The sequence below is a fragment of the Arvicola amphibius genome, chromosome 5 (genome assembly GCF_903992535.2).
Source record: "Arvicola amphibius chromosome 5, mArvAmp1.2, whole genome shotgun sequence".
Taxonomy (NCBI): domain Eukaryota; kingdom Metazoa; phylum Chordata; class Mammalia; order Rodentia; family Cricetidae; genus Arvicola; species Arvicola amphibius.
This window is the reverse complement of record NC_052051.1, coordinates 18,099,802-18,171,486: the sequence shown is the minus strand read 5'-3', so window position 1 is coordinate 18,171,486 and position 71,685 is coordinate 18,099,802. Positions and strand designations below refer to the sequence as shown.

At 48.9% G+C, this 71,685-nt stretch overlaps 1 protein-coding gene and 2 long non-coding RNA genes across 4 annotated transcripts; 1 reads left to right on the top strand and 2 right to left on the bottom strand.

Annotated features, from left to right (window-relative positions):
- Positions 1-39,547: 39,547 nt before the first annotated feature.
- LOC119815465 lies at positions 39,548-43,061 on the bottom strand. The gene is made up of 3 exons (XR_005285510.1): positions 42,533-43,061; positions 40,806-40,966; positions 39,548-39,596 (listed from the first exon to the last, which is right to left on the bottom strand). It is a non-coding gene; the product is annotated as an uncharacterized LOC119815465 (long non-coding RNA).
- Positions 43,062-49,004: 5,943 nt separating this feature from the next.
- Positions 49,005-52,322, bottom strand: Mafb (MAF bZIP transcription factor B). Its single transcript, XM_038330166.2, has one exon. The coding sequence runs from the start codon at positions 51,946-51,948 to the stop codon at positions 50,977-50,979; it is 972 nt and encodes a 323-aa protein (XP_038186094.1). The 5' UTR covers positions 51,949-52,322; the 3' UTR covers positions 49,005-50,976.
- Positions 52,323-52,433: 111 nt separating this feature from the next.
- LOC119815607 lies at positions 52,434-64,796 on the top strand. Of its 2 annotated transcripts, XR_005285534.1 has the most exons (4): positions 52,434-61,457; positions 61,563-61,694; positions 62,039-62,202; positions 62,319-64,796. It is a non-coding gene; the product is annotated as an uncharacterized LOC119815607 (long non-coding RNA). The 2 variants fall into 2 exon arrangements; XR_005285533.1 differs by having other exon boundaries at positions 62,039-64,796.
- Positions 64,797-71,685: the final 6,889 nt, after the last annotated feature.

Below are 71,685 nucleotides of genomic sequence, written 5' to 3'. Positions count from 1 at the left end.
GGCCAGGCCATACTGTGTAATACACACCTACAGCCAGGAGCATCATGAAGCACCATGGGGTGGCTGGCCACTCAACTCATCACCCGCTGAAAATCCCTACATGGTTTGTTCATCTTGCCTCACCCAGGTGCCAGAAACAAGAGGTATAGTTGTATACATGGTCATTCATTCATTCATTCATTCATTCATCGAAACTACTAAACTCCAATATTATTTCACCTATAGATAGAAAAAAAAGTTACCCCTCTCCTGCAGAGAAGAAACAAAGCAGACTCAAGACTGTCCCTTTATGGGATGCCAACATGCTTTTTATTGCTTCTTGCATTTTAAAACTCCTCTCATCCTCTTAAGCAATGCAGGAGTACTGTTAGCAAGTGATTCTCCCTTAACTCCCAAGGATACCTTTCTTCCAGGTGTAGTCTCCAGCTTTCATTCAATCTTCCCTCAACCATAGGAATCTGAAAAAAGTGTGGTTGGTTTTGGATTTTTTTTCCCTCCAAAATGGGATCAAGCTGTATAAATTATTTGACAAATTACCTTTCTCTGTCGACATTTGGAATCAGTCCATTCACATCTGACTTTTCCCAATAGTATTGGGGAAAATATTCAGCCATTTCCCTGTTAATGAATGAGAATATATTCTCACAGACTTAGGCTGCTGACAGGCATGGGTTGCTATAGTATTTGGTGTTACCCTAATCCAGTGTTCCTTACAGTGATTCCTACAGCAGCTATATCAGAATCAGGCAGGAACTCTCCGGGTGGGCTGCAGGAAGCCATGTTTTAACAAGCCTTACAAGAGACTCTAACACATTCTCCAGTTTGAGAAGTACTGCCCTAACTCACATTGAGTCCCTCATTTCCCACAAGCACCACGGCCATTTGTTTGTCTGCTCCAAACAACTGCAGCAGGGTGCCAGCTCCTGTGCAGAAAATGTTTTCTCCTTGGTAGATTCCGAGCTGTTTCCAGACGTGCCAAGTCTCACTAAAGCTTCAGTGAGGCATACGGCCTTAATGGTTAGCCCACTCATTTACTCTCTGTAGGATGTCTTGAATTCATAGTCACAGACGAAAGACGAATGTATGTCTATGTTTGGTATATTTGGGAAAATGGCAAGCAAAAGTTTCCCCGGATGGTCTGAACACCTGGTGTGATTCTATCACCGGGACAATGAGGTTGTAACTCAAAAGTCTCTCTGAGAAAGACCAGTCACCTGGAGACTCGGGAATGGAAACAATGTAGGGGATGGAAACAATGTAGAGACCGGCAACAAAGAAGCAGGCTTGGCTTGTAGACCTCCTCCCCATCTAATCTGCGCTCTGAGTCTCCGTTACTGCATTTAAAACCCAGTGCTGACAGTAAACCCCACCCAAAGGGCAGCTGATCAAAACCATACTTTATAGCTTCTTGGGGATCTTTATGAGTCAACCTATTGTCGATGCTTCTCTGTAGCTGTCAAGACAAAGAAAAATGGGGAGATGGAATTAGTGAACCACCTCAGAATGCCTTCATGTCAAGAAGTAGAGTGGTTGGGACTGGAGAGATGGCTCAACAGTTAGGAGTTCCAGCTGTTCTTCCAGAGGACCCAAGTTCTATTCCCGCCACTCACATGATGGCTTGTGAACCATCTGTAACTCCAGTTTTGGGAAATCCAACACCCTTTTCTGGCTTCTGTGTGTACACGGCACCCTAGTGGTGCACAGACATATGTGCAACCGAAATATTTACACACATAAAATCAAATTAAATGTATTTATTTATCTGTTTGTTTGTTTGTATATGGGTGCTTTGTCTATCTATATATCTGTACAGCATATGTGTGTGCCTAGTACGCAAAGGAAGCCAAAAGAGGGTGTCTGATATCCTGGAGAGGAGTTACAGACAGCTGTCAGGTGCCATGTGTGTGCTGGGATCCCAGTCCTCTGGAAGAGCAGCAAGTGCACTTAATCACTGAGCCATGCCTCTAGCCCCTACATTAGTTATTTTCATTTTAAAAAATATAGTAGATATTACTACTGTCTTCTACAGAGATGCCAAAGATGCAAAAGTGGCACTGGAGATGAGAGTGGTCTTGGGAGAGGGTAAAAAACAGAAGAGACGCCCGAGGCTGGATTTCCATTCAGAAGCTATGAATGAAATGGTGACTTGATGTGGGATTCCTCTCTGTATGCTGTGAATACCATTGATTAATAAAGAAACTGCCTTATACCTGTGACAGGATAGAGTAGAGCTAGGCGAGGAAAACTAAACTGAATGCTGGAAGAAAGGAGGCGGAGTCAGAGAGAAGCCATGTAGCCTAGATGGAGCCAGATGGAATTTTACCCAGTAAGCCACTGCCACATGGCGATATACAGATTAAAGGATATGGGTTAAGTTTATATGTAAGAGTTAGCCAATAAGAAGCTAGAGCTGATGGGCCAAGCAGTGATTTAATTAATGCAGTTTCTGTGTGGTTATTTCCGGCCTGAGCAGTCGAGAACTAGCAACCTCCATAGTACAGTGACTAGGCTGGGACAGGGATTTTTAACTTAAGTTAGAACTTGGAATGCCCTGGGAGTTTATCAAAGCCCCATTGTTGGGGCTTAGTCTGAGTTTTCAGATGGCCTTGTAGAGTGGTCCCTACGAATCTGCACTTCTAACAAGTTCCACAAGGACCCTGAAGGTCTTGTTGAAGGTACCACTATTTGAGTTCTGTTGGGATAGGGTATAGTCAGACACTGTAATACACATTCTGATGGCTTCTTACTGTGTAATTTTATTTTCTCTCAAGTAACTGTCTAACCCAAGACCACCTGGCTACTGAGAATGGGAGACTCTGCTGCACTCAGCCCCTGGGGCCCAGGCTAGTACAGACCATCATAGACAGCAGGAGGTGTCAGGGAAACACTGATTGTTGACATGCCCTGGATGGAGGAGGGTCATCTGTCTATGTGTTACTTTCATTGGTTAATTAATAAAGAAACTGCCACCCTCAGCAGGTGAGCAAACAAGTTGCGAAGCTCTATACCAGTGGTCCTCAATCTTCCTAATGATGCAATCCTTTAATACAGTTCCTCATGTTGTGGTGAACCCCCAACCATAAAATTATTTCATTGCTACTTCATAACTGTAATTTTGCTACTGTTGTGAATCATAGTGTAAATATCTGATATGCAGGATACCTGATATGCAACCCCCAAAGGGGTTGTGACCAACAGGCTAAGAGCTGCTGTTCTACTTCCTCCTTAAATTCCTGGATCAGAAAATGATAAATCACTTTCACTTGTGTGGGCAGCCCCGCCTCACATAGACGGAAGTGCAGTCCTTAAATGGAAAATTCCTGCCCCACAGGAAGCTCTTCATAGACATGCAAGGGAGCACAGATGTTTAGTGCTGCACCAACTGCGACAGAAGATGAGTTTTCCCCAATCCCTATCTATCCACAATACAGCCTGGCCACTGGGAAGTGGGTTAGGCCAGCGCCAGAACCAGTCACAACTCCTAAAAGTAAAATAGGCTGTCTACAGAGCATGCTCTAGACAGAAGAGAAGAAGGGTTGCAAAGTCTGTGAAGAGGATACTCAAGCCCAGCTCTTCCTCAGACCCCTTCTCTCACGACACAGGTAAAAAGTTCATCTACTTTGGGGCTGGGGAGGTGGCACATATGCACAGGCAAAAGCACTGGCCTTGAGAGAATGAGTTCAGTCCCAGGACCAGTGCAGAAGAGCCAGGTGCCCAGCACTAGAGAGGGGTGAAAGCAACAGCCTCCTACAAACTGTTTGATCAGCACCTGCATTGCGTAGAACAAAACTCCTCCATAACGCCTTTCTTTTACATTATCCTGAGTGTTTTGCATCAGTTCTGGGTTAGTTCTTGATGTCTACAAGGACTTTGGTCCAGTATCCTTACTTAACATCCCAAAATACCCCCACAGGGAAGGTTCTATAAAGACCTACCATACAGTTGAGCAGAGAACAGGTGAGAGGACTAAGCTACTGGACCACAGCTAGTGGGTGGTGCTAGGGCTGGCATTGGATGCCGGGCCTCTCAGGCTCCATAGTCCTCTTACCTATCGTGGTGTTTCAAGAAGAAAACTGGGCTCTGTGAGATGGTTTACTCAAAACCAGGTTAACACCTGTGTCTGTGCCAGGTTCCTGACCCTGATGCCCACCCACTCACCCCTAACTCCCCCACTGCTTCATGAAAAGGGATTTCTCCCACCAGTGCCTGTCATCTATGGAGAGAGGGAGGTACTATGTTTATCTTTGCCCCTCCAGATCTTGCTAGAGCAGCAGTTCTCAAGCAGTGAGTCATGAACCCTTTGGGGGGAATCACATATCAGATATCCTGCATGTCAGATATTTATTTACATTACAATTCATAACAGCAGCAAAATTACAGTTATGGAGTAGCAACAACAATAATTTTAGGGTTGGGGTCACCACAACATGAGGAACTATACTAAAAGGTCACAGCGTTAGGAAGGTTGAGAACCACTGGGCTAGAGGATCTCAATGGGTTTTCATTTGTTACTCAATAAGAGACGGGAAAAGTTTCCTTGGAAGTTTCTGGCCTTAATTCAAAGCTCAAGAGAAAACCCACACGATAACTAGGCAGCTTCTGTGTGAAGACACGGTGACGGGGGGAGGGGGGGTGACTCCAGAAAAGGATAGGCTCCCCCGGCAAGGGGCAGAGGGAAAGAGGCCAATAAAAGAATAGATCAGACTGCAGAAAACAGTAGAGAAAAGGAGAGAGGAAGCAGACAGCAAAAGAAAAGCAACCCAGAGATGCAAGAGGGAGAGAAAATGAGCAAGGCACCAAAAAGAAGGAAGCAAGAGTTGGACAGAAACCAACAGAAACAGAATAGAAGGGAGAGAAGGGTCTCGTATTCTTTGGAGCATCCGAAGTGGGGATCAAGACAGTCAGTGCGAAAGGAAGAGCCTGGGTGCTGGCCCTGGCTTGCTGGCCACTGGCCACATTTGACACAACACTAGAAGACAGACGTCTACCTCTGAGTCAGCTCCTTTCTTCAGGCCCTGCCTGCCCCACCTCTTGAGCTACTGTTCTGGGATAATTATAGAAAGCCTGCTGGACGGGGGATTTATGAGCCTAGGGAGAACCTGACTCTGGAGGGGGAAGGCAGATGCAAGGAGAGGCTGGTCACAGCAACCCACGGGGTCTGGGCTAGTCCCTGTCCAAGCTGTCGGCGAGGCCACAATGCCAACGTTTCCATCATTCAGTCAAGCTTTCTGCCCTCCCTCTAGCTGCCTTCACCCTTCACCTACCTCGCTGCATCTCTTCTACTCTTGCCAACGGCTCTCCACACCTGCCAATACTCTCTCCTATCTGCTGCCTCCTCCACTGGCCTGCCTGTCAACATCTGTTCACTATCTCCGCTCATTCATCAAAGTGTCTATCCATCAAATGGCCATGACTTATCTCCTGCTTCCTCTGTCTACAGGCCTTCTCCCCGCTGCCAACCCCACTTCTGCTCACCCAACTCCTTCGTTTTTTTCCACCCTTATAACCCAGTCCTTCGGCTTCCTCCAACCACCACTATTTCCTTTGCTTTTCCACAATCCTCTCATCCATTAATCAGGGTCTATATTTTGAAGCCTCTTCTTCATCTGGTATCCTCTCTATCCATGATCCATGTTCCACCTACCTCCCAAATGTCTCCATCCACCAACTTCTTCAAACACTCACTAAATCTTTCCTCCAATTGCTTACCTGCCATCTCTCTAGCCTTCTCCAAATTTGCTACCCATTCACCCAAATTTCTAACTTCTCTGTGTATTTTCTGCTACTCCCATAAACTCCTAAAACCCATATACCAACTTTCTACTCAGTGCTCTATGCCCCTCCTAATCTGTGCGTGCATACAACCATAAAGCCATATCTACTCTATGAACGTCTACCCACATCCACTACCTCACCTATCCATCCATTCAAGAACCTTACACTGCTAAAATCTGAACCATCTATATAGTCTTCAACACTCCAGCTACCTCTTAATGCACCCACTGACTTCAATAGTATCCTTAATCAGCCCTCAAGGGAGGTTCCATACAAAGAAAATGGGGTTATGTGTGGAGCTGAGAGAGAAGCCCAATTCAGAATACACTAGAAGTGGAAATCAATCTAGCCCTCCCTGGCCTGGTCACGGCTTTGGGAGGGTCCATGTAGCCACAAAGGAAGCTGGACAGAGTAGAAAGGGAAGTGGGGGAAAGGTCCTGTCACCTCTGCTAAGGACGCTGGTAAAGTTAATTACAGCCAGCTCTGCACCCTCCCAGCTAACTGGACAGCGCAGAGGAAGCCTCGCCCCGCTGATTCTGCCCTGGCCTGTCCTACCTGCCTTAATAGGCATATCCAGGACACAGTTCCCTCCTCTACTTATTCCCTAAGGTTCTAAGACAGCCCTGAAGACCCTCCAGAGGCAATGCCATGTTGGATCCAAGACTGAAAAGTTTAGCAGCTTCAAACACTGAATGAGCCAGCCCTGTGTAGTACCATCCGTTCTCTGCAATGGCAACAAATCTCTTGACTTTCCCCTGCCCACTTTGGTTTTCCAAGACAGGATTTCTCTGTGTAGCCCTAACTATCATGGAACTAGCTCTATAGACCACGCTGGCCTCAGAGATAGATCTGCCTGCCTCTCTCTCATGAGTGCTGGGATTGAAAGTGTGTGTCACCCCTGCCCAGCTCTTTTGACTTTTTTTTTGAGACAGGATTTTGCTGTAGCTTTGGAGCCTGTCCTGGAACTAGCTCTTGTAGACAAGGTTGGCCTCAAACTCACAGAGATCCCTCCTGAGTGTTGGGATTAAAGGTGTGTTCCACCACCGCCCAGCTCTTTTGATTTCTTAAGGGCCAGGTTAAACCCAAAACAAGGAATGGCATCAAATCTGGACTTGCATTTGTTTTCTCTACTTGCCCTTCCTAGCTGTCATCTCACCTCTTGGAGCTATGGTGTCCTTGTTTATAAAATGAGAATCAAAAAGTGGGCATAACGTAGGCCCATGAGTGTAGGGCCTAAGCCATGGCAGACACCATCCAGTGTGAACAGGGTTAAATCCTGATCTTCTCTACATATAAGGAACACAGTGCATGTTTTCTACCCTAGCCTAAGGTACTTGGTCTACAAAGCTAATATCCCATGACTTCCACACACACACACACACACACACACACACACACACACACACCTGCTTGAAAGGACATTTCCCCATTAAAAAACAAAAAAAAAAAACTCTGCTTTCAAGGAGCTTTAAATGCCTGCAAATTTTTTGACAAGAGTGAATCTTGACTAGAGCCAAAAATCAAATTTCTTCTCAACTCTCAGTCCTTTCCTGTGACCCATGCCACCCCACCTCCCCCGGCCAGATAATGAGCTGACAAACAATGGGACGAGTTTCTATGACTTAGGTTTCTAGAGTGGCATTCAGCAAGCGATCCGTCTAATTGCTTTTGATATCTAGAAAAGCTAATTAAGGTAATAATACTTGGCACTTGTATAATAATAATAAAAATAATGACCCTTTATATGTAAAGGAGCGTCTTTCATCCAAGGATCACAAAGCCTTTACAAACATTAATTAATCCTCACAACTCAGCTGGGAGGTGGGTGTAATTAGTCCCATTTTATGGCTGGAGGAATTGAGGCACAGAAGGAAGGAGCAAGGGATGTGGTAAAGAATGTACATTGCATCTCCTGCTGGGACCTGGGTGCTTCTGAAAGTTCCAGAAGCTTCTCTGGAGCCCTGGAACACCCCCCCTCCCCCGTGACCGGCTTCTCCGATGGGGCCCACCCTATCACCCTCAAGAGCCAGAATGCCCTGTCAAAGTAGCCACAGTGAAAAGCAGAGTTCCAGGACCCTGCCTGGTGGATGGCCTGGAGATAGGCCCTCCCATTCTCTGAGCCTTCCTTTCTTTTCCTATAGACCAAGAAGATTGGGTCCCATGGTCCTCACACTGCTAGTATCCAGCCATACACCTTGTCGCTCTTGCTACCCTGGGCACACATTTGGAACCTTGAAATCACCAACCAAGAGCCAGGTTCAGCCAGAAGCATCCCTAAACAAATGGATTGCTAGACTTATCAAATGAAAACAGTGTGCAGGCAGTAAGAATTAGGTTTAGAACAACAGCAGATCATCTTTTAAGTAACTACTATGCCTATTTTGAGTATATTTCATATTAAACATGATTTTTTTGAAGATTTAACCCCATGTCCTGTGTTTCTTTCAGATAGGTGACTCATCGGGCTCTACAAATGGAGCTATCCACAGCTCAGTCTCAAGTCACTTTAGCCTAGCCCTGGGAGGGGGGCACCACATGTCACATTTGCCACTGGGACTACAGTTGGTGGCCTGCCCAGGATCCTGCCTTCCTGGTTTTCCTGGGTCCCCCTGGATCCTTTATTGATACCCTCTGCTGCTCCCCAGCACTCACAGGACAAGATCCCAACTCACTGATAAGATCCCTTCCAAGCCCCACGAAAGAGGATCTCAAGACCCCCTCATGTGACACATCTCCACCTTCCCAGTCTCCCACTGACCCAGCAAGTACACATCAAGGCTCAAAGCCGTTGGTTGTGCCACCCAACCCTCTTCCTTCACTCGGGCCTCCCAATCTCTACGTATGCTTATCCCTCCATCTTTAATTACTAGATGCCTAATGAGTCTGAAGACTCAATTTCACCTCCACAGAGAAGCCTTCTGTACATAAAAACTGCTTCTGCTGGGCTGCCAATCTTGTGTGTATGCGTGTGCATGTGTGCATGCATGTGTTCTGTGCTGTCCTCCATTACCAGAGTACCTGGTACTGATTCTTGGTCACATGACTTAGCATACACTAGTCCCTCTGCCTGGAAATCCAACAGATTTGTCTTCCTTAATTAACCAAGTCATTCATTCATTCGCTAATTGTTAAGCATTTACTTTCCTCAGACTTACCATCCTCATGCTAGTGAAATGACCTTATCGGTCCAGTCAGCAAAGTCTTGCCACAAGGTGCCAAGGGTAAATATTTGGAACCTTAAGAGCCTTAGAGTCTGTCACACCTACTCAACTCTATTACTGTAGCATGAAAGAAGCCACAGAAAGTGTATAAACACACGGGTGTATTTGAGGCTAGGTACTAATAAAACTTTATACAAGCTCACAGTAGGCCACACTCTAGTCTATTGTTAGAAATATATTGAACAAATATCACAGTGATGTAAAAAAAAAAAAAAAAAAAAAAAAAGATAAAGAACGAACTGTTTCTCAGTCCTAGAATGAAGTTGGAGGTTCACACGTGCTAGGCGAGCACTTTGCTGATCCACATCTTCCTTCCAGACTCTTTCTTACACAGTGTGAGGGTGAGTGGTCTGCTCCAAGTCCTCCTACTGAGGGGCCTGTGTCGGTGGCCCATGCCTGTTCTGAAAGCCCCTGGATTTCCAGCTCACACTCAAGGCAGAGCCAGGCTTCCCCACCAGAGGCCTCTGCATTTGCTCTGCGGGCATCCCCTCCTTCACCATGCCAGGACTCAACGGACTGAGCTGCTGTGAGCCTGGCAGAGCAGAAGCTCTGCCCATCCCTCTCACCTGGAGAGGGTCCCACTGTTCCTCCTTGCAAGTGTCCACTTGGATTAAAAGCCCCGCCAGGGCTGGGAATCGCATCTAACAGTGTATGGTGCTTGTATATCTGAGCGAGAAGCTGCATATTCGTTAGCAATGAAGAAGCACAAAACCCTTTCTGAAGACTCCAAGGACCTACGAAGAGCCAGGTGTTTCCAGTGTCACGGTTTTTGCCCTTTTCCCCTTCATTCTGCTGTATTCTAAACTAGATTTTCAGGACAGGCGACACACACACTGAAATTGTGCCCCTTATGTATTCATACACATGCCCACCTGCAGCCAGCAATTGTTCACACGGTGTGCTCATGTATATACGTCTGTGTGTGGTCGAACCAGGGCACAGAGAATCCACTGAGGATTTCGGGAAAGAGTGATCTATTCCGGCCAAAGCAGCCCTTCACTGAGGCAGGATACCTACCACCATCCCAAGCAGTGGGAGGCAGCATTTGTAAGTAACAACCCCAGTTGTTTTCCCATGGAAACATCTCTAGAAAAGCCCCTCCCCCATTCTCTCATTAGTACAGTGTTGGTGGAAAACCTATTGATATGAGGTTGATGAGCTTCTTAATTCCTGCCATTGTCATATCCATGTCTCTATCAGGAAGGCAGAGGGCTAAGGAAGAGTTAAAGGGGCAGAAGGCAGAGGGCTAAGGAAGAGTTAAAGGGGCAGAAGGCAGAGGGCTAAGGAAGAGTTAAAGGGGCAGTGGGTGGTGGCTACTGGCGGCCACCATGGATAAAGTTTTATCCATACACCTTTCTGTGAATTAATATAGGTATTCAGTATACATGCTCACGTAAATCCCACCCAAATGCATGCTTACACACAACAAGCACACATGACTGCACAACACGCACATCAAGTATGTGCCAAGAGCGCCTTTACTCGGGCAGATAAACTTGAGCAGGTACACATCCATCTAGCAACACACAAACTTGGAATTCTTGCCTCTTCACACTTAACACAGTCCTGCATACATGTGCACACATTCATGTGTACGTGTACATGCACATTTTATGCACATATACTGCAAAAGCCAGGCTTGCCGCATGCTTTTCATAAGGAAGTGGTGATGCAAATCATCTTTGTGTCATTTCTTGACCACCGGCTCTGTCTGGTTCCTGCTGCCAGTCTCAGCTCTGAGAGAACCACAGGAAGTTCCCATGTCCCTGGACTGCCAAATTCCAGTCACCTCTGACCCCAGAGGGACAGAAGCTCTTCCAGCTTCCTGCAGGCCAGCCAAGTCTTATGTGCCCAGCATGACTTGCCTGCATGTGGCATGAGCAGATAACGAGAGGCTCCATGTCCAGCCCTAGCTAAGCCCAGGCTGCTGCAGTCAAGGAGACTTCCTTGTCCTCCCCTGGGGCTGTGCTGGCAAGCTGGGGGCCTCCAGAGGAGGACCTTGGTCTCAGCCAAGGTCGAATGTCCTCTTATCTGAAGGCCACTGACAACTTCCCTGCCCTGCTTTCCTCTGCTTCCAACACTTCTAATGGGCTTGGCCTGCTCCCTGCCGCCAGTAGCCACCCACTGCCCCTTTAACTCTTCCTTAGCCCTCTGCCTTCTGCCCCTTTAACTCTTCCTTAGCCCTCTGCCTTCTGCCCCTTTAACTCTTCCTTAGCCCTTTGCCTTCCTGATAGAGACATGGATATGACAATGGCAGGAATTAAGAAGCTCATCAACCTCATATCAATAGGTTTTCCACCAACACTGTACTAATGAGAGAATGGGGGAGGGGCTTTTCTAGAGATGTTTCCATGGGAAAACAACTGGGGTTGTTACTTACAAATGCTGCCTCCCACTGCTTGGGATGGTGGTAGGTATCCTGCCTCAGTGAAGGGCTGCTTTGGCCGGAATAGATCACTCTTTCCCGAAATCCTCAGTGGATTCTCCGTGCCCTGGTTCGACCACACACGGACGTATATACACGAGCCCACCGTGTGAACAATTGCTGGCTGCAGGTGGGCATGTGAGCCATCCACACAGGTGGGTAAACTAAGGCACGGAGTGGTTTCAGGTCATTCACCCAAGCCAAGCTATCTCAACTCACAAACCTCAGTTCTTCCTTTACTGTAGACTGTCTCCTGCTCAGGTTTGGCCCCTGTGACTGACAGGATGATTATCGAAAGGAAGATGTGAAGACGGGTAGAGGTAGTGATGAGGTGGGTGAGGGAGGCACAGGAAGAAGCTGGAGGGGGTTCTTTAAACCACAAGGTTATTGGAGGTTATGTGTCCAAGCACAGGTAGGGTGGGATGTATAGAGTGACTCTGCCGAGTCTGTGCCCGTGTTATAAAGAACATATTGGAAACATGGAGAAGTGAAGGCTCTGAACTGTAGACACAGGCTGCCCCAGCGGTTGCTTTGGCCATTAGCCCTTCTTGATCCTTGCTTTGTCTCCCAGCTGTTCATGCAGCCAACCTGGAAGGGCTCTGCAGTGTGGCCATGGCTAAGGAAGGGCCAAGCTCCCTCGGAAGTGAAAAGGGTGTGGGGAGCAGAGGGCTAGCGAAGCCTCAGGACTTGGAAGAGAGCCAAGAGCTACAAATGGTCAGTCACCCGGTCCCTTCTTTACCCATCATCTCCACGGGAGAAGCCAGGCCTCCCGGGTCCTTCAGCTCCTGTGGAGGCCACCAGGAGCTCTTGGGGCTCAGGGCCAAGCTGGGGGTGGGGTGTTCCCCTAATTGGCCTGCTTGTCGTTCACTCAGCAGAGGAAACAGCCGCTGGCTTCAGCCTCCAAACGACAGGAAACGCCACGGAGGGCTACTTGGGCCGTAATTACTACTTTGAGAAAGGAGGAAAAAAAAACTGAGGGAGAAACATTTCCACCTCAGATAATCTGCTCTTTGCGGGGATGGGAGGGTGTTTCATGGAAGACGGTTCTGAAAAGCCTTCAATCAACCTGACAAGCAATTATCTGCTTAGCTGCTGGTACAAATCCCCCAAAAGAAGAGTACCCCTCCCAGGAAAACAGAAACCCTAGACCAATATCCAGTGACCCCGCCTCACCTCCTGAACAGCCAGAAGAGTAAACCATAGACATTAGGACCAGCCTGGGAAACCTCAGCTCCAGAGGTAGCCATAGCTAGAGGGGAGGGGCTAGCTGTCTCTGCCCTTGTACGTATCACACCATGGGTTTACACACTCACATATACATACTCTCCCTAGTGCTGTCACATGCCTGGTCTTATATTTTGTAGAATAAGAACATTTCAAATATTCCTGCCTTTCCCCTGCGGCAACCACAGACACCCTCACTTGTCGTTAATTCATTCAACAAATATTTTTTCTTGAGAATGAACATTCATTAGGATACTGCAATACAGATAAAGATTGCCACAGATTTCAAAGTACGATAGGGAGACCCATTGTCATCTGCTTGATGCCTCCAAACCTCATTTGGAAAGGGACAGAGAGAATTGGAGAGAGCCTGGATAAGAACCGTTCAGTCCAGTTCATACCCAGAGCAACTTGGGGAAGGGGTGCTTGCCTTTTTGGCCTGCTCGGGTTCAGCCTTCTCCCTCTGATCACCTCTCCAGGCCCTGAGCACAACTCTTGCTCAGAGATGTGGAGATTATCTGCTGCCCTCCATGTGGGACAGAGAATAGACTGCCAATTGTCGGGGCTCTACACAGCGGAGACTCACCCCTGCCCTGGACAGACTCTGAACAGAGCTAAGTGAGGCCCCAGCAGAACAAAATGAGAACTGGCTAGCTGATCCCTGGCCCTTAACCCTAGGCACTTCTCACCATTGTTGCTGTATGCACACACACACACACACACACACACACACACGCACGCACATGCGTGTGCACAAACCATCACATTCCATTATAACCTACTCACACACAGACTGACACACACATGGGCTGGATGCCACCAAGTGGGGCTTGCATTCTGTGTTACTACCATGGGTACAAGGGAGAAACACCGGCACGTTCACCACCATAGACACTAAACGCCTCTTCATAGAGCATCAAGCATGCATTTGTACACAACACCTTGATGCTGGCCTTCCCACTAGTGGGTTCATATGAGTTTCTCAGACCCTACCACAGTCTCATGATAGAGGCTTCTCTCTCTCTCTCTCTCTCTCTCTCTCTCTCTCTCTCTCTCTCTCTCTCTCTCTCTCTCTCTCTCTCTCTCTCTCCATCCCCCATCCCCACAGACATTCACATATGGCATTATCAGAGACACAAAACTTCACACTTCATGTCCTCCCACTCCATCACACACACACACAGCCAGATAACCCTTGTTTACAGACACACAGGCAGACGCCAGCCACAGATACTTGGCACTCCTACCACACACAGCGTATGTATCACCCACGCTCATTCATACTTTCCTTCATAGAGTTAACACACACACACACCACAAATACACCACACATATTAAACACACACCACATGTACTGCACATACCAGATACACACTCCATATAGCACACACACAGACCATATATTATGCATACCATACACCACTAGGCACATACTACATACATGCTATAAACTGCACATATGCAACACACATAGCATATATACCTTATACATGCCATGTGTATCATACATGCCAAACATCCATGCCATGTACAGTATACATTCCACACACATCAGATGCATAGCATCGTAGCAGGCTTTCTTTGGGCTGCCAATCAGCTCCCAAATTATGGCACAGAGACTTAATATTAGTTATAAGTGTTCAGCCTTATCTTATGCTTTACTCATAACTCTTAGAACTTAATTTAACCTGTTTCTCTTCATCTACATTTCGTCTTGGGACTTTTTACCTTTCTTTCATTCTGTATGTCCTATTCCATGTCTGGCTGGCTGGCAGCTGCCTGGTGGGCTAGCCCAGGCATCTCCTTTTCTTTCTCCCTCATTCTCTCCTCTCTCTCGTTTTCTTTTCAAGCTGGATTCTTCCTCCTACTTATTCTCTCTGCCTGTCAGCCCCTCCTATCCTTCAACTTCCTACTTATGGGCTGTTCATCTTTTTATTAAACCAACCAGGTGCCTTAGGCAGGCAAGGTGAAACAAATGCAACACATCTTTACATAATTAAAGGCACACGCCTTTAATCCCAGCACTCAGGAGGCAGAGGCAGGTGGATCTCTGTGAGTATGAGGCCAGCCTGGTTTATAAGAACAAGTTCCAGGACAGGCCCAAAGCTACAGAGAAACCCTGACTTGAAAAACCAAAACAGAAAAAAAAAGTAATATTCTGCAACATGGACAAGTGCAACACATCTTTATATGGTTAAAACAATATTCATATTGTTTTAACGTACCATATGCCATATACTCACAACATATCATATACTCACCACATGTCATACCCACCACCACTACAAACACATGCCACATACACTACATACAATATACATACCACACATCTTGAATACATAATATAATATTACACATACCATGCACACACGGCATACACCATACATATCATTACACATACATACAAACAACACATACACCACACACCACCATTCTAGACACATCCACCACATATACCACATGCAACATAAATACCATGTGTGCTACATATTCCAGACACACCAGACTAATAGTATATACAAAACACACCTCCATTACAAGCACATATATTACACATACCATATACAACATATGCACCCCATATACACACATTATATATACAATGTATATCAAATACACCACCACATGTATATACCCATACATCACACATACCCCATACATACCACACATATATACCCCACACATACTCACATATACACAATACTACTGAAGAAATACATGCCACTCGCACACAGGAAAGAAAAGATGCAGGAAGAAAAAAACCATAGGCCCCGTGAAGGGTCAGAAAGGGAAGTAAATGTCTATAGTGAGGCTGTGTCCCGGGTGGGTGGGAAGTTGAGCAGTTGGCACAGGATACTGGCAACAGATGAGTTCCTGAGCACCTAACAGGGAGGTCCAAGAAGAAAGCAAGCTACTACTGTAGAAAGGGCTCCTGGACCAGAAGCTGAGAAGTCAAAGGTGAAAGGTCAAAGGATGCAGGACAGCATGAAACAAAGCACCTGGGGACAGAACAGATGGCAGGACTAGAGGCATGTCCACCCTCCCCCGAGGGACCCTGGCAGTGCGCTGGCCCTAAGCAACACCACAAGCAGGCCACTCTCTGTTGAACGGTGAGGCACCAGAACACTCTACAGGTAAAGAGACAATAGGTTCAGCCCCTGAAGTCACCTGCTCAGGCACAGTGATGAGCTGGAGTCAGAATATCAAGTCAGATGGCGCTAACACTAACTCCATGCCATTAACCATTTGGGATATCAGCAGCCTGGATAAACTGGCCCACGCAGAAGGCTGAACCGGAGCAAAGTCCAATCCAAGTGCACATGCCCCTAGCTGTGACTGAATCTCTGACTCCGTTGACACTGGCATTGTAAGTGGAGTCAAACGGCACGCAGGAAACCTGATGGTATACGTGAGAATGAGCGTTCCCACATTTTATATCTGGACTTTGGTAGCGATCAATAGCTAAACTCCAGTGCACAGTGCGGTCAGCCGGTCCCGCGGGCGGAGCTCGGAGCAGAGGGGCCGATCCCAGATCACAGACCCCGAGGACAGGAGCACAAGCCCTGCAGATTCCCCCTGAGGAGCTGCTCCCTGGACAGATAATGAGTCAATCAAGCCAGGTGTTAGGGACCCTACGGTACCTATATGCCCACAACAGCTATTCTTCACTCACAGGGACCCACACAAGACACATTATCTCTCAAGGCCATCAGCGGGGACATTGGAGGAACTTGTGTGTAGACAGAGTGCAGTGATCCTGCTCTCTGGCACGGGAGGGAGGAGGCTGTTTGCCTTCCCAGGACATTGCATTTCGCTTGTGTTTGGCAAGACATATCTGATGCACTGGCAGGCGGGCACATTGCTCACTGTGTCCCCACGATGACACACCTTGTGTTTTATGACCAGAACAACTTGGGTACAAGATCAGCCCCAAGTTAAACCCCACCCCACCCCCATCTCCCAGTGTGCTGCAGGACGGCAGAAACTCCCCACTTGCAACAGAGCTGGGGCAGACACCAGCAGTCTGTCTGTCCAGCCATCTCTTTCATCACCATTTATTGACGCCTACCTGCACCCAGCCCTGTGCTTGCCCCTGGAGATGCCAGGACACATAAGACACTGTCCCTTCTCCTTAGAACTCAAGGTCCAGAGGGCAAAACAAGAGATGTGATACCACGAGGAGAGGCAGTGTGGCCAAGCAGGAACTTTGGCAGTACACAGACTGGGGTCAGATTCCAGCTCTGTTCCTTCTCACAATTTAACCTTGGCAAGTCCCTTGTCCTCAGCAGACCTCAAACTTGTCCTGGTGAGAGGACTGTAATGGGGTACCAGTCTCCTGGTGTTTCTGGGGAGATCACATATAGCACTGCTCGTAAAACTCTGACCACCAGGGTCCGTACCCCAAAACTTGCAACGGGGATCAGCCAGTGCCATTATTCAAATGCATATGATGACATTCTGTCTATCAAGCCTTGACAGGAAGGTTGTGCCAAGCAAGAGAACCTGCAGCCGGAGCCTTTCACGGATGCTGAAGGAAATATTTCATCACCAACTCACTCAGCAAATATTCCTTGAGAGTCCTCAAAGTGCCGAGGCCAGTGCAAGGGACAGGGTTGTCCCACGGGAGGGTGCGGTGAGGGAGACACAGATGTGGCCATAGAGTTGGGTGTCTGGGGAGGGAGTCACCCTGAGAGCAGACCAAGCACCAGCCAAGCGCTGTCAGAACAGTGATGAAGCTAGCACAGAGGAAAGCGAAGGAGGGAATCATCTGCCCATTGGAGAGGTCAGAGAAGCCTTGCTGGAGGAGTAGGGGTTAGCAGACTCCAAGCACGAGGAAGCTCTGTGGCTCCACCTTTTAAGACTGAGGACGGAGCTTAGTCTCTAAGGAGAGATGCCTTCAGTGTCACAAGAAGGGAGGCCACCGGCAGAGTTTCCCTGTTACTCACGCAGGATCCAGACCCAAGTATTCAAGGAGCTCTTGAGATCCGAACTCAGGGCAGCTACAAGCAGCTGGCCTCAAGGTCGGCCTGAGAAGTAAGGTGGTAAGGTCATCAAAGAGGCCTTGTGAGCATCAGCAGGGAACCATGCTGAAGGCACAAGGACCCCAGCCTGGAGAGGCCAACAAGGTCAAAGCAAAGGGGACAGAACGTGTCCAGGCTCCTGGCTAACCTTTAGCCCACAAGGACAGCTTCCATAGATCTCAGTAGCTAGAGCCAAGTTGGGAACCTAGGTCTGGCTGTTCCCAACACTGAGACATCGTGTCAGATCCACCAGAGGCCTCTGTTAGGAATGAGAAACCACTCACTACACAGCCCACCTCAGATGGTCTCTGTGTTCTTGCCTCAACCCATGACAACCCCTCCTCCCTAGGGGTTCAGAGTCAGTGTAGCTGCTTTGGAAGTCATTCCCCACCCATACCTGAGTACATACACCTACATGCTCTGCTCCAGCCTTGCGCTCGTCCCTTGCTCCTGCGTGTCCCCCTTGTCCACCGCCCTGCCTGTATTTACAGCTGTCACTGGGACCTACCGTAAAGCCACAGGGGAAGCCCTTGGCTGACATCCACCCCAGGAAATCACATTAGCAACTGCATTCATGAGGGTCAGTCTGGGCTTCCACTGTATGCTGTAATCATTTGTTTATTTCAACTTTGGAGGCAGCCCCATTTTATGACAATCATCACTGTCTGGCAGGGCAGACAATGCACTTGCTTTCTACAAACATGAAGCGATGGTTCTTCTTGCGTTTTGTAGCATTTGCTTTATTCGGTACCACCAAATACATCAAATACTGTTAAAATCAGAGTATGGACTCACTGGAACACATGAGGTATACACACATATATCCACCTGTTTTAATTAAAAATAAAATTTTAAAGGTATTACCAACATACCGTGTAGCAAGCTAAACAGCAAACAGTAACACTCAGTGCTGGAAAGGCTGTATAGAAATTTCTAGACAGATAAAACTCTGCTGGAGGCAAAGAAAGCAAGGGCCTTTATGGGATGTAAATTGGAAAATATGCACCACAGGCCACAAAAAAAACGTTCCCATCCTGAGAGCAGCCAATTCTGCCTCTGTGAATATATCTGAAGGAAATGAGACAGACAAGAGACATGTTCTGTGGGCACAAAGAGGTGTCCATTGGAATCTCACTCCAGCTGGGGGGAAATGAAAGCAAAGTTCATCCTCAGTTCTATGAAGCCCCAGGAAACCATCAGCATGGTAACAGCTCGCCGGGAATGAGGAGCAAGGTCCTGTGGAGTTTATTGTTCAAGGCCAGCATGTGCTAACTGGGTCCCCACTGCCCCTGCTAGGCTGCCAGCCTCAGGAGGAAAGGTTCATCCCTCACCCCCTGTTCTCCAAACGTTCAGTTGGGTTCTATATTGGTTTTATAGTTTCTCTTAATTAGAGTTAACAAATGATTGTGCTTCGCCAAAGAACTACAAACAGAGCTTAATTAGCCAGAGCGGCTTTCACAAGACCCTCTGTCTGTCTGGGCCTCATTTCCGTCTTCTTTAAGATCATCTACCCCATAAATTGAGTGTGGGAAGTAGCCCTGGGAAGGCTTTGTATGTCTTTGTACATCTTTAAATCGAGGGTAAGGAAGAATGACTTAGTCAAAATACTTACTTCACAATTGTCAAGTATTAATGCCCAGCCATTAAGCCTGGTGCTACCAACTAACCTGCAAAGTGGGTGTTGTTGGCCCATTGCAGAGATGGGGAAACTGAGGCTCCCGAGCCAAAGGGCTTGTCCAAGAAAGACGCAGACAGTGGGAAGAGGAAGGAGAATTTAAATCCACATCTCTTCAGTCTCCAGCCTCTGTCGTTCATGAAGTTTTCAAGTATGTGGATGGTTTCTCTCAATCGGGTCATGTGAAAAGTTGATTCATTGGAAGATGGTAGAGGATGTGGTTGGAAGGGGACCCCAGGCAGCCCGTTCAAAATGCCTGAGGGGTGCGGCACTTCCGTCTTGGAAGAGCATTAGCAGCCTCAGAGCCTGGCTCCCTGCGCCGAGACTCACTCAGAACCCACCGAGTACGAGAACTCCAGAAGAAAGCGTCCACTTTCCCAAGAATCTACCTCAGGCACCACAGAAACAAGCCCTGGAGAAGAAAAGTAGGGCTAGGGTGTCGCTGATTGGCTCGTGGTGATGTCATGCTCCATCCCTGAATGCCTGTAAAAGGACCTGCTCTGAGCCACTTTATGGGGGCCTTGGGTGTCTACGTGTGCCAGGCCAGCATGATGGCTCCTGCTCACGGCACCCCACCCAACCCCCGCAGGTCCCCAGTCTCCCTGCCCTGGGCCTCTTTCAGCCTATCATTACCCACAGTGCCCAACTTTATGGTCCCCGAGAGGGCAGACTGTCAGCAAGAAGAAGCTCCCTGAAGGGGAATCGGTGCAGCACGTTCTCTTCCTTCCTCCCCAGGAGGAGCTCTGAGAGCAGGCCCAGCTGAGCCTGCCGGATACCATCTTAGCTTATAAATCCTTCTTGAACTTCCCTACCTGCAATTCTCTGTTGCTGCCCAAGATGCAATGATGGAGTACATGTTGTTCTCTGTGGTCTCCATGATCTGCCTCGGCATCACAGCCCTGCCCCACCAGACGCACCTGCACTGAGCCATAGACCCCCACTGGGCCACCCAGATACCCCAGATCTAACGGGTCCCCTGAACACTCATCCCTCCTTCTCTCTCCATCCTCCTGGCCCCTTCAGAGGGCTAATCCCCCACCCACTCTGAAGACTTTCTTTAGATTCTTTGAGGCTATAGCTGGCCCCATAGCTGACTCACAGACCCTGTGTGGTTTGTTTTATGTCAGTCTGACAAAAGTTGGGGTCATACACGAAGAAGAAATCTTTATTAAGAAAATACCTCCATAGGATTGATCTATAGGCAAGTCTACAGGGCATTTTTTTTGATTAATGATTGATATGGGAAGGACCAGCCCATTGTGGGCAGTGCCACCTCTGGGCAGGTGGTCCTGGGAACCGGAAGGAGTGAGCCAGTAAGCAGAACTCCCCCTTGGCCTCTGCATCAGCTCCTGCTTCCAGGTCCCTGCCCTGTTTGAGTTCCTGCCCTCACTTCCCTCCGTGACAGACTGTGATGTGGAACGATAAACTAAAATAAGCCCACTCCACCCCAAGTTGTTTTCGGGCACGGTGTTTTGTTCTAGCATTAGAAACCCTCCAGTTTGCCTTACATCTCTGAAGCCCTCCCCCTCTTCTCCAGTGTACCAGCCAAGTTCCCACTACAGGCTGCCAGAAGTCTGCGCTGCTGGGACTGGAGGCAGAACACGTACCTGAGTCCCCTGGTGTAACTCCCCCAGGCTGTCACTCGCCAGCCGTGGGCATCCCTGGTAAAGATCAATCTTTATATTGCCATCAGCGCTGACAGTGTAGACTTGGGCAGTTGAAAGTAGGGTAAGACAAACAGGTCACCCACAATCCCTACGGCTACCACAGCCCAGCAGTCTGCCCTACCAGGGCCTCTCCCTATATCTGCCCTACCTTATTGAGAGTTATATTCCCAGGGCCTCGCCTGATTCCTGGCATAGAGGAACATGTGGTTAATCAAACTGATGTCCTGTGTGAGGCGGGTCCCCAAGGCCACCAAGGGCCCAGGGATCCTATCTTCAAAAGATGGAGGCGGCAGAACTGCAGGAAGGAACCAGAAATACCTTTACTGACACGTGTTAGCCAGACATTCCAAGGGCTGTCTTTCCCTGGAAGAGCCATAGGGAATGACTGCATAATTACAGTCAGGGGTCTGGGTTCAAATCCCAGCTCCACCCACTACTGTACAGCCTGGGGCTCCTTGCTCCGCTTCTCCATGCCACAGTTTATTCAACAGCAATCATCCTATAAGCTATGCATGATGATTGGCACTCTTAACATTTTCAAATGAAAACACAAATACAAGATGCATGGTCATTAAGACAATAACCCTTACCTCTGGACCAAGAAAATCATTTTGACTAAACAGCCAAGAAAGCCCTACCCCTGAAGCTAAAGAGTTACCTGGTATGACCCCTTTGTTTGATGCCAGGCTTTCTGCTAAAGGGCCCACCTTCTGCAAACCTGCCTACAATAACACTCCTGGCCCACTGTGGTCTCAGCTCCCCTAGTGGGAGGAAGTGCATCCCATTTCAAGGGAACTGATGGCTCTCAGGCAGATCTAACTGGCTAATACCACCACGGGTTACCACTCAGCCAGCATGAGATGCTCTTGGTCCCATAATCAGCTTTCTCCCTCCCATGCCAGGACAGCAGCCTCTCACGGCTTTGAAGTCCTGTCTTCAAGGTCTTGTTCTTTCCCTCTCCTGGAAGGAGTCTAATGTCTGAAGTAAGTAAGCACTCCCATTAAGATGTTCCAGACACACAGAACACAATGTGCCTCCCTATCCCCTCAGGACGTTTTGCTTCAGTGCAGACAGTTGGGTGCTATATCAGTATGCTGGCAGCTAACACACCATGAGGCCCTGGTCAAGTCACTTTGTTTCTCTGAGCTGTAGTGTCTAGCCATAAAGTGGGAGCGATAAAAAGACCTCCATCATAAAGATATTGGCATGGTTAAAAGAGAGTATACGTGAAAGTGCTTAACGCCACACTGAACCAGCATTAGGCCATATTAGGAGGCAGCTAAAAGCTTAATTCGGCCTTGCTCACATGACCCTTCCTATCTTTAGTTCTTCTGAAGTTGATAAGCTGTCAGATTTTAACTGGATTTATACAGACAACTAAGAACAGACCAGAAGCATACTGGAGACTGACATCAGGGGCCCTGTGGCCCACCAAGCACGACTCCAGAAATACAGGCCGCACCCAGCTGCCTCCCACCACCTCTCTTGCCCACTGAATGCAGACGCCCCAAGAACTGACCGGAGGTTCTCTCTGTATCTTTGTCTCCTTACTTAGCAACTGACCGAAGGACAGAAACTGAATTCTTTCTAGCCGTGGCTGGTCTAGATCCAGGAAGACAGCTTGAGAGGTCATTCTTCCGACTTTCGACAAGGAGGAGTACAAGGAGGAGCCACCACTGGGCTCTCGCCAGGTCACAGCCTCCTCTAGTAGCTCACCAAACCTCAACTACAGTATCAGGCTGCCATGTACTACTGCCTCTGCTAAGGAGGTGAGAAGCTGAGATCCAGGTGAGGTGAGTGACTTGCCCAAGATCCCGAGCATTTAGTCATAAAACTAGGCTTTTAAGCCAGGCCTGTGAAGCACCAAGCCTCTTCTCTCTTTGGAATAGATAACTAGAATATTCTTTACCAATGTGAAAGCTGAATCAAAAGTGGATCTGTTCTTCTGTTTATTGCGTAATCATGGGCCAGCCTGATCCCAGAGATCGACCATGCAGAAGTCATCCATGGCGGTTCTGATGTCGTTAAGTCCTCCCAAGGTGCTTCTGTGGGTCCGTGGTCCGTCCCCTTGAGCTGGGCCACCTCTGAACACCAGAATACAGGGGTGACACTGCATGTCATACAACCTCCCCTCTACAGACTAGAGCCCTTGGGGGCATCAGCTTCCACTGAGAAACTCTACTTCCCCATGTGGGATTCCATGATCCATGTCGCGCTGGCTGCTGTGGGCCAGGAAACTTCTTTTGCAGTGGCATCGGTGACTGAGAGAATGAGAGACCCTGACTGCCTCTGTGACGACCTCTCCTCACCCGCCTACCACTAAAGGGAACAGTCCAGGCAGGGAATTATTGGAGAGTCTTTAAAAACTGTGCTTGGGATGCTAAAGTGTAGCTCTTCACAGGCAATGGCTTCAGGCAGGGGTGGGGATGGGGAAGGACTCAGCTTTTTTTTGTAAAATACTTCTTATTGTTTATTTACTTTATTTTATGTGCATTGGTGTGAAGGTATCAGGTCCCCTGGAAGTGGATATTCAGACAGTTGTGAACTGCCGTGTGGGTGCTGGGAACTGAACCTGGGTCCTCTGGAAGAGCAGTCAGTGCTCTTAATCGCTGAGCCATCTCTCCAGCCCAGGACTCAGTTTTTATTAAGGAACTGGCCACTGGAAGTATGACCGTGTTCCATTGAATATATGGACAATAGGTTTTTTTTTTCTTTTCTTTTTGGTTTTTTTTGGTGGGGGGTAGGGGTGGGGTGGGAGAGTGGACTTTGGAGGAACAGGAAGCAAATATGACCAGGGTGCATTGTATGAAATTCCCAAACAATTAATAAAAAAATTATGTTGAGGGAAAAAACAAATAAATCCTTTTCTAAATTGACATTCGTTGTTGCTTTTATCGAGGTTTTGTTTTTGTTTTGTGAAAAGTGCCTTTAAAATTTAACTATCTGAGAGGAATCTAATGTGTCAGGAATAAAAACATGGAGATAACTGGAAAGATATTTTCCTAAAATTACTTAAAAGAAAAATAATAGTCTTGTAACTTGAATCAGACTTTTAAATAAATTCTACCTAAAAAGTCAATAAAAAGAAAGGAAGGGAGGGAGGGAGCAAGGGAGCAAAGGAGGGAGAGAGAGAGAGAGAGAGAGAGAGAGAGAGAGAGAGAGAGAGAGAGAGAATCCCTACTTCCCTGAGACCATGATACTTGGGACCACATGTGGTTCTTCAGATGACCATCCATCAAGCCCAACCTTGATTCAACCCAGCCCAGACCCCAGACCCAGGAGCAAACAAGTGTCTTGAAGTGGATCCCTGTTCCAGGCACTGCAGTGGTGCCAGCTGAGGTCCCCACACACTGCAGGGCAGAAAGGCGCTATCCCCTCATGTCTTGTACTAATCTCTGCCCTCAGAGCCTGTGAGCAGACTGAAAAAATTCGGTGTGGCAGCAGCAAGCTGTGAGAGGTTTGTTGTGCCCAGTACCCACGTCACCAGGACACCTTCTGACGACACAGGCCCTTATTTCCCAATGCTCTGGACTTGACCGTGGAATTGATTCCAAAATCAGAAGCTCTTGTGGACCACTGGAAAGTTCTCATCTGGCCCAGGTTTTTGGCTGAGTAGGAAGCCAGGCTTGGTAAAGGCATCAGCCCCTGGCAGCCATTCATTCATTCCTCGGTAGTTATTGTGTTGCTATACCTGTGCCTGTCCTTATGCTGGGGACAGGGTGACAGTGGCACCAAAGCGGAGACAGGCCTCGCCCTTAGGTAGCACTTGGTCCTGACAGACATCAGACCAAACATTTTAAATGAAAAGTGGAAACACACAATTCAGGGCAGCAAACTGTATCCAGTACACGAGCAGGGTGGACCTGACAGCCTCTAAGTCAATGTGCATGTCTGCCATGGACCATGGCAGGGGTGGAGGACTGGCAGCAGAGGGGAGAGCCTGGGAAAGGCTCAGTCGAGAGAGCTGAGGGACTTTCCAGGACACAACAGGTAGACAGTGCAACTAGAGAAGAGCCCCGGGGGCAGAGGGGGAGAGGGATGTGACCTGTGGACTGTTTCCTTCCCTCCTTGCTGGAGCTGTCCCCTGACTTCCCGTCTCTGATGTTCCCACCTCCATTTCTGGGCCACCATCCCTTAAGGAAGCCTTCCCTCCCCACAAAACAAGTACTGCTTCCCCACTGCCTACACATTATTTAGATGACCCCAAAATGTTGAGTGGAAACCTGAGGTCACAATATAAATTTGTAGTTGATCTCTTTTAAAATAATAATAATAATTTCAGTTGTTCTCCTTAATTTTTAAGCTATCGCCTTTTGTGAAGGCCCAGTCTTTACCACAGAGCACATTCACTGTTTCCTGAGCTTTGTCACTCTAAATTATTATGAAATTATTAATAATTTCTGACAGGCAGTAGGAATTCCGACATAACCAAACCCTGTCTCTTACTGGGTCTTAGATTTGGGCCTCACTACCTCATTTTATCCTGGAGTTGTATCCCCATCTCATCTCTTCAAACTCCCTCACAAAACCGGGGAAAGTATACCATGTCTGGGTCTCAGCCACTTTGAGGACCAGATACCAAGCACTCTTCCTTAGGGCTACCCTGTGTCCTTCTCTTCCTTAGGGCTACCCTGTGTCCTTCTCTTCCTTAGGGCTACCCTGTGTCCTTCTAGACCTGGGTGTTCTGGCACTCCTGATTGCTCTACAGCTGCCTCACGCCGACCGAAAACGTGATTATGGCTATTGGAACAGCCTGTGCGGTCAAGCCGGGCCACATCTGACCACACCAATTTTGGTGTGTGTGTGTGCGTGCGTGCATGTGTGTGTGTATGTATGTGTGTGTATGTATGTATGTGCATGCGCGTGCGCACACATTTGTATATAAGTCAGAAAATGTCACAAGAAATCAGGCACAAAGAACCCCTCTGGCACCCGCAGTGGCAGCTGAAAAGACTGTGTCTGAGGGAAGAGAAAGGAAACAGACACCTCCCCCATCCCCAGACAAAGCTCATAGTTCACAGAAGAAGCTGAGGACTGGGCAAAGTCTACAGAGCACCTCGCAGGCACCAGGTGCCTCCCGGTACCTCCTGACTTAATCAGCTCCCAAGGGAATTACAGCTAAGGAATTCAAAGCATAGGGAGGCAGAGATACACCTGTGAGAAATTCCCTAAGAAGCAGGTGCCACGCTGTCTTTGCTCTTCATTTAATTCCCAGTGAGTGTCACATAGGAGCCAGGTTCCCAATAACTCTCTGTTGAACATGTGAATGAATGAATGAATGAATGAATGGTCAGAAAACAGGATTGCATCCCAGATCTGGTGATTCCAAAGTCTAGAATGCCCCTTGTTTTTTGTAGATATGTAAAAACCAAAGAGAACTGAAGAAATGGCCCCTACAGTTAAAAACACTTCCAGAGGACCCAGGTTCAATTCCCAGCACCCACATGGAGGCTCACAATTGTCTATAACTCCAGTTCCAGGGAATCAAGTGCCTCTTCTGGCCTCCATGGGCACCTGCACTCACTTGCACAAAACACACACACACACACACACACACCACATGCACGATCATTTTTTTTTTAGATGAATTAAGTCAACACAAAGCAGCAAGGAAGCAGAGACTATAGTGCTAGGCCCTATTGAGCACAAAGATAATTTAAAAAGGAGGTAGGGGAAGCCGATATTTGGTGGAGGTTTTGAAACTTAAGTGGAAGTTTCATAAAATGATCACTAATTTTCCAAATGTTTAGCAAGCACCTAGGAAGCACTAGGAAGTCAGGATTTCTACCCTCCTAGAACACGTCAAGAAGACCCAGAAGAAATGGTATTCCAGCAGAGGGTGAATAAGGTGTGTCTCAGAGGTGGAGAATATGGACCTCATTGGAGAAGACGGGGTGAAGAAGTGAGCAAGATCTAGAAGGTTCTGAGGAGTGGCAAGATTTGGCATGATCTTAAGACATGATCACTGTCCAGCCCCTGAACCGAGCATCTTTAACTGTATTTGTCATTATGTTTTTGTACATCCATCTTTATCCAGTCCTGACCCACAGCTACAACCCTGAAAGATCTGGAGCTACAGAAGCATACACTGAGCTACAGAAGCATGCACTGAGCTACAGAAGCATGCACTGAGCTACAGAAGTATACACTGAGCTACAAAAGTATACACTGAGCTACAGAAGTATACACTGAGCTACAGAAGCATGCACTGAGCTACAGAGGTATACACTGAGTGCCACTTAAGAGAAAACGAATGATTTTTGTTCCTTATTCATTTTTTCCATATCTGATACTGATTTGAATATTGAAAAATATTTATTTCCACTTTTAAAGCCAGCATCTTTATGTCAGGTATTCAGGCTCCCGCAAGGGTGGTTAAGTTGCTTATAAAATTTGTGACATGTTTTAATTTCTCTAAATCAATCAGTCAATCAATCACTGCTGATGCCTTTGGCAGGAAAAAGGATAGAAAGCAGGCTTGTATTTTATTAGGAGGCAGCACTTGTCAACATTTCAAGTGGGAAGTTGCCTGGCCCAAGTTTCTGCAGATTGCTGGAGAATGTAAAAGGAGCCAGCCAGCACTCTGCTGAGTTTGGGTGTGGCTCTGCAGAAGAGGAGGAACTGCTGGTCTCTGGTCCAAGTAGGACCCACTGGGACATGGGGCTGCTTGGGAACTGATAGGAAGCCAACAGTGAGGCCATGTCAGCTGGGCTCTACTGGGTCTAGGGTCAGCTGCCTGGCCAGCTGGGAAGCAGGATCTTAGGAGCCAGTAGCGGTTAAGGATGTGAAAGAAAAGGAAGGGGCCCTCAGGTCTCTGTGAGCCAGGAGTAAGGAGAAGGGTGATGAAGAAACAGGCAAAGGAGTGGGGACCAAGATTTGTGAATAAGACCTGGGAATAGGCCGAGGCCAAGTGATAAGATGCCCATCATAAATCATGGCCCACAGCAAGTGCTTAAGGGAGACTAGCAAGCATTGGGGGAGTTTAGCAAGCACGGGGTGGGGGGACGGGGGTCTAGCAAGTGAGTGGCTTTAGACACCATACTCACATCTTTGGTTTGTTGAACTCCCTAATCACTTTGCTATATTGGATTCTTTTCACTTCATCCAAGGTCCCCTTGTGAAGACTCGTCATCCTTTTCTATAAATGAATAAACCGGAGTCCAGGGAGTTTATACCACTTAGCCAAGATCACAGAGCTAGTAATACAACCAAGGCCCAAACCCAATGCCATGTGCGCCCAGCTCCTAAGTCCTTTGTTTCTTGAGACCGCAACCCTTGAAGAAAGGGAGTGCAAAGACTGGGCTGTGTATGGTTTTCACGGACCTGGAAAACTTTAGTATTCATGGGGCCCTTTCCCCATAAAAAGGTTAAACTTCCACCCAGTGTCTATTGACACAACAGCTTCTTGTTTCTTCCGGTTTCTTGCTTCTGGTTTCAAAGGCATTAAGGCATCTTCAGCTTCTACTGGTATCCCGGGCTCTATTTCCCATAGCCTGTGCCTGCTAGGGGTGTTAGCCACAGGGTCTCTCTGTATCTAACTAACACAATCAGCTCCTTTGCAACTAACCAAGCCTACATGTCAGGGGGAGTTGCCTGTGGGTGAGGAGGGCACCCACCGCAGCACCTGCCAGCACCCAACTGGGTCACCTCTGAGGCCATGGTGCTTCTCTCTGAGACCCTTTGTTCTTTTCAACCGGGCAGCTGCATGGGCAGGAGAAGGAAAAGCCCAGCTGTCCTGAGACTCAACCAGGCCAACTTCATGTCTACCAAAGAGCAGCAGAGGAATGCAGCCTGCCCAAGACCAGCTTGCTGGAGTCTGCTGGGAGACAGAGGCTGCGGTGGCCCTTGCTTCCTGGGAGAGTCAGGCCCCATGGGTGACCTTTGGAATCTCTCTTTCCTCTCCACCCCTCCTCCCATCACTCAAAACCTTAGGGCAAAGACAATGGGCACTGGGGGCGGGGGAGGCTGCCCAGCTCAGCCTCCCAGAACTGCTAGGCCCTGGCCCTAGAGTTCCCTTTCCCGAAGCTTCCAGACTCCACACTAGCCCTGATGTCAGTATGAAAGAAAACATGGACATTGAGAGCCTTTACCATATGCCCAGCTCTGGACGAAATACGGCACTTACTCAGTGCTGAAGACACCTCCACCAACAGGCCTTTCTTAGGGCTCACAAAGCAGCCATAGGGGGGTCAAGAGACTTGCTCCCAAAAATAAGTGACTATGTCAGGATTCGAATCCAGCCTTCCACAGGGGCCCGTGCTACAAGCACCAGGCCAGGCCACTTTGCCTCTCAGGCCTTCCCATTTTGCAGAGGAAATCTTTCAGCATCTGTTTTGCCTGTCGCTGACCTCCCAAAATATCGTGTTCAGACCTTTAGGAAATCCTATCAGGAGCCAGCACTTGTACACATGCACACTTGGGTCCTCCCACATAACAGAACACCAGGCCCCAGCCCTGAAGGGTCCATACCTTTTTACCCTCCCTATTCTTCATTGGCCTGGAATACCTTCCCAAGTGCTCTAGCCGATAGCTGTGGGGTTTTGAGTCCCACCATTGCCTGTGACCTTTGAACAAGTCATCTGCTCTTTCTGAGCCTTGACCGTTTCAACCAAGCAGCTGGGGCCACCAGCCTGCTCTGTCAGCTGAGATGACAAGCTTGGGGTACTGGGTGGAGGAGAGTTTCTGCTGGTCCCACCTGCTCAGCCTTTAGGTAGCTCGGCTGCCACTCAGAGATACGGTCTAAGAGACCCTAGGCTATAAAACACAGAGGGCCAATGTCTCCTCTAAGCCCCATCCACAGCACAGAGCCAGCCTCCAAGTAGCTATGGGAAGGAAGAAAGGAGGGGGCGGGGAAGAATCACGTGAGTCAGAAGGCAGATGGAGGATGTCTCTAGGTTGAATAGTAGGGAGTGACAATAGGAAATGACTTGTATCTTAATTCTTTTGACCATTAAGTACCTGGGCATAAGAAGACAGACTGTCCAGGTAACCCAGCTCCTCCTCAGGATGCTCCTGAAGAGTGTTCCACGGCACACCTCCTTCTCAAAGCACTTTTACGGGGACAAGACCCCTGCTATTCCAGGTCCTCCAACTCTGCCCCCCTGCTTTTCCCTTTTTCACCCCCTTTCCTATTAACCCTTCCTCCATCTCCTCTATCTCCCCTCCCCCTCCTTTCTTCCTCCCTCCTTCCCTGAGAGCCTGGTAACGAGCTTCCAAACCAGACTAACAGGTTCCTGAAGCCTAGCCCAGCCTTCCCCCTAGGCAAGTAGGGACCTGGGTAGGAACCTCCAGCTGCTAGCTCCCAGAAAACCGGGAATGCTCTGCAATCAGTCGCCGGCCTGCCTAACCCAGGAAGACACCCCCCAAGAGCGGGACCACCTGCAAGACCCTGCTGCAGTCCATGTTCTTGCCAATCCAGGATGTCCCCACTTCTGTGAGCTGACAAGCCCGAAGCCTTGTGCCAAGCCTCACACATTGACTCACCATGTGCAATTAATAACACATCACATCGATCCAATTATCTGGCTGAAGTGGGTGGAGTTTCATAAAAGGAAATGTAAAATGCAATGAGAACCATCGGCAACTTTTCTTTCCTTGACGTATTCCATTACCAAAAGCTTTGACAAGACCCAACAACGAAAACCCTTAGAAAGCTGCACCCATGGCTTCTCTTATAAGCCTTAGACAGTAATGATAGGAGGTAGGAGGGGAAAGAGAAGGGAGGAGAATCCGAAGGAGGGAGGCTGGTTAGGTTAGAACTGGGTAGTGTGTGCTGTGTGTGTGTGTACATGCTTGTGCGTGCACAAAGTATCCAAAATGACAAATGTGACCCAGATAGCCTAGGTCCAATTCTAGCTCTGTTTCTTAGTTGTGAGACCCTGGGCAAGTTATTTAACCTCCCTGTGTCTCAGTTTCCTCATCTATAAAATGGGTAAATGGGACACAGGTAAAGGGAGCCTGCCTGACCTGCCTCCTAGCATCCTTACAGTGACTGAGCAGCCATCTGTGAAGCACTTAGCAGAATGCCCAAGGCCAGGGGTGTTGTTATCATCAGCATCAGAATTAGAAGACTAACATTATCCTTCTTCTTCCTCCTCAGGACTGTGCCTAGCCTTGTCTACTCACCCTGAGTTGAGGAGCAGCATGATTGTATGCACATGCACATGCACATGTGTGCACAATGACTGGGGAAGGACCTGCGGACGGTTGAATGGAACTTCCTGGGGAAATCACAGGTCTACTTTATGGTTTCAATCACACACGTGTGCTGAAAATCCAGGAGAATCTCTTACAGCTAATCTCAAGGTACCACGCGTACCATTCCAGGAGCTCTTTGCCTCCCGGCTTGGGAGGGGCACCTCCTTGGCTTCTCCTACCTTTTTCTACCCCCCCCCCCAAGTTAGCAGTGCTGTGCTTCCTAACAAGGTTTGTCTAACCATACCTACCCCGACCACAGCTAGGAAAGCTTTTTAGTTGAAAGATCCCTTGTGACAGCATCACACATGCCCCACCCCAAAGCTGATGGCCCCTGCAAAGTCCTTTAAGCCAAAATAAGGAAACATTTCTAGGCTCTGGGGATTATGACATGGACATCTGTCTGAGGACATTATTCATCTTCCAGACCCTGGGGATGACAGGAAAAGGCTCTGTTGGTTTTATGTTTGGGGAAGTTGGATTTGTGAAAGTGTTTGTGTAGAGGCTATGGATGGTGGGAAAGTTGGAAGCAGTCGGGCCAACAATCTTTACAGCCCAGAGAATCTTAGTAAAGAGTTCTAGATCCCACAACTGGACATATTTAAAGAGCCACCCACAGAGATCTACAGGGACAATGAGGTATAGCACAGACTCGGCTCCTGGCTCTATCTGCACGGAAGATGCTCTTGTCTGAGCCTCAGAATTTCCTCATCTATGAAGGCCTCAGAGAGCCACAGGCACCAACACGTGAGGCTTCTGTGGTAGCGCTGGACATGCTGAGGAGTGTCTCAGCCTGCCCACTCCACATCCTGGAGGTCAGGTTCACATTCAAGACAATGGGTGGGTTGTGTGGCAAGGAAGACTCTCCTGGTATTAGGGACTCTGGGTTTCTGCGGTTCTGGAGTGAGTGTGTGTGTGTGTGTGTGTGTGTGTGCAGATATGAGCAGCAGAGGGAAAGTCGGTGTAAGAGCTCACTCCCAGGATGGAAAATGTAACCCTGGGCTCTTTTCACAGGTCAGTCTCCTCCACGTTACCCTGGAGGCCACAACCAGCTACAGACTCCACAGTTCTCAAACCCTGGACATCATGAGCTACCATAGACTTCAAAGAAATAGAACACTTCTTTGAAGTCTCCTACATGGCACATCCACTGTTGGACTATCAAAGAAGGCCCAGAACACCTAGCAGTCACGACAAAGTGAAGGTCAGAGGATGTGCAGCCAAGATGTTCAAAAACCACACAGTTAAGGAGAAGCATAAAACAAATTTCTTAACACTAGGTGTAAGTTTGCCCCCACCCCGTGTGTGTGTGTGTGTGTGTGTGTGTGTGTGTGTGTGTGTGTGTCCATCTGACCACAGGTCTCAAAACACAGATGATTTCAAGGCAAAGAATAAGAAATTTGATGGCTGTAAGACTCCAGAGTGACTTTAGGCCTTGTCAAACTACACAGTCTAAACTCCCTGCAAAAGCATTCATATCCCGGGGCTCGAAGAAGGCAGTTGGCCTTTGACATCTGTTCTTCAAAAGGAAAGTGAAAGAGTTGGGGAGGGGAGCTGTCAGGAGACATTGTTTGTTTGCTGCCCATATGTGCTGTATGTTTGGGGTCACATGGTGTGTGAATTGGGGGGAGCATTTATGATGGTTTTGCAGTGAATGATGAGCTTCAAGGACCCTGCTTTCTTTCTTTTTTTTTGTTTATAATGCACAATTTCTTAATTTTATACAGCAAGCTCATAAAGACCTTAGTGCATTTTTGGTTTAAAATGCCATTATTTTTCTGTCCTAACAGCCAAAGACAAGGCAAATATTTGTATAAGAATAGGCTCCCCAGAAAAATAGACACAGCTTGTCTCAGAGTTTCCGTGCCCTGGGTCTGCCATACCAGCACTGGCCAGGTACAGCCTGCAGAAGGCCTGCTGGATGGGCAGAGGTTGTTCTGACCTCAGAGAAAGTCAGTGGCATCTGAAGGCAGGGTGCAGGGTGTACGCTGCCATCCTGCACACGTGTGCCTACGCAGAGGTCTGTGAGCACCCTCCCGCCACAGGTCTATCCTTCATTTTCAGCAGGCGGCAGAGTGGCAGAGGACAGGATCCATGCCAACTCTGCCATGGCCAAGTGGCTAACCGTTTTCTCTCTCCGACCCTGGCTTTGGCACTCTTGCTACAAAATGAAGGTGAAAGTGTTAAAAGACTCAGAGTTCCCAACATGGTGCTGGGTACACGTTGGTACCCGATGGGGCTTGGCTTAGAAAGAAGAGGCGCCACAGATTCTGCAGTCCCTGACTCTGGCCAGGAAGAGTTATGTCATCAGAGGCATTCTGGCTGCCTGCAGGGAGCAGAGTCCAGCTACCTTATCAGGCCAACCTCACTCTGCCCTATACAAATCTGGCCTCTGGCTTCTGTCCACCTGGACCGGACTGGTTCCAGGCTAGTCCCCAAGGTTTATCTAGTGACCCCAGGCTCAGAGGGTCCTCATTGCATGCCTGGGAAGCAAGGAGGGTGTTTCCACCTTGGAGATAAGAAAACTAGAACTCAGAAAAACTGTGTAACTTCTACTGGGGTATCTACTTTCTATTCATTCATTCGATATTTAAATGATATGCTAATGAGAACCAGGTCTAATGTGCCCCTGTTTGCCACACAGTCCCCAGTGGTTTAGAATACAGTGCCAGATTTAATGGTGCTGCTCTCTTGAATGTCTCAAGTAAAAACTAAAGCATTTTTTTTGATAATTTAATACAACTTATTTTTTTAAAGCAGTGTCTTACTACCTAGCTCAGTTTGGCCTCAAACTCACTATCTAGCCCAAGGTGGTCTTGAGCTCTCTATATTCCTCCTCAGCCTCCTGGGTGCTAGGATTACATATGTGCATTGCCACACCCAGACCTCATTAATCTTGTAGTAAGAAGCTATTCATTGCATTTTGCACCGTTCTCTACAAACTAGACAGCTAGCAGCATTTATGGCTAGGAGGATCATGGAAGAAGACAAATACATCCCCATGGATGAATGTAGGGAAGAAAATCTGGGCAGACCCGAGAGAAACGAGGCTAATGAAGACGGTGGGAGCCAGGGTGCCCGACCCCATCTAGAACTTTAGGTGCCAACGTGCTAAGGAAGTTATTTTATGGATGAAACCTGGGGACTGACTTGGAAAAGATATTTTTTTAAAAAGGTGGAATAAAAATTACAAAAAGAGAGCCCATGAATTTGAGAGGGGGTATAGGGGATTACAAGAGGGGTCTGGAGGGGGAGAGAGAAGAGGAGCGGATGCAATGGGGGATCCATATATGACTGTTTTATCTAAAGCGAGTGTCAGGGCAGGGATGTAGGGCAGAAGGTAGAAAGCCTGCCTAGCATGGAGGAAGCGTTGGGTTTGAGCCACACAACACCAGGCAGGGTCATGCATGCCTGTACTCCCTGTGGAAGGAAATAGAAAGAGTGGAGTCAGGAGCTCAAGGTCCACTGCTACCTGGCCGGCATAGACTACCAGAGACTATCCCAGAATCAACAACATAACCCTTGGCTTTCCTTAACTGCGAGATGGAGATGAATTCTGACTTCACACAAGTGTGTGTGTGTGTGTGTGTGTGTGTGTGTGTGGTGTCCTCAAGTATATGCACTTAGTGTGCAGCAAAGGGTAACACTATACGACTGTGATGTGTGAAGGGCAGAGATTAATACTGAGATGCTCTGTTTATATATAATACATATTATATATAAACATATATTATATATAATATATAATATACATATATATACATACATATGCTTGTGACAGGGTCTCGCATTGAACCTGGCACTGGCCACTTCAGCTAGGCTGGTTAGTCCACAAGCTCCCAGGATTCACCTGTCTCCATTCTCCAGCACTTGGGTTACAAGCACCTACTGTCAGTCCCGGGTTTTTACATAAATGCTTGAGATCAGAACTTGGGTCCCTCATGCTTACGCAGAAAGCCCTTTACCCACCGAACCTTCACCCCAGCCCCAGACAAACCTTAATTCATTCATGTATCCCATTCGTTCATTGGTCCTGGTACACTTGGGCCCCTAGACAACAATACCACAGGGACGGGCACAGCACTCTGTGCCCTTGACACAAGTCCCAGCCAGCAAATGGAGGTTAAAACAACGGATTACATGGACAATTATTTATCTGTTCCTGGGATTTGAGGGTTGGAAGGCACATGGAGTACTAAGGGAGCACATGCTGAACCAGACCAGACTGAACCAGGAAACAGAGTTCTCAGCCACTCCAGGACTAGGAGCGGAGAAGGCCATGGCCTGAGTGAGACCTGTCAGAGTCTCTGGGGCAGAGCAGATCATCAGCAGACACAGGCACAGCAGGGAGCCCTAATCCCAGCTGAGTTCCCTGGGCATCCTGCCAGCTGCCCAGCTATGCCCTGGTCTCAGGGGCAGAGGGAGAAGCTGGCCCAAGGCAGGAAAGGGCCAATGAGAAATAAAAATAATAATTTATTATTATCATTAAAGGCAGGCAGCTTTCAGAGGACAAGAGGGAAGCAAGCTAGCTAGGCTTCCTGATCAGCTGTGTGTGCCCAGTCCTTCCATGGCTCTGTAGGGTCATCATCAGGGTCCTCAAAGGCAAGTGCACTCTCCTTACAGTAGACCGAACTAAAACTCAGACAAGTTAAACAATCTCCCAAGGTCACATGTGAAGTTGAACCCAGGCTCCTAACTCCCAGGATAAACTCTACTCCCTCCCCTCAATCCATCTGACTTAAAATTGACCCAAAATATTACCAACCAAAATAAATAAATAAATAAATAGAAATTTTAAAAAATAGATGTGTGTATACACACACACACACACACACACACACACACACATCCTGTCTCCTACCAGAAATCTTAAGTCTCTCCTGATCACAGTAGGGTTGCCTCTCTGAACTTAAAAACTGATCTTTTGTCCCCTTCCCATTGGCTGTTAGGGGGCTCATAGTTAATTCCCACCTCAATACAGACTTCATGTCAGCATGGTACTTTCAGTTCCGCCTTACTTATAGACCTTCGCTTTTTGCTTTTATTTCCTTTTTTGTCAGAGGTTTCTTTTGTTTGTTTGTTTTTCTTGTTTCTTAATCATTTATGGGATGATCTGACTCTCCCTATCCCTATCTGTCTTCACCCAGTCTTCTGAAACCTCTGCAGCATCCTCGACATATCTACTCCATCCTTTCTCTGGCTCCTCACCCGCAAAGTCTAAGTGAAGTTTCCCTGGTTCTCCATTCCACCACGACCTTGCTTTCTCTGTAGAATCCAAACCCAAATCTCTCAGAAAACCCATGGCTGATCCCCTTCGTCTAAGCAGCCGTGTGATGTGCTGGGTCACCACGTAACAGAAATGTGACAGCAGATTGCACCAGGACAGGGTACTGCCAAACCCTGCACTGAATTCAAGGCCCCTGAGAACCATCCATGGCCTCCCCTTTCTAGTTCTAAACCTGCTTTCTTATAGAACCCAGGACCACCTGTCCACAGGTGGCCCCACCCACGTTGGGCTGGGTCTCCCCACATCAACTACTAATTTAAGAAAACACCCTTCAGGCTTGCCTACTGCCTGATCTTAGGGAGGCATTTTCTCAGCAGAGGCTTCCTCCTCTCCAGTAACTCTAGCTTGAGTCAAGCTGATAAAACTACTAGCTAGTACAACTGACCGCTTATCAGCTTAGCACACAAACACATCACTATTAATCCACAGCCTTCCCTTTCTTATTCATCCCCAAGATCTCACATTAAAAACATGACTTTAAAAGTCCCACAGCCTTTACAAATTCGAACACACTAAAAATTCAGTCTCTTGAAAATATCCCATCTCGTTAAAGACCCAAAATATCTTTTAGAAGTTCAAAATCTCTCGACTGTGAGTTCCTGTAAAAAAAAAAAAAGAAAAGAAAAGAAAAGAAAAAGAAAATCAAGTTAAATACTTTCTACGTCAAGAGGAAAGAACCCAGGTGCCGTCGCAGTCTTTAAAAAAGCAAAACCAAACTCCAGTATCTGGAGTTCAATATCTGGGACTCCCTCATGATCTCCTGGGATCCTCCAAAGTTCTTGGGCCATTTATCTGGCTCTGCCCTCTGCAGCACACGAAGCTTGTCTCCTGGGCCCAGGCCAGCTCCATTCCACATCTGCCATTGTCCTTGGTAGTCATTTCCAAAATTCTGGGGTCTCTTGCTGCAATCGGGCTGCCTTTTTACCAGTAGCCTCTCCTAGGCTCTCTTCAGGGACTCCAATCCTGCCACACAGCGCTAAACCTTAGCTGTCCTCCAGGACGTCAAAACCAGCACCACCTAGGTGACTCTTCCCCAAGTTCCCCTGCCAGCATGAGGTGCAAGCCTGGCAGCCTCTGGAACATAGCTTGCCTGTGGTGAGTCTGAGGAAACACTTCCCAGAAGACTTCTCCTCAGTGATGCTGGGCTCCTCTTAATCACCACTAAAGTCTCTGTTCCAGCTGCCCAGCATCCATTGGTCCAGGAAAACGAAGGCTTCACGTTAGTGGGTCTTGCATCTTGTTAATCATAGCCGATTCTTCAGGCCCAGTTAACCAGAACCACAGAGTCTTAACTCAAAATACCAAATGGCCCTGATTCAGGGACTGTCAAACTTTTCCTCTGAAACTTTACAAGCCAGGCCTCCATCGACTGCCCTGTTCTCAACATTTTTATCTTCCAAGCTCCCACGGACCAACTCACCAAGCTTTGACCACTCAATGGCTTTTCTTACACAAAGTTTTCTAAGGCCTTCTACAGCCCCCCCCCCCCCCCCCCCCAAAAAAACACGTGGTTAGGTCTACCACAGCAATACCCCACTACCCCGGAATCAATTTCTGATCTACTTAGGGTTTCTATTGCTGCGATGAAACACCACAACCCAGAGCAACATGAGGAGGAAAGACTTTATTTGGCTTACATATCCAGAGTCACAGTCCACTGAGGGAAGCCAAGGCAGGGACTCAAACGGGGCAGGAACCTGGAGGCAGGAATGCCGGGGCCATGGAGGAGTTCTTGGTTCCCATGACTTGCTGAGCCTACTTTCTCACAGAGCCCGGGACCACCTGCTCACAGGTGGCCCCACCCACAATGAGCTGGGTCCTCTCACGTCAATCACTAATTAAGAAAATGAGCTACAGGCTTGTCTACAACCCAATCTTATGGAGGCATTTCCTCAGTTTAGGCTTTCTCCTCTCCAGTGACTCTAGCTTGTGTCAAGTTGGCATAAAACTAGACAGCAGACACCTGCCCACTTCCCTCTTGGTTTTTGAGGACAGAGAAGAAGGTTACCATGAATTGTAATTCCACACAACCCACCTCCCAGCCTACCGCCATCATCACTAAAGAACATTGTTTTCTGTGGGCTCTGCACAAATGTGCACAGTCTCCATGAGGAGTTGGTGTGCACGTGCACACACAGGTACACAGTCTCCATGAGTAGATAAACATGCACACATGTACATCCACACAGCAACTCACAGAAACACAAACACCCAAAACAAGCTACGTTGTCATCAAGTTAGGGACCCCCAGCCCAAGAGCTGAGAACCCTGATGTTCTCTCTAAAATGCCATTCCCGAGGTGGAAGGCAAGTTTGCATCAAGGCCAAGCGGGTGTCCCTCCTTGAGAAAATGCTGGCAAGGCCTCAGTCTAGGTTCCTGGTTTGAGCATCTGAACAAAGTCTCTGTGGGTGAGCACATTCACTCTCAGGGCTGGTTCCGCCCCCCCCCCCCCTCTTTCTGTGCTCTGGGTCTGTAAGCACTCCTCCAGCACTCCTGCTGGGGTATGCACATTGCCTTCCAGGCTTTCCTTCACAATCCAATTCAGAGCTATTGGAACCCAAGATCTCAGCCAGGGGAAAACCAGTTAGACCTGCTGGACGGTCTCTGCAGCTGCTTCTAGCAGCATTTCCCTAGGCTTGCTCCTCCAGCAGGCTGGCTCTGGACAGTGTAAGAGAGCAGAGATGGCTTGGATGATGCAAGAATTTCCATGGCTGTGCCAGCCATCACCGCAGCAGCCACCAGACGGCTGCATCTGCCGTCTCATCCCGCCCCTTTGCTTGCATGCGCCCACACCAGGTATTTCTAAAATGCTGTGGCTCCAAAGATCCCTCCCGAAACCAGATGTGGGCAAGATGTTCCCCATTTGCCTCAGAGGCAATTGAAGTTCAAAGAGATGGCATGACCTGCCCAGGTCCCTACAGCCAGCAAGCAGAGCAGCCAGAATAAAGCTGGCCTACCTTACCTGTTTCCACCAGATGAGTTCCTCCGAGGTCCTGTTATGGCCCAGGACAAGAAAGAAGGGAAGATGTCCTCCTCCTCTTCCTCCTCCTCCTCCTCCTCCTCCTCCTCCTCCTCCTCCTCCTCCACTACTTGCTTGGGACAGTGACCTCAAAAGTCAAGAAATGTGAATGTTAGGGAACTTTGTAGATTTTTTTTAAAAAAAAAAAAATGCTTAGGATAAAGCATGGAAGTCAGAGGCACTCAAACAGGGTCCGGAGTCAGTCTGCCCAAAGCATCAGATGAGGAGTTGAACAATACAGACTGGGGACTGCAGAGTCTTGAAGGCTAGCATACACAAAGCTCTAAAAGTAATGGGAGCCATAGATAGTTTCGGAGCACATTTAACTGCTAATATGTCAATAAATATTTTAAAACAGCGTCCCCTAAGTACATGCATTTTAAGAAGAGTATGCACAGTGGCCTGAAGGGGGCGCTCTTCTCAAAGTCTGGCCTCATTGATGATAACCTCTAAACATTTTCCAGCTGGCTACGGACTGCAGATGGGACACAAAGAAAGACTGGAAGGGCCAACAGGGAGAACCCCCTACTTTTTGAAATCTGGAACCCTGGCAAACTCCCCTTTTTGTGCAAACGGAGATGGTGGTGACCCCTGAAAACACAGTAGGCCCTCCTTCTTAGAGACTAGAAGCCAAAAAAAAAAAAAAAAAGACTTTTAAATGTGTGGTACCTAGATTCCTAGGACTGAAATGGCATATAACTTTTGTACTATAGGAATCTGTTATCTATAACCCTGAAGGACACAAAGATTTTGGACAGGCCAAAAGGAATCCTCTGAGAGTACGAGCAGTTGGGTGCTGGGGGAGAGGGCTCTCCACCTAGCCTCTGTCCCTTGACATCTCCAAATGTCATTAGAATCTGTGCTTAGCATCTGAGAGTCAAATTTGGAGCACAGCTCCCCTCTAGAATAAGGTCAGACCAATCACTTGTTGAGTTTGTAAGCGAGCAAGTAGGGGGCTCCGGAATAAGTTTTTGAAAGATGCCACAACAGTCTCAGAGGGATGGGTCGAGCCCACAAGATGAGTTATAAAACTCTTGTGAACTGACCAACAGATCAAGGACCTTCGGGATGGTGTACCTGAGAGATTTGTCCCAAAGAAATCACCCTGTCCTTGAGAGCTGGGGTAATAACGACCAGCAGACATTCACATGGTCCTGTAGCATTAGCAGGTCATAGAGAGACATTCTCTCCAGCTCTGCCTGCAGATGAGAATCCCCCGACTATTCATCCAGCTGTGAAGCAGACATAGCAAATTTACATGATTCCTCCCCATGAGTGAGAATAAACAAATACTTACTGAAACGCCGAGGCTGAAAACCTTCAGTGCTTGAACTCCCACAGACATCCACGGCCACCTGTCTTCACTGATTTTCAGTCCTATTGGACAGCGGAAATGTCCTTCTTCAAGTATGCCCCGCCCCTTCACCAGGTTCTGCTTTCTGAGAACATCCTCCTTGACTGTGGAAACAGAAGGCGAGGCTGTGGAAGGCTCCCTCCCTTCTCCCCCCTCCTCCCCTCCGGCCCTTCGGAGGACACTGAAGACTCTTTTTCTGGGGTTTACAAAGTGTGTGGAACACAGAGCTGCTCCCCCAAACCAGCAACTGCTTAAAACAGGAGGGTTGCTGCCTTCGGCTGTGTCCCCTTTTTAGGAGAAATACAATCGCGAGTCCTAAATTCAGACATATTTTTTCCTTTTGAAGAGAATTAGTCTCAGACGCTTTCTTCTCAGCTCAGGAAGAAATGGGTAACAGTTTATTTGCGGAGTTTTTTTTTTTTTTTTTTTTTTTTTCATGAGGCTAGAGCTGGGAAAAGGATAAATTGAAGGAGGGAAAAAGACAGAAGACCCCCGAAATGCAGCTCAAAACCCCTTCTGTGGTCACCCTGTGCCCTCAAATATCAGATGCCCCTTCCTTTCTCCACACAGAAACTAGAATGTGTCCCAAAGTACAACCTCTGATGGTGAACAAGATTTTGGAGAATGATACACAGACTGGAGGGTTGGGAGAAGACTCAGATAATAAAGTGCTTGTTACAAAGTATCAGGACCTGAGTTGGATCCCCAGTGGCCACACAGAAGCTGGACACAGAGGCATGCCTCCTTGATCCCAGGGCTGGGAAGACTGAAACATACTGACATGTTCCCCCGGCTTGCTGGCCAGCCTGTCCAGCCTAACTAATGAGCTCCATGCTCAGGGAGAGACTCTGCATTAAACAATAGGATGGGCAGCAATCTGGAGAGACAGTTGCTGTTGACCTCTGGGACACCACACACACATGCACTGCACGCACACACGCACGCACACACGCACAAATGTGCTCCCACATATGCACACTCACACACATGCACAGCACTCGTGAACACATACATACACATACACTACACTCAGAAAAATTCAGATTCTCAGTTGCCTGAGTCATATTCAAAGTCTCAACCACCACCTGTAGCTTATTAGACGGCACAAACATAGAAAAAGCGTTCTGTTACTATGGAAACATCCATGGGGTGGCACTAGCTAGAAATGTTCTACCCATTTGACTTGAATAACCTCTATTCAGACCTCAGGTCTCTAGTCATGCACCAATTCCAGGAAGCCCTCCTTGACTGCTCTTTCTCTGCCTTTTCTCTGCTGTGTGGATGCCTTCAGGGGTCAGGCTGCTCTGTTGCATGTGGGCATTGCATGTGCTGCCTGAAGGGCACCTCTGCTCTCCTATCAGACCGGAAACAGAGAGGCAGGGACGCCTGATGCTTTCGCTCATTACTTTAATCCTAGAATAGTGTCCAGCATGCAGATGATCAGCTTCAGGAGACAAAACCAAGCATAGAATTTGCACTGAACACAGTCGCAGCAGCTTGGGATCCTGAGATCCAATAGACCTTAAGAACACAAAACTGGTGGATAAGAGCCGCTCTTGAATCTGAAACACACACACGCACACACACCCACTACCACCACACACACACACGCACACACGCACGCACACACACACACACTGTATAAAATCTGGCTTCTACCAGGACCATACCTCCTCAGTCAGCTCGAGATACTGTCCTTCCACTGAGCAGCAGAGTCTCGCATAGTCACAAAATGCCTCTCCACTCTGCAGGACTGCACGCAGTAGGCAGCAGCAGCAGTAGCAGCAGCAGGAGGAGGAGGAACAGCAGCAGCAGCAGCAGCAGCAGCAGCAGCAGCAGGACTAAGCTGCTTCACTTGACTCTTGAAGCAGTGTCCCTAGGAGTAGGGTGATCCCGACATGTTTGATGCATGCCTGGTGAGGCACTGGGATGACCACCCTGGGCAAAGAGACTTAAGGAGAAAACCGGTCCTCAAAGATGGCTCTTTCTGACCCCCTCACCTATACTGAATTGAATGTCGTTGATGAGGAATTTATAGAAAGATTATAAGGCTTGGTAACAAAAATTAAATTTTATCACTTGGCAGGTATGAATTTCCGTTCTAGACTCTTTCCTGGGAACTCTTATCAAGAGAAGACCACAGGGCCTTGTCCCTGTCACCTCTGACCCTTGGCTCCAGCAGCTCCAGCATGTATGTGTCGCCTTTCCAGAGAACAGCCTGGATCTGACAGGTAGCACACAGCAGCCCGTGTGATTTACAGGGGCTCAAGACGAGAGGTTTCGTCTCCCACTTTGAGAGCTTGAGTGCTTCCTATAAATATTTATGGGAGTCTGAGGCCTCCATTAACCCCACCGGTGCCGCATTTCCCTTATTACATGACGCCTGTGTGTGAATGCGCATAAAGGCTAGTGTTCACTTACACACACACACGGGTGTGAGTATGTGTGAGTCTTTGAGGGTACACAGGAGCCCTATACATTTTACAAGAGCCTGTGTGCATGTGTAATCAATAATGCTTTGATATGAGTATAGAGGCATATGTCTGTGTACATAATTGTACACACTGTGCACACTATAACTGCATGAACGTGAGCATTTAGACATGTATGCATCTAACATTTGGGTACATGTGTAATGAGTTATGCATACAATGCATACAAGTGAATATGACAGCATATATATATCAGATGAATACATGCAAATTCTGCCTCTGTGTATATAATTTTGAGTGTGTGTGTTTGTGTATGTGTGTGTGTGTGTGTGTGTGTAGGTGTGTGTGTGCGCGTGTGCATTCATTAGGGGACCAGCCCTATGTTAGATCCAAAGATTCACTATTGAACACAAAACAACCTTTCCCAATCGCCTCACCTAGAGGCCGCTTCTGCTAGGAACACTTGCTCTGTCATTAGGATCCGTTTATTGAAAAGTTCAGTCAGGAGCAAATGAAGAGTGGGAGAACTGTTTGTTAATTTTACATAGCTCCGAGGTTCCAGGACAAGGATGCCACTTCTATACTCACAGCCTCTGCACCATCATTCACTGTCAAGAGCAGAATGAGTGACAGCTGCAGTTCCTACTGACACCCTTGTCTTCAAGGTGCTGTCCTGTGTCAGCAGTTCACATCTTTACCTGGGCAAGAAACCTTGTGATTGGAAAGCATGAAGTATCCAGCTAGAAAATCAAGACCCACCCTGTGCAGAGGCTTGGGGTTGGGGGCTCTTTCTGACCTCACCTACAGAGGGTTGAATGTTTTTGGTGAGAAATTTATATAAGGATTTGTAAGATTTATGACAAAACAATAAATTTCATCACTAGGTAGGTATGGATTTCTGTTCTAAACTTTTCCCCTAGTGACTACAGGTCCTTGTCGCCTCCTCCACCTCTGGCCCTTGGATAACACCAACTTATACTACCAAGTTAAGCTAAATGAAATATCCTGAGACTAAACCAATGGGTGGACCACATCTCTGTGACCTACCTGTCCCACATCCATTGAAAGAATCCCATGTACCAGATTCTCCAGATCCCCAGGAAACAAAGGATGTCAGGGGAAGGCAGGCTCCACCCCATGTTAAGAAATACAGCCCTGCTCCACTCACTCTGAGTAGACAAAGCTGACTCCAGAGCAGCATGTTCCTATGTCCCTTCTGGGTAGAACTCAATGACAGAATTGTAACTGGCAGAGTCAGAGAAGTTGAGGGCAACAGACCAGAAAAAACAAGGGAACCCGAGTGAGAGCCAAACACAGCCTGGGCTGCAGGATCTGGTAGAACCATAAAGCCAAGAACGATCCCGCCTCTCAAGAAGACTATTCAAACAGGGCCCCTCAAGTACCCATCCCTATTCATTCACATGAGGAAGTCTCAGCTCAGATAAAATGCACAGTGCTCCAAAATGAAAATGCCACACTACAGATGTATGGACTTTATCGGCTTTCCCGTGTCAAAAATAGTTTGCTTCTCCCAGAGAGTTCCAGGCAGGCCTTCCCCCACCACCTCTGCAGCTGCCCTCTCCAACCCGAAGACAGCATCCATTTTTTTAAATAAAAACATAAAATAAAATAAAACAGAATACATAATGAATAGCTGCTGTTTTACTTAAAAGTAACTTCACTCACAAAGAGCGCCACGAGGCTGCTGCAACCGAATTCTGCTTCAGAACAAATCCTTATTATTAATTTAGGTGGTTTTTCGTGTTGGAGCTGCAACTTTTCTCACATACTTAATTTCTTCCAAGTGAGAACAGCCAGCTCTGATATTATCTAAATGTACCGGTTAAGATAACGTGCATAGGACAATGGAAAAGGGAATTTAAAACTGAGAGGCATGGAAATGTGTACAGGACAAATGAAGATGTGCAGATGGACAGGAGGAGATACATAGGATTCTGAGGAACAGATGGGGGGCTTGGTGAATGCACACCCCCCCCAAAGAATGCTTCCTGCCCAGGAACTGTGGGGGAAAAGGAGATTCCACCAGAGCCTTCTTACAAAAGAAAGACCCTGTCTTCTGAGATAGAAAAGCCCCAACCTTCAAAGGCAAGCCCAGAGGTGCCTGCTCTTAATGCTCAGATGACACGGGAGCCACAGGACCAACCCCATACTCTATCAGAATTGTCCTCCCAGGATGCAGTGCTGGGCACCAGCCCAGTCCAGCTATTTCTATTCCGGTGGAACTGACTCTCCGAGGGGCTGGAGAAATGCTGCCTCCAAGGATATGCGATGGAAGAATTTTATTTTGGTCAGAGGGGGAAGAGTTCCTTTCATTATAAATCTAAACACCAGAGCCTTCTGACTGCAGATGGTGAAAGGGACAGTTACTCAAGAAGCAGGTCCAGAGTATTCCTTTGGGGAAATCAAAGGGCCCAGAAGACAATGGAGCTTTGCATCTGAAAGCACACAAGAGAATCTTCCACGCTCTACTCCAGAGTTTTCTGGCTCCCTCAGAACCAGGGATAAACTGAAGACGAGGTTGGGAGGAGGGCTGACCTGTGACTGAGTGAGGCCTTTGGTCCTCCTGGCAAAAACTGAGCCTCCAGGTCATAGAGTGGTCAGCCTAGTGTTGTGTATGGGGTGGCTCTTGACAGCTTCCACTGTGAGTTTTGGTGCAGAGGCCCCTGAACAGCATAAAAGGAAAATGGGAACCTCTAACTGGCAAGGGCAGGGGGCTGTCCTGCCACAGAAAAGCCCAGAGGCAAGCGACAAAGACTTACTATGACTGCATCTGTGACCAGCTTCAGCCTCCCTAGAGATTTGAACAGTGTGCCGGCCTGCAGGCCCCAGCCAACCACAGCGAAGGCCACTGGAATGGAATGAAACTGGAGAGTGGGCAGAGTGAAGCCCAGACCCTAAACAGCGCAGGTGCAGAACGCTAAGTGGTGACTCCCAGACTGGAGGCCCGCCTGGCCATCCCTCATTCCTCCTGCCTGGCTAGCGACGCCTCAGGACCAGCTCTGGGTAGCCTTTCAGGCTGCCCTGGAATAAAGGGCAGGGGAATAAACAAAATGGAAGATTAGGTAGGAAAGGCAAAAGAAATGGATAATGGGGCGGGGAGGGGGGAGGCGGGGAGGGAGAGAGAGACAGAAAGAAAAGGGAGGGAGGGAGGAAGAGAGAGAGGACGGGGAGACTGAGAGGCACGTACAGAGAGACAGAGGCTTAGAGAAGGTAGAGTTGTTTGAACCTCGGGCACCTGAGCGCCTCCCCGCCGAACTGAAGGAGGTGACAGCAGCGACTGCCCCTGGTTCTTAAAGCCGGAAGAAGAAACCCGACTGCGCCTAGCAAGTTGAAGGGCCGCGGCTGCCCCAGCAAAGAAGGCAACCAGAGATGGAGCACAATTCTCAGAGCCTACAAGTGCCCACTGGGTGCTTCCCGGTGTTGGTGTCTGTGCGATTTTGTCTCCGGGTGCGTCTCTGTCTGCAGGCGCCAGCTTGTCTACGTGGGATCAGTGGAAGCCTAGAAGATTTTGGTGCAGGGAGAACTTTTCCTTCAGTGGGTGGTGGGGAGTGTAGGATCCCGAGCTGCCCTCTAGCAGTAGGGAGAAATAGAAACCGAAAAGAAGGATAAAGATTGCTGAGTACCACCGCCGGACGCACCTTGGAGGTCCTGGGTGTCCGCGTCCCATTTCCCTGGCTTGTGGCATCCTGGCCCGTACGAATTGCTGGCGGGCTGCAAGTAGAGGGACTTGCCTGGTACAGAAACCTGCTCTCAAGAGCATTCCACAAGACCTGGCCCTCTCCAAAGAGCTGCCCGCTCTACCCAGCTTTCCCCCAACCCCCACGTTTGTGGCCTGGGGCGATTTGGGAGCAGGCACTAAAGTGCCGCCAGGGCCATCAGTGTGAGTGTAGGGTGGAGGTTCCCTGATGTGTCAACGTGTCACTAGGATTGTGCCTAGAATCTCATCTCCAAACTCAGTTGGCAACTCTAAATGGGTGGCACTTCTTGTCCTTTCTGGATGCACAATGATGGTGACCTCACTGGGTGTGTCTAAGTGTCTCTATCCAGAATAAAGACAATTCTTTGGAATTTACAGCCTTTCCTAAAATCCAGGCAATGCTGGAAGTGGACAAAGCTAGTCTGTTCCGAATGGTTCTAGACAGAATCAGACCACCAAATTTAAAGCCTCTGCCACCAGAAGTCCCTGATCCCCTCTTATCACGGCAGGGGCCTGCACAGTGGGAGTCTCCTCAGATACTCCCCTAAGAGAGGCCTGTACCTGTAGTGGCGCTTGCATAGGGAATTACACATGGATCACTCCCACCTACACGTGGGAGAACCGGGCTCAGTGGCCTTTTTCCAAATGGAGGCCAAAGTCTTGCTTGCCAAACCTTGTCTCCACTGGGAAAATTGAATGGGTTTGGGAAATCACTCTGAGCTGAAGTCACACCACCGACGCACTACAGGTGTGGAGCGTGGTTAGTATTATTTTGCTCTGTTTTTGTTGTTGTTGTTGTTGTTGTCGCTGTTGTTTGTTTAGGCCCCCAAACTTCTTCCTGAGATGCCAATCACAAGCCCAAGCTCCCGGGATTCTGGCCAAAATCTGTTCCCTTGAAGTTCCACTCTCCCTTTCTTTTCCAGGTGACCCCGACCCCCTACTCAGATCCCCGACTGGGCTTCCCTGCTTGGGTCTATAACTTCCCCATCTGGAGCCTGAAATTCCCTGTTAGGAACTCCAGTGCTAAGAACTTCAAGGCATAGTAGAGTCTACGTGGAAGCAGGAAGTTCCACAGAGAGTTAGCCACTACCAAAAGAGCAGAGCTCCTCTAAGGTCTGGGCGGTCTGCCCCAATGCCAGAGAGAGGCTGGTCTAAAGGCAATCTAAATCACAGACAAGATTCCAAGGAGGCCGCCAGGAGTGTAGGCCACAAGGTAGGTACTGACCTTCATAGGACCAGGGAAAGGGAAGTGGCCCAGGGCCACTTCCACGTCAGGAATCTTCAGGCTACTGTCATAGCTGCTAAGCCAGCCTAAACCCTTTCAGCCTCCAATTTGAGGACATACTGACATCCAAGCTCCTCTGTGCGGTGTCTTTTTTGAGGGTGGTCGGCCCTGTGTACCCTGAACATACTAACCTGGGAAGAAATTCCAAGGAGGAGCTTCCTACCGAGAAGGTCCTGCATCCCAAGACCTAGTGTCAGGTGTCACCCGCTTCCATCACCCTTGGAGAAAGGAGGGCAAGCCTCCCTTTTTAGAGCCTGCAGACTAGTTCAAAGCTGCCCCATGCCTGGCAGAAGGATGTTGAGACCCAGGCAGGAAGGCAGGGACTTCAACTTAACTAGCCCTGGACTCCAAAAGAAAAAAAAAAAAAGACCTAATGTCCTCTATCCAGGTGGCAACTCTTGGCCCGGCTTCTGTGGTTCACTACCCCTGCTGCAGGCCGGCTGGCAGCCCAATCCTGACCCTGATCGCCAAGCCTGAAAGCACTGGAGGGTGTCTTTCTCAGATATGCCCTCTCTCAGCGTACAGATGCACTCTCAACTTGGGTCTGAACCTGGGTGGAAAGCAGAGGACACATTTGAGGCTCACACTCTGGAGAGAACTGATCTGCCTGCCCTTGCTTGGGGTCCATTGCTAACAAATGCCCCACACTTGATATTCAAGAGAAATTCTTGAAGAAACAAAAGTATTAAAGTCATGCAAACACAGAGTCCTCTAAATAAACACCATTTCAATGGTTTTAATAAGCAAAATAGGAAACCATTTTAATAACCAAAAAACAGAAACCAGTCTGAATTAAAACTACAATAAGACTAGATTTTAATATTTTCATATCATAAGCAGGGGGTTGAAATTGATCCCTTATTTTACATGAAATTAAAAACAATTTCTGTTGCGTTGCTGCACGTTTGATTTCAACACAGTTGAATCAGTAAAAACCAAAGCTCGTTTCCGATGCAGGACGAATATCCACAATATTTAAAACTGCAAGCACCATGCGGTTCATACAATCTTGTTATTACTGTAAATTTATCAACTAATACAAACTCAAAAACAAACAAAAAAGCATCCAGCCAGCAGCGCCAGCAAATTCAGATGGGAACTTAAAAAAAAAAAAAAAAGTAAGCTTTCATTTTGGTATTTTTGTCAGTGCAACTTAAATCCTTTTACTGACCCGCAGAAATGAAAGTAACAATAAAGAAAAACACCTAGACCTCCCCTCTAACTACTGTACAACCGACGGGAGTGGGGACACCACCAATAACACTTCCTGCTATCCCGACAGCAGGGAGACACATAATGCATTGGTCTAAAGAACGCACTTGGAAATTGCAGCATTACCTGCCAATGTGTGGGTTTCTGGTACATTCTGAGAATGGCATTTGATTCGATGGGAGCTCAGGTCACCATTGACAAGTTGCAAGAGGTGTGGGGGGGAGTTCTTTCACCCTAAACCATGGGGGGGGGGGGCTTGCAATTAGCACCTTCCTGGAGGGATTCCAAGCCAGCCCTTCCTTGGGATGAAAAGTCAAGGAGCCGGTCTCTTTTCTTTTTCTTCTTGGGGAGCAGGGGGTGGTCAGTTTGGCCAGAAGACCGGGCTGAGGACATGCTCATGCACCCAAGGTGTGGATGTCCACAGTTATCTCCCTCCCTCGCAATCTCTCCCTCAACACCAAAGAAACTGAAAACTAAGATGGGAAGGAAAGGGGACCGAATATACAAATTCCAAAGGCTCCCCACGACAAAGTTGGTTGTTTTTCTATCTTTTTTATTCTTACTTACAAACAAAAATGCCATAATAATAAACCCAAACAAAGACTCAGCTTGCTGCTACGTTCTCAGTGTGGTTTGGCCGGGCGGGTAATTTACAAGCCGGCCGGCGACTGAAACTCCGCTCTCTCGCAGCCGCAGCCGCAGGAGTTTTGGAACTGCATCCCTACTCACTCAAAGAAACAAGGGGGTTATGATCCATGATCAACAACATGCTAAAGTTAAACAAGAAAATGGTACAAAATAGAAATTATTACCATACATGTCCAGCATGCAGGATTAATATTTTTAATGCAGATTTTCGTATTTTTCTATATAATCGAGCAGGCAATAAAACTGATGAGATTTTTTTTTTTCTTCGCGCGCCGAATGTCCTAACTGAGGCCCGCGTCTCCGGCTGAGAGCCAGTGTTCTCCGGACTCTGGACAGACAGATCTGTCTGTTCTTCCTTCCTCAGCCTTGCCTCTCGCCCTCGGGGACTCCAGAGTCCCTCTCCTCTCCTCTGCTCTTCCTGGGGCGACCTGAGCTCTGGGCTGCGAATCGGCCGCCCTGGCACTCACAAAGTTCCCAGAGCCAGAAGTGTCCAGACGGCCTTGGCGACTCCTTGGAAAATGCCTCGCGGCCTTCCAGCCTGGAGAAAAAGTTACTCCGGGACCTCCCACCCGCCCGGGTCCCTCTGTCTTTGCCCAAGTCTAGCAGGCTGCGCTGGCTTGCGCCGCTCTCTTCCGAGCCAAGGATCCCTACCCACCCGTGCTCCCGCCCGTCACCCGTGGCCCGCGCGTCCTTCCTCCCTCTCTCTCGAGTCAAACAGGTCAAGGCCGGGGCCATGGCAGGGACAGGGAGTCCAGGGTTAGGGACACAGGACAGGGAGTCTGGGCCAGGGCAAGGGCGGGGGCCGGGACCCGCCACGACTCACAGAAAGAACTCGGGAGAGGAGGGGCTGTCGCTGGTGGAGCCCGCCTCCCTGAAGCCGGAGTTGGCGAGTTTCTCGCACTTGACCTTGTAGGCGTCTCTCTCTCGGGCCAGCCGGGACACCTCCTGCTTAAGCTGCTCCACCTGCTGAATGAGCTGCGTCTTCTCGTTCTCCAGGTGATGTTTCTGCTGGACGCGTTTATACCTGCACGACTGGGCGTAGCCCCGGTTCTTCAGGGTCCGCCGTTTCTGCTTCAGGCGAATCACCTCGTCCTTGGTGAAGCCCCGCAGGTGGCGGTTCAGCTCACGCACCGACATGGACACCAGCTGGTCATCTGAGAACCGGTCCTCCACGCTCCCGTTGCCACCCGCAGCCGTCGCTGCGGCCGCTGCGTGCGGTCCCGGACCCGGGTGGCTGGTGGGCAGTTGTTGCGCCGGACTGGCAGCGCTGGACGGCGGCGGCGACGCTTGGTGATGGTGGTGATGGTGCGGGTGAGCGTGCGGGCCCAGCTCATCGTGAGTCACACCGGCTCCTGGGTACCCGTGGTGAGGGTGAGGGTGGTGGTGGTGGTGATGGTGGTGCGCACTACGGAAGCCATCGAAGCTCTGTAGCGGCTGGGGCACTGGGTGGGAACCGATGAGTGCCTCCACGGCGTCCTCGGGCGTCAAGTTGAGCGCCTCGGGGTTCATCTGCTGGTAGTTGCTCGCCATCCAGTAGAGGTCCTCGAGATGGGTCTTCTGTTCAGTCGGACTGAAGCTGGGCGAAGAAGGCACCGAGCTGCACGGTGTGCTGAGCGGGGTGGACGACACCGAGCCGGCCGGCTGCAGGCGTGTGCAGGGCCGGCCGGGACGCTCCGCACGCCCCAGAGGCTCCTTCTTCACGTCGAACTTGAGAAGGTCGAAGTCGTTGACGTACTCCATGGCCAGCGGGCTGGTGGGCAGCTCTGGCCCCATGCTCAGCTCCGCGGCCATCGCTAAAGCGAGGCTCAGCCGCCGCTGCCGCGGGGGAAACTTTGCGGCCGGCCGGGACGCGCCGAGCCAAACGCGGGGGCGAAGAGCGGCAAGCCTGGGAGGCGGGGAGCCGAGGGCGCTGCGGGCCGGGGCCGCCGGCCAAGCCTTTGTCTGGGGACGCGGCGGCGCGCCGGAGAGTCTTCCCGAGGCTGCCTGAGCTGCCCCGGAGCTCGGGGCTGCGGCCGCGCCGGGACCGAGAGGTGTCGAGCTGGGGCGGGATGGAGAAGCAGGCGAGGTGCGCGTTGGGGCAGAGGGGAGGCGCGGGGCAAAGCGCCCGCCGCTCGCTCTCCGGCTCTTTGGCTCTAGGGCTTTCTTGCTTGCAGCCGCTCGCAGCACGGCGGTGCAGCTGTGCAGGAGCTGGCGCCGCCGCCGCCTTTTATCGCTTCCTGATGTCACTGGAGCGCGGGGGCCCAAGCGGCCCGGCGTGTTGGCCAATGGCTGCACGGCCCCCGCGGCCCAGCGACGCTGGGCGGGGCGTGCCTGACAGCTCCCCCGCCCCCCGCGTCAGCTGACTGGAGGCCGAAGGAGCCCCGAAGCCTCGGAGGCCTGGAGGAGAGAGCTGGAGCCGAGTGGGACGGCCGGCCTGGGCCCAACCCCCAACCCCCTCTGAGTTGAGGTCCCCCGCACACTCGCCTTCGGTGCGCGCCCCACTTCTGGACCAAGCCGCCGTTCCCAACCCCCTGCCTACACTCACGCCTCCTTAGATACTCTTTGCACTCCCACCTTCGGCCCGTGTCACCCTCAAGTAGGCTCAGAATAAGAGCCGGGATGACGCTTCCCCGGCCCTTTGTTCCCAAGCGGCCCCCGCCCAGTGGGCGATGCTCCTTGTGTCCTCGGCGCCGCGGGTCGAGTGAATGTGTGTCGTGCGATCCTGTGTTTCTGGCGGTCTGCGCAAATGTACGCGGTGGGGGAGGGAGGGGCTGGGACTCAAGAGTTCTGTTCAAACCTAACTCTTAACCTCTAGGAAGGTTCTTCAGGCCAAGAGGCGCCGGTTTGGTGACTGAGCTCGGAGACAGTGGTCTCACCACTCGGGCTCTGTTCATTTATTCCCTCACCCCCAAAATGCTCCCAAAGAAGGTAAACAAGAAAGAGTCTGGCCAAAGGCTCTGAATACCTTTCACTGGCCAGTCGTATGGGAACCTGAGTACTGCGAGGCTCAGAGCCGAGACCAACACCGGTCGGTGCGCCGAATGGCTCTGAGCTACTGGGGAACGGGGCCCTGTTTTTGTCTGAACGTTTTGTAAGGATTAAGCTGATCCAAGCTTCTGAAGGCTGCGCAGAGGTTCAAACAGGCATAAAGTGCGACCCCAAGTGGCCACGGTGCGCAAAGGCGTCCTGAACTGGTTGGTTCGGTGTCTGCAGGCTTGGACGGCGCCTCGGACCCATACTGGTCTTACTAATTCACCCAGCCAAGCCAGGTCTGAACGCAGGCTGTGTGCACCCTGGAATCCTGGGCAGACTCCCCTGGAACTATGCATAGGTCGTGCGATCCCATCTTCGAACTCAACCACGAGTTCTTCCCAGTTGCTGTCTTTGAAATGCCATACCCAAGCCCTCGGGGTGTGCTTGTGGGCTACTCTCCTCCAGGGAAGGTCCTGAGTTGGAAAGATCAGTGTCCTAAAATGAAAACGCCAGGTGGAGAGGCTCCAGGGCTACCCGGTGAGAAACCTCTCTGGAGCGCAGACGGAGAGGTGGGAGGCGGGAACGCAGAAAGCTAGACTCTCAGACGGGGCTGTAGAGCGCCAACGGAGCCTCCCTACCCTGGGCCAGAAAGGCAGGAAATATGGGACTTTTCTGAGACCCCCCTCCCCGACCCCGATTTCAAAAGCGAATAGATGTCTTATTCGCTGGATCCGGAGACCGGACCCGCCTCCCGCGTCGCTTTCTGGCTTCCCATCTCAAGACGCGGAAAGAAAAGCGGCCGAAAGCGTGCTAGGTGAGTGTGTCCTGGCTGCCGGGCTGCTCAGGACCGGCGGCCAACATCGCGCACGGGGGTCCAGTGGCCCGCGTCAATGACAACCAGACCAGAATTTTTTTTCCTGTAACAGTTAGAAAGAAAAATATGACTCCGATAAATAAGAAAAACCCTTTCTCTATGGTCCTTAGGAAAGACAGGGCAGACAGTGGTCTCAGGAGTCTATTTTTAACAAAGTGAACGTATTTGAACTAAAACTTGACCTAAAATGTTTAGATCAGTGAATGGCTGAGAAAAATCTCAAACCCTTGGAGAAGTGAACTCTTGGCAGAAATGATTCGACCGCCTAGGCAGAGAGCCTGCCTAGGCCGTTCGCCTCAACCTCTGGCAGATGAAGATGGGCGCTAGGGACCCACTTGCCTTGTCCCAGCCGCGGTCGCACGAGGAGAGCGAGGAGAGCGCACGCTCGGACCTCAGCTCGGCAATGGGACGTTTTAAGGACATTTCGGGTTTAGAGTTCCAGGTCTCTGCAAACAGCGGTTCCAGCCTCTACCACCACAGGCGGACTCTATTAACACCCACCGGGCTCCAGCGTTTGATCCCTCCCTTAGCCATGAGACCCAGCGCTTCCCCGAGTGCGCGCCTCACTGCACACCCTCCCCGGAGTACCGCGGAGTTCAGCAGAGCTGTGCTTGTTCCCCGAGTGTCTCGGTCACCACCGAGGACTGAAACCCACTTCTCAAGAACGTGGCCCTTGAAGAGGACTCTTGCAGCCACAGACCAGTAGTTGCAAAATCCCAGTAGATGCGCTGCCCTCTCTGGGTTTGGATTACTCGGCCTTTGTCCTGGCAGTTTTGCTCCTCTTTGTCCCTGTGACTATATCTCTGTTGGAGCCACTATCTTCCTCTGGTCTTTAGCTGAGCTATTTCGCGGCTCCTACGTTCACTCCCCCCCACCCACCAAACCGTTTCTTTGCTCCTACCCCCGAGAGGGGGAGAGAAAGAGAGAGAGAGAGAGAGAGAGAGAGAGAGAGAGAGAGAGAGAGAGAGAGAGAGAGAGAGAGAGAGAGAGAGAGAGACAGAGAGATCCTGTGGGTGGAAGGATAGGAAGGTTGCCCCAAGTGAAGACCTTTGCTCACAGCCTAATCTATTTCATGGTCCAGCCTCCCCAATTCTAATTCCTGGTGTGCTCTGCTACAGGGTCTTGGAACTGGAACTCCTGGGCTAATAACGTTTATCTCCAGACTGCCACCACGCTCTCGGTATCCTTGTGCGGATTCTTCCCGGTCCTGGGTATCACTGCAGGACGGGAAAAAGGACTGCTCCCCAACCCTGAAAGACAGGGGAGATGGAGAGGGTGCTGGGACTCATTTTGACTGGGAGCTTCATTGGAATGTTGGAAGCAGAGAGAGAAGCAATGGGGAAAGAGGCCAGAGGCCCAGGCAACCTCCAGCGAGCCCAAGGAAAGCCGGGATTGCCAGTGGCTGGAGCCCCTATACCGAGCAGTTTCTATCTAGCGCTTCGACTTATCTTTGAGATTGTTTTACTCCAAAGCGAGCCCGGTTGCATCGTCCTGGAATTCCTTAACTTCACCGCAGTGTTACAGGGACGCTGAGGGGTCCTAGACACAGGGCTGGAAGCACTTCTGTTCTAGGGGAAGAAATTGTTCCCCAAGGCGTTGAAGAGCGAGAGGCAGAACGTGAGGTTCTCTCGGTGCTGCCCTCGTGGCATCTCCGCCACGCCATCAGGGTAACCTGATAGATGCCCAGTAGCGCGCCTTCCTGCCTGCGCTTCCAGACTTGGGCGGCGCCCTGGCACCTGTGTTCAGCGCTGAGGTGCGCAGTTCACCCAGGTTTCCCGGAGGGAGGACTGCAGGTGCTTAGTGAGCGAGTAGGCGGAACTGTGAGGGTAGGAGTGAGGTTTATGGCACGCGGGAGGAGTGTGCCTGTGTATGCAGTGTGAGTACTGGGTAGGGAACCGCAGCTGTCTAAATGTAGGGGCTGGAGACTCGCAACCCTCGCAGCCCCCCTAGATAGCAGGATCCTACTATCCGAGATTGCCGAGCAGAAGCCCTTAAATTCAAGGATCCCAGGGCCTGCGTTCTCCAGGGAAGGGACTAGCGTTTGGAAAGAAAGCCTACAGAAGCCTGCCTTCGGACGCGTTGTCACCCACTCTTATCCTGCAAGAAGCCTTGAGTTCTGCGCTGCCTTCACGGGACCCTAAAGGAAGAAGATGCCCCTGTTGCCAACACTCCCTGAAAACCTCCGGAAGTCTGTGGCTTCCAAGAGGCGAGTGGGGGGATGGGGCGAGGGCCTTGAGGTCGTTCCACCCTACCTCTTCCTCCCTCCGACAGCAGCTACTACTTCCACTTAGTCTGGTCGGCCACATACAACCGCCGTCAGAATCCAAACCAGCGCTTTCAAGGTTTTGTACTATGCTAGGTCCTGGTACTCAGGCCCTGTAGCAACCATAGTTTTATCATCTGCCGGTCAAAGATGGAGAACCCCTCCCGCGCTCAGCAGAGGAGCAGGGATCTGTACTGCAGAAGAAATGTCCATTTCCCTTCGCTTTATTTTAGTGTGTCTGAGAGAAAATTGTAGGATACACACCAGGCTCACATTCCATAACCCACTGGGTAGTATGGCCTCAAAGAGATGTTTCTCGAAAACATTCACCTCCACCCACACAGGAATTTGAAATAACTTTTGTTGGATTCTGATTCTCACATCTCTCACAGGGCAGAAGTTCTTGTTATTCCTACTTTGCACAGATTGGCAGGCAGGTAGCTGGGGATACACATCCAGAGTCCTAAGAGCTTCTTGTTCCTCTATCAGCCCACCTATAGAGGTCGCTGTAGTGGGCAAGGTCATCACTAGCTCACTCAAAAACAGAGGGAAGACTCTCAGAGGTTAAGTGATTCATTTCAATTTACACAGATGTAATAAACCAGAACTTCTGACTTTCAGTATCCTGGGCAGTGGGGGAAGGGTTCCTCTACCATGAGTGGACAGCCCTCCAGGGATGCAGGTGCCTGTATGGGTCTTCTCCAGCTGCTGTCTCTTTGGGGATTTCCAACTCTCTGAGAGACCAGTGGCTGTTCTCGTCACTGCTGAGCCTCTTCCCAATCCTAAGGGAAGTGTCTGACTGCATTTTTTTTGTGGATGCCACAAGAACCCCTGGGTTCCCCCTCTTCCCTGATTGTATGGGGAGAGCAAAAAAAAAAAATAAATAAATAAACAAGGTGAACAAGGTGAACCATCAGCCAAAGGAAAGGTTTACAACCTTCCCATCCTGTCCCTCACTCTTGGTCTCCTGACCACGAAGGTTGGCTCTGAATCTCAGTCCTGACTTTGGCGGCCCTGCCTGTGTCCTGAGTTTGACCTTAAGTATCAGTCAAATCTCTCTTAAACAGCTGAGAAAGAAGGATACGGAGAATAAAAAGGGAGAGGCTTGGGAGATAGAAGAAAAGGGAGAAGGAGAAGAGGAAGAGAAGGGGCAGAGAAAGATGAGGGGAGGGAGAAAGAAGAAAGAAGTGAAAAGAAGGGGGATGTGGCTTGTGGTCAAGTAGAAGGAGCTGACGCTGCTAACAGCCACAGCTGGGTGAAGGATCGCCAGTGCCACTCCCTGTTCACACCTGATGGCGACCCAAGGCCATCATTACAGACACTGAAACCACATCCTGGCTTTCACCTCTCACAGCCTGACCAAAACAGCGGTCTCCCTCCACCTCGGGCCTCCAGCTCCCCACCTGGCACCCACCCCCCTCATCCAAGCCATCCTCATCCACGGCTTAAAGACAGCAGAGGCTTTGGCTATGGACTGATTGACTTTTTTCATGGAGCTAGTCAGTCTTGCTCTATGAGACCGGTCATTCTAGCTCCGGAGCTCTACTCCCTCAAAGGACTGCAGTCTCCCACCAGACTCTAATTATCCTTTACGCCCCCCATTAATGGTCCAGGCATACCCGTTCCTTTAAGTTCCTCCACCTACTAAGCTGCTTTCAGCCATGGGTCTCTGCACATGACAGCATCCTCTACCCAGAATGACTTGGCTGCTTGGGTCCGAAGGACTTAGTAAAGGTAGGATGGGGATCTTCCCAGGCTTCAGGAGGACTTGGGTGGTAGCTGGGTTTGGGGGGTCAGAAGAGATCCACAGCATTCTAGGAAAACTCCATTCCTTGTTGTCAGACAACACAGCTCCGGCCTCTGCCCCTCCTTTCTGCCAGGTGGATCAGGGAGACCTCAGGTTTGAGAAAGGCTTTAGGAAACAATACAGGGGAGGCCAAATGCGGTTTGATCAGTCAATCCAAATTATTTTCACTTAAGAGAATGCATTAAAAAGACAGAGTATTCAACCACACAGATTATGGAAACACATTTGGAGAAACTCCACGAAATGGCCTTGAGCTTCTGGAGGCTGCTCCTGGGTTCCCAGTAGCCAGCATAAAACCCACAGACTAACCCAAGGAATGGGGTGATTTGGTTCCCCTAACCCACTTGCCTGGACGCTCCTCCAGCTGGGGAGCCGATTTCTGGCTACTGAGGAAGTGAACAGCACCCTTCCATCGCAGAGGCTGATAGAATGGTGCTGATGCTGGACTGCGATGAGGCCCAGGGTGCAGTCAGGCAGGCACTGCAGTGACCACTCTGGCTCTTTTTCCCTTTCTTGACTTTAAGATGAAATCTACATGACAGATGCACAAGACTGGGTTCCTGGAGTAAAATATGCAACAATGTTGCTTGTAGCATCTCTGTCTCCAGCCTCAGCTAGCTGGTTTTACTCAGTGACCTCCAAGTCATATACCCACATCTGCTTCTTTCTTTTTAATGTATGTGCAAAATTCTGCCAAACGGATGCCCTGACATTTTTATTTTTATTCTTCTTCTTTTTTTTTTAAGAGCAAGTCCCATATTGATGGGCGTTTAAGGCATTTCTGAGCTTCTCTGTTGCAAACGATGCTGCCACCAACAGCTTTTATGCATGTTCCTTTTCACACATGTGCAAGCTTTTCTCTTCAAAGCAAGGAGAGGGATTGCGAGATTGAAAGATAGGTGTATTATCAATGTTAATATTGTCAAATTAGCCTCCAACAAGATTGTACCTATTTAATTTCCCATCTAGAAGCTAGGATGGTAATCCATCAACAATGGATTTTTATCAAGGTTTTTCATTTTTATGTCAATTCTGCAAGCATTGCTGGGAAGCGAGGGCTCCTCCATCCAGGAAATTGCAGGCCTTGCATTGCAGCTGGGAAGGTGCTGTGTTGACACGGTGACAGTACATTCATAGTGCCATCAGGCCTCAAGAAAATGACTGCTAGAGGAGAGGTAGTGGCAGAGAAGGCTGAAGAGAGGAGGTGAGATTTGCCTGTGGCTTTGCACATGCAGAAATTTATCAAACACAGAAGCAAGAAAACTTGACAGAGTCACCCGAGCAAGGGCCCTGTCTCCTGGGCCCCTGGGTGCAGCTGTTCCGGAGACAGAGCCACTCCAGTGGCCAAAGAACTGGAGCTCTATCCCACTCTATCCCAGGAGTCAGCAAACCATCTCCACACGCACAGGCATCCTTTTCAGTCACTGTGGGGCACATAGTAGGTGCTTAACAGACATTTTATGGAAAGACAAAGAAACGCCTGAACGGTATTTAAACAGTCTGCTTCCTTCTCTTCCATCTCTTCCATCTTTCAGTGACAGAACTGGGAAGCTGCTTGCTTTCTAAATGCTGGAGAGACGGTAGAGACAAATCCAGCCTAGGAACCCTCTCCTGGGTCGCAGCCCCATCCCGGCCTTGTGCCAGATTCTTTCACCTCTGCCTGTTAGAGATTGCTTTTGGTTTCTGTGTTGACAACCCTTGTTTCTGTGTTTAGAGCGGCTGTTCAGTGCCATTTCCTGATTTAATATCGGTCCCGGCACAGAGCAAGGATGCACAGTTAGCAGATTTTGCTCCAAGTATTTTTCAAGCTCCCTTTTGATGTAAGGGTTGGGTTTTCAGCATCCCTGATCTCGACAGGCATGCAGAGGGGAGGAGGGGCTGAGGGAAGAAGGAGTTGAGAACAGGAGATGGAGGGGAGGGAATCAGGACCCTGAGGGCCCCTGGCAGAGCCGATCCACACAGGAGCAAGCAGAAGAGTCGGAAGCAAGACTGCCACTACCCACTGTGTGACTGGGAAGGGGACATAGCTGTCTCTGTGACATAAACAAAAGGCTCAAATAAAGTAGCACAGCGCAACTCAAAACACCAGGAGGCAAAACCAAAATTAACCTGGATCCCAGCAGCACTGGGTTTTGTGTGACTTTGATGGAAAGTCTCCTGGACCCAAAGACTTCTGTGAGATGAGAAGAAAGAATAGACTAAATACTTCTTGCTCTTCCATTAAGAACTAGCACTCTGTTAGTGCAAAAAGAAAACTTTAGCAACTGATGCATGTTTGGTAGAGGCGGGGGGGGGGGGTGGGGGCTCACAGACCCACAGTTGAGGACAGGACTCAAGAAGAGACCAGCATTTTCTGACAGTGACATCCCTATCAGTATTTCCTGATACTGACACCTCCAACAGCATTCCCATCAACATCCCCATCAGCATCCCCATCAACATCCCCTTCAGCCTCCCCAACAGCATTCCTATCAACATCTTCATCAGCATCCCTAGCAGCATCCCCATCAGCATCCATAAAGCTACTAGGTTTCATTTCTCCCTCTTCAAACACCCATTTGCAGGATTCTCCCTCTGAGACCTTCTGTGTCAATTTAGGTCTTCTAAGAAGCAAGCAAAAAGATGTACTAGGGTATCACTGGGAAGGAGGAAGGAAGGGGGAGCAGGATGGGCAGGGAGGTCACAGACACCTGTGAAAAGAAAACAAGAAGGAAGAAGCTGAAGTTTCACCTGAGCTGGAGAAGTTACAAGCTCCTGGGGATTTGAGGCTCCCTATCTCATGGGCGTGAACCAGGTCCCACACCAGTGCTGGATTATGGGCTGGAAGCAGCCAGAAGTACAGCCAAGGGTCAAACACAAGCATGGGAGTGCCAGGGCAGGGATTGTCTATCCACAGTGCTCCTACAACAATTGCTCATGAAGGAGACCTCACCCAGGCCCTTCCTGGCTATCCCATCCACTGGCTCAATGCAGATTTTCCCAAGTACTTACTCATCAGCAAGCATCTTACTGGGGGGTTTTCTGCATGCAAGGGATGATGTACAGTTAGTATTTCTTATCTCATTCAATCTTCCTCAGTAATCTTGTAGATAGGCGTTATGATCATGGTTGCCTCCATGTCATAAACAAGGAGCTAAAGTTCACGTCGACCGAATCACTTGCCAGAGGCCACAGCTACCAAACGGTTTAGCGTAGATCCAAAGTCCCTTTGACTCTGGCCATTGCTCTAAATAGCTTTTACCTGGAAAAAGTCCATAAAGGGAATAGAGAAGCTCCTTTCCCTCTGTGCACCCACTTCTCCTGTTACTCAATCTCCTTCTGATCTCCTTAGGGTCCATGCCCGCCGATTTCCAGGTTCGTCTGCTAGTCCACTCCAAGCAAGAGACACAGCATGTCCACCAGAAGTAAGCACTGTCCAGCATCCACATATCTGTGTTTTCCTAAGCACCCTTTCCTCCAGGAAGCCCTCCCTGACTCACCTATGTTTCCATAACCCTTTATACACACAGAGCACCAAACTCCTGTTACATCTGCGTCCAATGCCGAGATTAGCTTTTCTAGAACCAAAACTAACTCTAGACCGAATGTGGGTGCTCACAGAGGAAAATTGGTCCAGGACAACAAAAGAACACTTTTGGAAGGTAAGGAACCTTTGCAGAGAAAACCATGGCTTTGACCTGTGGAAGCACAGCCTGCAGTACAGGGCCTCACCACCAGGGGCCTCATCACCCTGAGGCAGGGCTAAGGTCGGGCAAGTCAGGCAAAAGAGGGCCTCCCACCTCAACTATCCTGCAGGGGCCAGCCAGGCCTCTCAGCAAGCGCTCAGCCGCCGGTGGCCCAGTGGGTAGCCCCAGCTAAGGAGGAGAGTTATTTTTATTTATTTCTTCTTAATCATGAACTTAATTTAGCTGCTAATCAGGTTACCATGGTGATTTGCACGGGCTTTACAGCAGTTTCCTAACGCGCCTTTTTCTCACTCTTTTAGTAAACGAGCAAAATTTGGGCTCTGCGCGAGGACCACTTGGGCGCTGCACAAGGGAGCTGCCTACTGACTGTCCTAGAACAAGGTCAACCACATCGCTTTTCTTTCACCTTGCCTCGTGTGCTTAAGAGTCTGTCATGACTCTGGGCGGACCCCAAATACCCCAGGTACTTCTTTTCTGTCCCCTCTCCAAAACCTGCAGTTGGTCCCTGTCGCCAGCCAGATGAGGGCTGGGCCTTGTGCATTGCTTTAAAGGTCTGCCCTCTGATCTCTCCCTTCCCAGCCTCCCCTGCATGGTCATCTGTTCCTCTGTATCTTTGTGATGTTCTCCCAGGCCTGGAATATCTTCCTCAGATATATGGAAGCCCTCACTTGTTGGAGCCCTCCAGAAGAGTTCTTTCTTCTCTTCTGTACTGAAGAAGGGGGTTCTAACTTCTCTTGGAATAATCCCAAGGGGTTATCTAAAAATACATGTGAGCACTGATACTGGCCCCATTACACCCTGGCATGGTGTTGTCAACGCAGGGGAGCGGGGCAGGGAGGCGGTAGGAAGGGAAGACTAAGAGCGCCTGTCTTGACAGCTTGTTGTATTTCTCTGTCTGGAAGTTCAGCTGGGTGGGGGTGGGGAACAGGGATATTCACTATGCTTCTCCTGTCTCACCCAGGGGCTCAGAAGCACTACTTTCTCAGACCAAATTGAGTACCCCACCCCATCCCCCACAGGGGCCTCCCAGAAGGGACAGTGTCTCCAGATTGGAGACCACAGTTTCCAGGATCTCCCTGAGGACCTCAGGGCTGGCTGCCAATCAGACCTGGGATCAGCCATAGTCCATTAGTGAATGCCCTGGATGCAAGGCGCCAACACAACCCCCCCCAGGCATTGGCGCCAGAGGCTGCCCAGGGAACCCAAAGCCACCTTCAATCATTATCTTGGCTTTTGTCATTAGACAAACTGGACCATGGACTACAGGCTGTTTTCTAGGTGAGCATCCTTTCCAGCTCCACCGCCCCCACCACACACACAGCTACTCTGAACTCACAAACTAACCACCAGTGTTGGGTGTGGGTACAGCCCCCATGGGAGGCCTGGCCTTTTACAGCATCCCACCATGCCACTGAGGCAGTGTGGGCTTCTAAGTTGCTATCCTTCTCGGAGACACTCTTATCTCCTCTGGAAGATGGGGCGATAGCAAAAGGACACACTCGGGCTTCGATAACCAGGGCTACATGTTAGAGCCCGAAGAACTTGGCTCCCAGAGGGGCTCTGCGCCTTTTCTGTGATTTTGCTTCAAGTTTGAGGCCCTGGGAGGTGAGGTCAGCAGGCTGAAACATCTATAGGGGTGACAAGAGAGGACTACCTAGATGACAGGCCAGACAAGCCCTGATGGCTGAAGCCACGCTGGCAGGCTTGATTGTCCCCCCTACTCCGATCCCCCACACCACCCTTTCAACCTGTAAAGAATCCTTGCTAGAACAAACCTAACTCAGCAGTGATGGGAGCATAGAAGGACCGAATGTTCAGGCACAAGTGCCCAAAGCAGGGGTTCTAATCCTAACTTAGTGGGACATTTACTATGTGATCTTCAGCAAGTCACTTAACCTCTCTGGGATTTTGTTCATTTTTCTGGGTAGGTAAAACCCCACTTAAATAAAGATTGGACTTTATGTTCTGCACCTGCACCTCCCACCTGAAAGCTCTTGTGTGGAGAGAAGACAACTTGGAGAGATGGGAGAAGAGTGCAGTACCTGCTCCGGCCACTGGGGGCTGACTTACTCCACCCTGTACACACTTTTAACTACCAGGTGCCTGTTCCTAGGAAGGGTTTAAAAGGCACCCAGTGTAGGAAAGGGCAGGGAATTTCTCCTTTGACAGGTCACGGGTTGCACAGCACTGTGTCTAAAACCACAGGCTCCGAGCCTGATGTCAGAGTTCAAATCCCGGGTCTTACTAACTGGGTGACCTTTGAGCAAGGTGCCTACACTGCCTGTGTCTATGCTTCCTTCCGTGTCTAATGGAATGAACGGCAGTAGCCTTTTGAGCCTGGTGAGTCAGAGCACCCTGGAGAGTGACTGTGCACCAAGCAGTTCCCTATCTGCTACTTCTCAAAGCCACCATGGAAACACTCCAGGATGCTGAAAGGCAGACATGAAACCTCTCACCTGGGCCTGCGGCTCAGTCAGCGCGTTTGCCACCAGCCCCTGCCCATTCCCACTTCTGTTCAATATGATCGATGTTCTCAACTGACTTGTTTTGCAAAACAAGTTCATACAGCAATGGAAACAGAGACAGGAGTAGGAGTTAATTAAGGGCAGGGTGAACCACACATCGATCCTAACATCGTTAAAAGAGAGACAACCAGACTTTAGGACATGATTCAACAAGGAGAACGCAACACTATCTACAAAGGCTTCCAGACAAAGATCGAATATGACAACACCCTAACTACTGGCTTCTGGGAAGCACTGGGGATGAATGGAGGAGCCCCCCCCCCACACACACACACACTGAATAGCACCAGGAAGGGGGCATCAGTCACATCCACAAGAAGATATAGTCTGGTTAGTGCAAGACCTAGGGCTACCCAGAGATAAGCAGACATTCCAAAAGAAACTCGTGGCACTTTCAAAAAAAAGAAATTAATGACATTTCTCTTATTTTCAATGTGGACTATGAAAAAAGATTCTCAAGAAGCATGCCAATTAAATGCAATTTCTGATAGCATGGCCCAAACACACAAAATGTAAGGATGTATTTTTGAGAAAAGTTGGAATACTTGAATAACAATAAATAAATAAATAAAAGTACTGGATATGAAGAGAACTGTTAGTTTTATTTTGTTCAGTGTGATGCTGGTATTACTTATGATCATGTCAAAAGAAATTTTAAGTCATGATGGGTTAGTCATAGCTTCTAAAATATTTAGGTATAAAATGCACTGGTACCTAGGATTTGTTTCAAATACTCCAGCAAAAGGGGAGGAAACAGAAGGCAGACCACCAAGTAGGAGGTGTTAAAGATGCAGGGCTCAGAGGCATTAGGGGTGAACATGGTTTGGCCCCTTGAGATAGAAGGGACTAGAAGGTCTGTCAAATCACTGGCTAGCTAAGGAGCAGCATGTCTCTTAACTATTCTCAGGCCCTGGGAGAAAGAGGACGTTCACATACCACCCAGAAATGCAGTCATTTGCTTTCTCACTGACTCCTCAACTCATCTATCCGTCTATCATCTGTTTACTCTGTCAGCATATCAGCTTGTGGAGATTTCACTATGTGTGAAATGCAGAACTGGTCATCCTAACAGCGTGGCACTGCTGAGGTTGAAGGAGACTTGCACAGTTGTTGACTCTACTGTCATGAAAACACATCTCTACAAAGCATGAGACATCTAAATAAGGATAGTTATGGGCCGTGTTGGCGTCTCACACAGAGGATATGACTTGGTCTGGCCTGAGGGACGCTCAGGGATGCTTTCTCTGTAATGTTTATGCAGAGACTTGAAGGATAAGATGGGCATGGTCAAGTGAGGAGCCTAGAAAGTGCACTGGGGCAATAAGAACAGTAAGAGCAAATGTCCTGGGGCAGCAAGAAGCAAAGAATTGGGGAGAGCATAAAGGAGTGGCTAGGACAGAGTGACAGAAAGGGCAAGCCAATTAAGGAGCTCCTGAGGCTGAGAATCGCTGCTCTTGACCTTAGAGAAAGCTCTCTTCCATAAACATCATGGGGCACAGAGACAGAGGCGGCAGGGACAGAAGCAGGGATAGCAGCATTGGGCCTGCTAACAGTCGCTCCTGTGATGGGTCAAGGCAAGAACTGTAGAGGGTGTGCTCTTGTAAATGCCCTCTTCCTCCAGGAATTTTTGCTGGGAGCAGGGTAAAGAGGAAGCCCGCTCAACAGGGCAGAGAAAAGGTATTGGAAGTGGACCATTGGAACTACCAAATAAGTAATATTTCTCGTTAGGATTTTAAAATCTGGGGGAAGTGGGCCCAGGCTCTTTTCCTGATCCATTTTGCAGCCAGTTACAGTCAAGGACAAGACATTCTAGGCAACTTCAGGGCCCCTTGGCCAGTAATTTATGGCCCTGAGACAACGGCTCCTAAGGAAAAGGCTACATACACGTCAGACATGTGGTTCCAGCAGTTAGAGTCCACCCATCTGAGTCAGGCCAGCATCTGGAAAAGGGACCAGGCTGGCACGAGCTGAATATCTTCATTCATGGTAAGTGGGCACAGAGGACCAGGAGCTGAGGAGAGAAGTCCCATTTTTCAGATGAGGGAAATGAAGTGTTGAGGGGAAAAAAAGCCTTGCTCAAGGTCAACAGCTGGGGGAGTTGACCTCACATCTGCATGAGTCCTAAGGCTGTGCACCTCAGTATGTGAGTGGCTCCCTGGAGCTTTCTGCATTTGCCTGATATGGTTGGTTGACCCCTTAGGGCTCTTTCTCCAGTTTTCCAAGATTGGAATGCTGATGTCCCCATAGGGGAAGCAGAGTGGCTTCCAACCCCGAGCTGGCATATCCAACAGCAGCTCTTTCCACCCAGAACCAAATACTTGCATCCTTGTCTGGAACAACAGTTCTACAGAGACCTACAAGAAATCAGGAATGAGAAGCCCCCAGCCTCTAGAGTATGCAAAGCATTTCTGGGCCCCTGTGAGAGACAGCACTCCACAGCTCATGCATGTCCCTGAGAGGATGCTAGGTCCTTGCCTTCAGGAGCACCATGCCTGACCCAGCTCTGTGGTCCCAGCAGTCTGGCTGAGAAGGAGACAACAGATGTCTGCTGAGGAACAGGGCAGACCTTTGGCACTGGAGGCAGTACAACAAACCCAACTTGAGAAGGAAAATGAAAAGATAGGGAAAGACTAAAGGAGCAATATTCATTGTCAAAAGCAGGCTACAAAATCATATTTTAAAAATCCACATAAATGCTGCATTCATTTAATCATGTGAGAGAGCAAGCAAACACATGAGCACAGCAAAGGTTCTAGATTTAAAAGTGTAAGCTAAATGTTAGCAGTCATATTTATGTGTGGTTATTTATTTCCTTAATTTTTCCTTCAAGGTGTATTAAAATGAGCTTATAGAATTCCAACAAATGGGAAAAGCCCATTATTACATTATTGGATAACCGTTTTGAATAAATATTCAAAATATTCAAGTTTGGGGTATTGCCTGCTTTCCTGAACCCAGAGATAGCTGGGTGCCAGTCAGGGATCTGACATTCTGTGAGCACGGAGGAGCAGCCATGACACTGCAGACCCCAGGGCTCCAGGATTCACACCAGAAACCTCCAGCCAGTCCGCTATCCAAGACGCAGAGAGCAGATGCCAGGCCTAAGAGCCATCTGCCAAATCCCGGCATCACCAAGTACATTTCCAGACTCTTTCTCCATCACAAGTCAGTAAATCAAAGCCGATCTCATACAAAGGTGGGCCTTTTCTGGTAAAACACAAAAAAACTTAATCTTTGGTCCAGAAGCAGTAGATTGCGGCAGCAAGCCGGCAGCCAAAACCATTAATCTTTGCCGCGTTCCCCAACTGGCCCGAGCAGTAAAGAAGATAATACCCCAGCAGAATCAGTGACCCACTACAAATTGGTCCTGAAAGGTCCACCAGCATAAATAGACTTTTGCTGATCCAACACTTGTTAGGAACCCCAACAAAGAGACTATTGGCTCATCTGATGAGCCGCTTGCAATGGGCCCTTGCAATGGCTTGTGATGGATGACCACCCTCCCTTGAAGGGGAAGATGCAGCTCCTGGTATGGGGCCCTTTCTCATCTTAAATTTGTCCTCAATAAATCACAGGTGCAGAGAAGCCAGCATCAGTTTCATTACACCTACATGCTCCGGTATCAATCACGCCACCATGGCGGCCTGTCTAGGCGCCGTTCGTTTCAAGTGGCTTTTTCTGTCCTGAGTCTGTTTCCAGCATGATGCACGCCTCAAACGGGCTGCAGCCCAGTGGGAAGGAGGAAGATGCTTCCTTCTGAAGGCCTCTGCTTCCTCGGCCTCAGCACCTATTCCCTCCTCTTTCTCCATTCACCGGTCCCCAAATGGGTGCCATTCTGAATTCAGCACCCAGTCCCCAGGCAGATAACTAAAACTTGAAAATCAGAAAGCCTCCTCTTCAGAGAATGGCTCCTGACATTTAGCCATTAAAAAGTAACAGTTTTCCTTTGTTTCTGAATCTGTAAAATGGGGTTATAACACGTCGCTGTGTATATCGAGTGCAGTGTATGGGTAAAGACCTCTGCATGGCAGAACACAAAGCAGATGTTTGACTGAAGTGGTCCTGACCCCTGAACGTTTCTGCACTTGGATTCAGACTGAAGAGGAAGGATTGCAGAGGTGACTGAAGTCACTGCTCAGGCTCCTTTGCCCCAAGCCCAGGACCTAGTGCCAGCACAGGTGTGTCAGTTACAGCCCATAATTCATAAGAAGTGCTGCCCCAGTTCATTTTTCTGCCCTATTCCTTTCATTGTAGGCAGTTAAGATACACTTAAAAACTAAAGGCACCAGCAAGCTCACAGACTTCTTCTTAATGCATATAATCAAACACTTTAGTGTTATTGAATGCATGTATAAGACTCATCATAAAAACTGCAAAGTTTAAAAAAAATCACAAATGGTATCTTTTTTGACAGCTCCTAAGCCTATCTTTCTAACCACCAGAGGCAAGTCCACCACACAGCCCTGTCCCAGGCCTCTGGGGAGGGCAGAGCTCCCACCACCTCTGCTGTGGGGTGATCACTCAGGGGCAGTCTGCTAATCATTAACCAAATGAGCATGTCTTAAACAGAGAGGGGAGTGCAAAGGGGCCTGCCTCTCTGAGATGCTCAGGGCCTCAGACAGAACAAGCTTTCCAAAGGACACTTCCATTCACTCTAAACCCACAAGAGTAGGAGTGACAGAGCCATTTGCTTGCAGAAGAGTCGGGGAGGGGACACAAAAGAGATGCAGAGAGACAGGATGAGAAAGGAGATAGGTAAAGCGGGGAATAGCAGGGGAGGGGAGGGGAGAGGAGAGGAGGTAAGGAACTCCAGGACACAGGAGAGAGGGGAAGGCAGAGTGGATGCCGGACAGACTCTACTCCAGGGCACAGTGGGTCACTAGTGATGCATATGGCCTCAAAACCTGAAGACAGAGCCCATGGAACCACAGATAGATGCTACCTATCACAAAGACTGGGCTAGGCCAGCAATGGTGGTGGTGGTGGTGGTGAGACCTACAGGTTCAGCCTGACCATCTACATTCTTTTCGCTTCCAACTACTTAATCTCCTATATACTCTGGAAGGTAGTTACTATGTTTCATCTGCTCAAAAATAGACACTTTCCTTTGCTGATTTTAACACCTCTGAAGTGTCTGTTGCCATCATGGTGATTGAGCAGTGAAGGATCTTGGTGTCATTGTCATATCTGGGAAGATACATCACAACTTTAGAATGGGGATTTTTGGTTTAAAATCCTCAGGCTGGTAGGGGAGTGTGGAAAACATGAACATCCACAATGCCGATGTTCTGCCTCTAACTAGGTAGCTTGAGGACTACCTTAAGCAAATTATTTGCTTGCATACCCCTTTCTAAATGTAGTTTCAAAGGCGTGTGATAAAAAGCTAAATAAACCCAAGGGTTCTTTCTGTAAGGCTATAGCTAACATTGCAAGTGGGAGGAGAGCATTATACGACAATTTCATTGACAAAGGTTCCTTAGCATCGCGTGAACTCATTGTGCATAAGAAAAAAAAAAGCAGCACAGGTTCCATCCGCTAGAGCAGTGGTTCCCAACCTTCCTAATGCTGAGATCCATTAATACAGTTACTCAAGCTGTGGTGATCTCCAACCACAAAATTATTTTCTTTACTACTTCATAACTGTAATTTTGCTGCCGTTATGAATTATAGTGTACATATCTGATAGGCAGGGTATCTGATATGTGACCCCTGTGAAACGATTGTCCAATCCTAAAAATCCACAGATTGAGAGCCACTCCTCTAGATGGACAAACCCTTCCTTGCTCTCTCAGAGTCACATAGAAATCAAAGCCCACAGCCTTTCTAATTCCGGACCTCACACTCTTGGCCATTAGCGTTAATCTTCCTTGGCATCTCTGGAGGCAGACCAATAGAGGCTCCAATGCCAGTTCTGCCACTGAGGGCTTTGTGACCAGGACAGTGACTTCTGGTCTGTACTCATAACACAGAGATGCTACAAAAACATGCTTCTCAAAGTTATGGGTAAGGAAGTCCATATACAAAGAGAGTCAGCCAGGAAATAGGCCCCAAGAAGGCCCAAGATGCCTACAGGGCATCTATGGCACAACCCCTTTGTCCCTCAGCACTAACTAGTGAAAGGCTCGGATAGCACTGAACTGGCATTGGTATAGAGCAGAATAAGATACTTTTAGCCCTGACTCAGGGGGAAAAAAAAGCAGTTCTGTATACACCATTGCCCCATGCCTAACCAATACTCAGCCTTCTCTTCCACCAACAAAACAAAAACCACAGTAACAGTTATTATAAGCGGCCTGATGCTGTTTCTACTATGCTATTTACATCTAAAGAAGGCCAGGAGAGTTGAGCAGCATATGAGATTCACTTGAGATGACCTGGGCCCACCCAAAGAACAAGTAGATTCAGTGTTTTGAGTCAATTTGATATTATTTATTGGAGGAGGTAACTGATGAATTAATTCCCTACTCTGTCTGAGACCAGAAGAGTTCGTTTTTAAGTGCCCACCTTAGTGACAAATAAAACATGCATACTCTACAGTAAAATTGGAAGAATGTTAAGAAGACTTAACATTGATATGGGTTGGATATGGTTTAAATGCCTGCCCCCAAAAGTATGATGCTGGATGCTTGGTACACGCTGTGGTGATGATGGCATGGAACCTTAAGGAGGTGGGCTTTACTGAGCAGTACTTAAGACAACTGGGGGTGTAGCTTTGGAAAGGAATGCAGGACTCCCAGTCTGTTGGAAGGTTCCTGCTGCATGGACTCCAGTCCTTATGATAGAACTGCCTTTAGCTCCTCACTGGATCCAGCATCACAGCCTCCAAAATGAGGAGCTGATGAACCTCTTTTCTTTGTAAAGTAATGCTTTTGCCTTTTTGTTATATCAACAAAAGCAGACTAATACACCTCCTCGGTCACATTTTGTTTCTTTCCATTCTTATTCTTGTCTATATTTTACACAGTTGCTTCATGCAATTCTATATCTTGATGGGTTTTTTTTGTTGTTGTTGTTTTATTTGTCTTTTGCTTAGCATCAGCATTTCTCCATATTAGGAACTCTTTGACAGCTTCATTTTTATTGTTGCCCATTTTATTATTAAATGAGTGGATCACAATGTACCAAATGTTCTCCTAAGCATGGGACCAGCTGTTTCCAGTGCCCTGGTGGAGACCTGAGTGTCGAAAACTTTGCTTATATTTGTATTCCCTTAAGACAAATTATGTACAGCAGCACTACTGAGTCAAATGACTTATACATTTTCAAGACTCTCTGTTGTTATTAAATTGCAATTTTATGTTTAAGAACTTTAAATCCAGCCTTCCCAACAGTGAGTGTTAACTTTTAAAAATTATCTATAAATTAGTTAAGTGAAATTTTTATCATTATTCTTCAAGCTTTGTTTACTAGTCAGCCTGGGC

What these genes read in the sequence shown, in the direction of transcription:
- Mafb (XM_038330166.2), bottom strand. Translation starts at nt 51,948, where the DNA reads ATGGCCGCGGAGCTGAGCATGGGGCCAGAGCTGCCCACCAGCCCGCTG.